The sequence below is a fragment of the Chondrus crispus genome, genomic scaffold (assembly GCF_000350225.1).
Source record: "Chondrus crispus Stackhouse genomic scaffold, scaffold_146, whole genome shotgun sequence".
NCBI classification, from domain to species: domain Eukaryota; phylum Rhodophyta; class Florideophyceae; order Gigartinales; family Gigartinaceae; genus Chondrus; species Chondrus crispus.
Genome location: NW_005179014.1, coordinates 95,010 through 166,050, shown reverse-complemented (window position 1 = coordinate 166,050; position 71,041 = coordinate 95,010). Strand labels below are relative to the sequence as shown.

General features: G+C 52.5%; 5 protein-coding genes; 2 read left to right on the top strand and 3 right to left on the bottom strand.

Moving 5' to 3' along the window:
- The first annotated feature begins 17,418 nt into the window (after positions 1–17,418).
- Positions 17,419–20,894, top strand: CHC_T00002625001 (hypothetical protein). Its single transcript, XM_005713714.1, has 3 exons — positions 17,419–17,486; positions 17,675–17,932; positions 20,867–20,894. Exons 1-3 carry the CDS (start codon positions 17,419–17,421, stop codon positions 20,892–20,894), a joined length of 354 nt encoding a protein of 117 aa, XP_005713771.1.
- A 14,207-nt stretch (positions 20,895–35,101) lies between these two features.
- CHC_T00002624001 (hypothetical protein) lies at positions 35,102–35,566 on the bottom strand. The gene has a single exon (XM_005713713.1). The coding sequence runs from the start codon at positions 35,564–35,566 to the stop codon at positions 35,102–35,104; it is 465 nt and encodes a 154-aa protein (XP_005713770.1).
- Positions 35,567–38,935: 3,369 nt separating this feature from the next.
- CHC_T00002623001 (hypothetical protein) lies at positions 38,936–39,079 on the bottom strand. Its single transcript, XM_005713712.1, has one exon. It carries the CDS (start codon positions 39,077–39,079, stop codon positions 38,936–38,938), a length of 144 nt encoding a protein of 47 aa, XP_005713769.1.
- Positions 39,080–43,203: 4,124 nt separating this feature from the next.
- CHC_T00002622001 (hypothetical protein) lies at positions 43,204–43,857 on the top strand. Its single transcript, XM_005713711.1, has one exon. It carries the CDS (start codon positions 43,204–43,206, stop codon positions 43,855–43,857), a length of 654 nt encoding a protein of 217 aa, XP_005713768.1.
- An 8,594-nt stretch (positions 43,858–52,451) lies between these two features.
- On the bottom strand, positions 52,452–54,708 carry CHC_T00002621001 (hypothetical protein). XM_005713710.1 is given in 3 exon segments: positions 52,452–53,763; positions 53,764–53,950; positions 54,104–54,708. The coding sequence occupies 2 exon segments, from the start codon at positions 54,706–54,708 to the stop codon at positions 53,764–53,766; spliced, it is 792 nt and encodes a 263-aa protein (XP_005713767.1). The 3' UTR covers positions 52,452–53,763.
- Positions 54,709–71,041: the final 16,333 nt, after the last annotated feature.

Genomic DNA, 71,041 nt, shown 5'->3' with positions numbered 1-71,041 from the left:
ATAGATTAGTAATTGTATATTAAAACACAGGGAGCCGACGGTGGAGGGGACGGGCAAGCACGGGCCTGGCCAGTGTGGTATTATCGCAGTGACGATTATTAATTTGCGGGGACGACAACTGTACACCCAAGTGGCCTTACAGCGTGCCCGCGCCCGCCGGTAAGTATGCACTCGTGGACAATTGTGCCCGTGTTCAGATGGTCAATGTAGAGCGAGGCGCACGGGTTTACGATGTAAGCCATAATGTAGGGCACTGTAATATAGTATGATAGATTAGTAACTGTATATTAAATCACAGGGAGCCGACGGCGGAATAGACGGGTAAGCACGGGCCTGACCAATTTATTATAATCGCAGTGAAGATAGTTTATTTGCGGGGACTGTCGGGAGACGGACGGAGGGGGGCGGTCCGAAGGGGAATTTGAGCGTGTGGGAAGAAGTAACAATTAGTGTTCCCGCAGGAAAAGCGAAGTAGCAGGGCATTGCCTCGGAATTGTTAGTGAGCACGGGTTTGGGACAGAGTTGTCGTTGGAGATTGTGATTCAGGTGCTCAATGTGCTGAGGTCGAAGACGAGTAGCCTCTTCGACCTGCTTTTATAGTCCTAGTGACTCTACATAAAAGGTTGCTCACAACCAAAAACCGGGCGTTGCGCCTCCATGCAATGTTTCTACATGGTTATAACCGTGAAAGACAGAATTGTAGGTCGGACATCTTTAAGGGATTCTATCGTTGATAGCTAAATGTAGCCTACATATTGCAACCTGAATTGATATTGATAGATGTAAAATATTACGGGGTTCAGTAGTCGTCCCCGCAATTAAGTATTCGTCGCTGTACTTATAGCCACCCGCGTGCACGTGCGTGCACGCAGGTGGCTATAAGTATACGCTCGTGGACAGCTGTGCACGTGAACAGCTGGACAATGTGGAGCGAGGCGCACGGGCTTACGATGTAAGCCATAATGTAGGGCACTGTAATATAGTATGATAGATTTGCTACTGTATGTTGAATCATAGGGAGCCCACGGCGGAGGGGATGGGCAACCATGGCCTGGCCAGTGCAGTATTATCGCAGTGATGATTATTTATTTGCGGGGACGACTACAGTATCCCTCAGTGGCCTTTCAACGTGCACCCTAAGTATGTGCTCGTGTACATCTGTGTACGTGTATAGCTGGACAATGCGGAGCGAGGCGCACGTGCTTACAATGTAAGCCATAATGTGGGGCACTGTAATATAGCAGGATAGATTTGCTACTGTATGTTAAATCACAGGGAGCCCACAGCGGAGGGGATGGGCAAGCACGGCCTGGCCAGTGTAATATAATCGCAGGGAAGATTAGTCAGTTGTTAGAGACGACTACTATACCCCGCCAACAGGCTTACAGCGTGCACGCCCTCCCCCGTGAGCATGCGCCTGGTGCCAGCTGCGCACGCGTCCAGCCGGACACCGTGGGACGATGCATACGGGCTTGCGATGTATGCGAAAATGCAGGGTACAGTAATATAGTATGATAGACTAGTAATTGTTTGTTAAATTACAAGGCGCCGACAGAGGGCATGGGCAAGCATGGGCTTGGCCAAAAACTCACCCCCAGATACCCGAAACTTATTCTCAAGGCGAACGCTTTACGCGAGCGCGCCTATGTACGAACAACGCGGGTGGCGGACGCGGCCCTACGCTAGAGAGCTTGGCACCGCCTCCACCCGCCAGCACTAGAGCGTCACCTACTGCAGCCCCAGGGCGTCGAGAGCGTCGATCCGCTGTAATGCGTACAGATATCGCGGCCATTCTCCCTTCTCTACCACGCTACCAACACCACGCGCTCGTTCGTTGGTTGCTGCGTTTTTGCCCGTTTTCGGAGCTATATCAAAACCCCCGCCAACATGGGGATTAATCTACAAGCAGGAGCTGTTTCCGGTCTTGGAACAGAAAACTCCTACACGCCGTGCTCCTCATCTTTGGATTGCAAGTCCACTTTACCACTGCGCCACTTTGCTTCTGATCCAGGTTCTTAGGCCGTCTGTACATCCCGCCGAAGTATAGGACTGATGCGTGACGTAGTGGAGATCATATCATGTAGAGAATGGATCATGCTTTTTGTCTCCCTGAAAATAGACTTGCTGGACGGGAGCAAATCAGCAAAAACATTCGTCCTGATCGCATTCAATGAGGTCCGTATCCCTGACCTGCTTCATATCCGCCATTGAACCGTCGATTACTGCGTCTATTCGAAACGGAAGATGTCCGTCATAATTGATGGAATTGTTGATGCCTCCCTCCTCCCCTTGAAGTACCGTGAATTGAATGTAGGAATGACCAACCACAAGCTACATCATAGAAATGAATAGAAGCGGTACGCATCTCAGCCAAGGCGGACATACTAGGGGACTGGCTTCCATTCTTTGTAGATATCCAGTACCCACCCCGAACACGCCCCCCTCTTCACTAAATTGACGGAGTACTTGGAAATGGACGATTGGACGGCTCGTGACGTACCAGACGTGCACACGTGCACGGAAAAGGTCGCCGGAATAAGAGACTGCTACAAAGTAGGCACCTCTTTTCCCACACTTCCAGACACTACTACGAACAGTTTCAGACATTCAGAGATTGGATCCGGAGATACTGTATTGTAGGGGGCAGCAGCCGTCTAATTACGACTGGTATCGGTCTTGGTTTCCCGGAATCGTACTTACAACTCTTGTCACGTGATGGCGAACGAAATGCCAATCTTGACAACGAGATCCCAACATAGATGGACACCATTCGGCGTTCTGGTGGCTCTCCATATCGCCATCTCATCCTCCAACGGAGTGCTCGTGATATCTCCACCAGGACTTACAAGTATTGACGAACAACCTGTCCGAAAAGAAAGGTCCACGCACAAGTCCGGTTTCAAAGCCCTCACACTCAATTGGATCCCCCCCGGAGAGCGAAGTGCCTAAGCTGATCAGTTTAAGTTGAAACACTTGGAAATCACTCTTGTTCCGGCGTTAGTTGGACAAGTAAGTTGCCAAATGATATGGTAGCGCTATTTTCTCCCTCGGGCTGGCTTATGTTGGCTCAGCTTCTCCCCCGGGGCGCTGAAGTTCATCGTTGGATTTTGTAGTATAAGATAAGAATCCTTTGTGACTTCGTTGCCCCACCAAGAGTAATTGAGTTATGTCGAACAACGTTGTGGAAAGCGTCCTTCGGCCGCTTCTCACCCCGACTTATCACTATTGCTGTGGTATCCCAGCCAAGATTTGCAATTTGTACAGTACCCGACGCCGCGGGTTCATTACAGGCGCACGCCTACACGTGTGCCTGACAGACGGAAGAACTACACGTCGGCATTACAGGCCGACGACGTACTGTATACATTACAGCCCAGAGGTTGTATATGACAAGTTACAGTAGTAATGGCATAATACGGTGCACTGCATAGTAGAGTACAGTAGTACACGAGAATGGAAAATGTCTAAGACCCCGCAACTTCGCTCATTTAAGCGACGGCGCCTGGCAATGACAGTAAACAGTCAAGGATCTTTTGGGAACGGATTTCCTTCGTAGGTGCGACACAGCGGATCAAGACAAGCCTCTCACTTAGGCGATGTCGTCGGCATCTGTCTTGAGACATTACCCTGGCTTCAATTGCCTTTAACTTTACCTTCTCCTTTCCTCCGTGGTTGCAACTACGCAGGCTAAGACTAGCCTCTAGCCTAGGCGTATTACTGTCGCACGACGTATTTCTCTCTTCTTATAATGTGACGATTGTCACGTCGCTGGCTACGACAAGCCTCTAGCCTTTGCAGCATTACTGACATTTGTTCCTCTCGTTCCGTCCAGGAGTTCCCGCTACTCGGCGCTCTGCCCGTTTCGTACACTAGTCTCTAGTCTCGGGTTTCCCCTTATAGTGTGATCGTACACAACCCCTTCCAGTGCTGGTCTCATCCCGGGTTCGCACCTTGACCAGTACGCCGTGCTTTTACAGTCGGCCGACGTACTTCCCCTTTGCTCTACCAACGTCCCGATCTACTGCGGGACACCCCTCATTGGTCATCACCTCTTCCTCCAGCAAGTTCATAGCTGGCGTCCGCCACTATACTATAATTGCAGAAACTATTAATAATTCCACAGTTCAGAGAAACTACAAATTAGAAGAATGACTGGGAAATAGTGACTTGCGACATTCAGGGCCAGTCCTAACAGTTGCTTTTCTTTTGTTTTTGGTTTCCATCAACAACTTGCGGATACGCTATTGGTCTGATCGTTTCAATAACTTAATCCCACGCTACAACAAATGCTACACAGAACCACTGTAATGCTTGGTAATGCTGCCAACTAGTCAAAATGCATTGTCTAAATGAAATACCAATCCACATCCATTCCATCCACACAGAATTCCCATTCCATGGACTCGTTGCGGTGTAGTGGAAGTTGCAGCATACTGGAAGCGTGGAAATGAAATGTAATTGTAAGCACCTGCAAATCAAAAAATGGATCTCAGCAAATTTGACAACAGACACTGTACCTTCCCCGCCATTATCTTGTATATGCTACGAGTCCCCCTCCCTGTTCAGAGGAACCCACACAAGCCAAGCGCCATGACCAGCTCGAGAAATTCTGCTAACCGCTCCCCGTTTGCACTACGGCGATCTCCACGACATTTCCCTCGAGCACCGCGTGCACCACACTGAGTTGCAGAACAGATTGCTTGCAACACTGCACGTGGGCTCGATTCAAGTTCGCACAGGAACATGATGAATCATCTTCCGTACCCCCTCCAAACAACCCAGGAGCAAGCTCCATTTTTGATTCTCCTTCTGCTCCATCCCCCTTTCGGTCCCCTTGTCGCTCATCCCCAACGCCAGCCAGAGATCCAAATCGTTCCCCGAGCTTCAAAGCCAATGAGACTGCATTTTATCGCCAGAATCAACGTATAAGCTCGTCGTAAGCCGCCCCTCATTTCCTCCAAGTCCCAACATTGCAATGAGTGCGCCGGGAGATATTAATTCCCGCAATTCTCGCATCCTTGATCCATACTCCGAGGGAAGGAGTAGACCTGCTCCAAAAACAACCGAAGTGAAGGACCAACGCCTCATGTTCTCATACTTAAAATCGTTAAAGAAAGAGCATAAAAAAATAGCAAGACAATGGAACAAAAAGGCATACGGAAAACTCCACGAGATCATGCTGAGAAACCACCGATATGTGGTTTTCCGTCACACCAAAGGGATTTCGTTTCGCAAAACAATATCTTCCAATCCTTTTTGCCCATCTTTCGATGAATTTATGAAAAAAGTGGATAACCCCCTCGTTTCAAACCGTGCGCGTGTTTACTCTGCTCCTACATATGCGGAGGTCGCTAATGTGTTGCATGCTGTTGGAGATCCTAGGGAAGGCGATACGGCTGAAGCAGGACCTAGTTCGGTAGCGAGTGACCCAGCTTTTACCCTCTCCAAATTTTCTCAGCTTATCGCAATGCTGCGCCATATCGAGCATTGTCGCAGAGCTATCAATTTGTTACAGCAGGAATTGACAAGGGCTGAAATAGACTCAAGGAGATCAAGGGAAAGTTTTTGGTTATCAATAGCTGATCGATTTAATGACTCTTCGAAGCAAGTTGAGTACTCCTTTGATGGATGAGTCCAGGATGCCGACCCAAGTCTTCCTCCCCTTTGTGTCGGAGAAGAACCTGTCCGTAAGGACCAGTATACGCGGACACGCACCGGGTTCACTGTTTATAAGGATAGATTGGAGCGTTCTGGACAAATTAATCCAGAAAACTTCCGAAACTTCTTGCCAACACTGGACAATGTACGACACGGCCTTAGTGCTTTGGTAAAACGGATGCTTGTACTTTTTAAAGTTTCTGGGCTTGGAACACCAAATTGCGACGATGAGTTCGTCAGGAATACACCGCGGGTTGTGGTGGACGGTAGATTTGATGAGGGGGTACCTGGTTTGAACATGCCGGTTGATAATGATGGGGCCAGGCCGGACGAGTTGGGGTTTACCACGGGGCGGCGCCGAAAAAGCTCAAAAGTGGCAACAATGAAAATGATGCAAGAAACTTGAACACAGAGGTGACAAGCGTGATCAGAAAGTCTGTTTCACGCGAAGAGGTGATCAGTCGGCATTAGAATTCCGTCTACAAAAAGAGCGTAGTTTCGCGGGAAGTGCAATGGTCCAAGGACGAGCAAGATCTTGTAAACGTGCCTCAGTCCTCGTTTTTGAGACTGAGCGCTGCTAAATCCAGAAATGCACCAACGGAATACATCGAATTACTTCAGAGGCACTACAACGAATCTCTGAAAGCATTTGTGCGTGTCAACGATCGATACGAGAAATGTGTGGAACGAAAAGTCAACGACGATCAGGAACCTGGGTAATAAGCAAGTGTGTAGTTATTTATGATGGTGCCGAGGTTTGCTCTCCTCCACAACCCGTGAGTGAAGGATAGGAAGCTCAAAACCGCAGCTTTTAATTGCTATAGTGCATGCGGGACGGCGGCTGCTTAAAGATTTAACAAATATATCCACCGCATTGCTTACGAAAGACGGCGGAATAGCGCACTCCGCTTCAACACCAGGCCCCTAATAGCACGCTAGCCGCGTCATTCGGTTGCTGGCATGCATGTAACAAGCGCCCGCTACGCCCAATAAACTACTGCAACGGCGCATACACAACTTCCAGGTTGTAGCTGCTCTGCGACAAGGCGGTGACATGTGCGACCAGAGCTTCAAACGAATCCAGATATGTTGATCCGCGCTCTGAGGCCCAAGCATACGTCCTGTAACCCTTATGACCGGAAGCAGACGGCGAGCCAGAACGGTGTGGCAGAAGTGAGAGCCCGCTTGCCGCGACGACGCAGGATCGGTCGTCTTCCAGGTCCTCAGCATCAATCACCGTCAACAGTAGCACCCCCATGACGCTTGAACGCTGACAACCACAAGCTTCGAAAGTTCAGACGCTGTTTACCTGACAGGTGACCATCCGTACGTACAACGCCATGGCTCTCATCTTCTGTAGGACTGTATGGAAATTGATCGCGATGAGGATAAACAAGACCAAAGACAGCGTCAAAGAACTGCTGGACTGTTTTTGAATGCTTAGGAGAGAAAAAGTTGCCTGCAAACTGTGGTCGCGTTCATGACCCGAGGGGATTTCCATGTCAGACTTCTTTTTTTCTGATCTGGCGTTGTCCTGCATCCTCAAAAGACCTTTTTCTAACTAGCGACATACCCTGGACCAGCGAGCCATTCACTTTAGAATTCTCTTTACCGTCAACCTTAACAGAGTGAAGCGGAAGTATATCCCAGTTATCGAACTGACAAAGTGGAATACTTGTTTCAGATAGCATGGGAACATCGTCCCATGCACAACGCTGCGCTCTTTCTCTTTCTCAGACAAGACGCAATCGATAGTCTTCCGTCAGATTATGTGATAGGCAAAGTCCTAATGCATTCTCCACACTGCGGAATAATGGAGAGATTTCAAGAATACGGGCATTGTACATGTAAAATGTATTAGGGCTAGGTACGCTCCGAGTCCGAGAATAGAAAATTTGTTCAATTTCTTTCAAAGCACGTATACACAGCAGCATGCCGCAACGGTTAAACTCAGTAGTCCCGGTGTTCATGCACTCTTCCAATCCCGGATGTGGTAGTATCTCGGCCTTGTTGCTGAGAGGGAATATATTTGAAATTGTCTCCTCTGTCGCTTTTGCCGCAAGCTTCCAAGCCAGCCGTTTTCTAGTTGGCGCCATCTGTCCAGCGTAGTCACGGCACATATCCTGTGGTATACAGCATGCCTCCTCATTAAATGACCAGTTACAACTCCAGTAGTCCGTTCGTCGCTGCTTGAAGCGCCTTCCATCTGAATCCAACATAACACAACGCTCTTTGTCGGAGACACCTGTCCATTGCACAGTTTATTGTGATATATTTGAGGATAGATAGGTTTCATAAGAACCCCCAAGCACATAAAAACGTGTTCTGTTCATAGCTCTGATTAGGTGTACACCCTTCAACGCCAGAACAGGACGTAATATGTTCTCGAGAGTAGGAGAATCAATGTTGGAAATTGAAACGTAGCCACGCACTAAATCATTACGACCGGAAACAATATCGTTGAGGGGCTGGACAGGGCAGCTCTCTCGACATATTTTAACTCTTGCTCGGAGACGTGTAGCTGTGTCTGGCACATAGCTTAACTGCTCACTTTCGACTGGCAGGACCAACTGCATCTGCATACTCGTATCCATTGCATGGAAAGCACATCGCGCAAGCTACCTGTCAACAACATATGCTAATCGAGAGACATCAGCAGTGGAAGCCTTGAAGGCGGAAGAATTTGTCACGATGGGTGTCAAGGGGAAGTTCCCCTTGACACCCATCGTGACAAATTACAAACATTGAGAGCAGGCGTACATTTCTTGTATAAGATCTCCGCAGAGATTGTTATCTGAAAGATGGGCCACCAACTATTAAACTGCAACAGCTGATCAACGTCATCCAAGCAGACGCTGTCGACCAAAAATGTAGGCAATGGACGCAATCTCGACCCAGACCTGCCGCGACCAAAGTCTATAAATACCACCGATCTAAAAGACCAATATCCATTCCCCGCATGAGCAAAGGCTGCTTTCTGGGCATACGTGCTGTGCTTCAGATGAGTTGGACATAAGAAGAACTCACTAGGATTACATATAAGCATATTAGAGACATCCATCGGCGCCATGGACAGACGAAAAACTCTCTCCGAAATGCTTCTCGCATGTATTTCGTGCACACCGAAAGATTGAAATGAGTCCAGTCACATGTGGGTGCCTTAGAGCGCCTAAATTAGATGTCATTAGAAACAGGAGTCTGTTTTTGCGATGAACAAACTATGCAGCACCGCGGGCCGGAATGCCGTCTCGAATCTCGTAGCCTGGATTTCCACACACGCAAGTACTTGACGATATTGTGTTTTTCTGTTCGTTTGGAATTACAGATAGCTTCCCATCTAGTTCCTTGCAACGACATGATGTGCAAAGTAAAACGGAAGTTTCTAAGCTGGGATCTAGATTACCAAAGGGGTTTGTACAGTTCCCGGTGTCCACATTCGCGCGTGCACGTATTTGGCTGGGTGCCAAAAGGAAAATGAGGGAAGGTTTGCACGGATCGGAGGTCTTGCAAGCAAAGCATCCTGGCATTACCCATCCGAGATCTGGAACGACATCGCGACACACCTTGACTCCTCTGGTCCCCGCACTTGCCATTATTGAGATCGGAGCGCTGGAACTCAGTACACTTACTCTTGGATGCAAGAGGCATTGAATGGATGCTGTGCTGGGTCTGCCGCGAAGAGGAACGGAGAGCAACAAAGGAAGTAATGAAGACGGAATTATGGTGGAGATGAAAATGGGTGTACGAGGTCCAGCCGTAGGTGGCTTCAAAATTTAGATTTTCCATCATAACGAACCATGTTGTGGAATACTACGCACGTTGTTATCGACTGTGGTGTGCTTCGGTACCACTCCCATGCCACCCCTTCTTTTGGTCGCGAGTTCAATTCTTCATGAATTCTAATATGTTAAACAATGTTGTAAATAATGTTTACATTCATGAATGCCAACTAGTATTTTTACATAATTTGTTGATTCGCGCAATTTTAATTTTTTGGCAGTATGGGGCGTATGATCAGTTACCCGCTGTATTATACCCGTGCTCATGGATCGTAGCTTCATAGGGGAAACTGTGCTTCCAACTAGATAGGGGACCACCCGTAGATAGGACATCGCCCTTAAGGCACCGATAGCTCACACGCAAATAAAGCCACCGGCGCTCCTACCACCTTCAGTGGTCGTAGGCATCCGTCAAATCTTGTCATCACAGGTTATGGGCACCAAAACACACCACTAACAATCGATGCGCGGCACACAGACAACTACTTTCAACTCCGATAAACGAGCACAACGACTAAACCTCCACGCCTCCACCATTCTGCCTTCACTACGAAATGACAGAACAGCAAGGATCACCTACGGAATAACTCCCTCGACTCGAGGGCAGCAACTTCACATACTGGTACGACGCTTTCGAGATCTACGCAAGGACGATCGACGCTAGCACCCACCTCACCACGCCGGACACCACCGATCCCGATCCAGACACAGATGCCACACACCAGCATAAAGCGGACAAACTCCGCAAAGCAATAATACAAAGCCTCACAACAGAAGTAGTTCGGATCCTTCCCCCGCACGTACTGAGGTACGATCTGCACACCATCTGTCCCATCATAAGCAGCGTAGTGGATAACTATACAACCAAGCACTACGAAATACTGGACGCCGAAGCCAGGGGAATCAAGTATGTCCAAGGCACACAGCTACAGGACTACGTGAAACAACACAGGGAAATGCGACACAAAATGCAGGTCGCAAATTACCCTAACATCAACGAAGAACGCACCACCGTTCGATACATGCCGCAAGGACTGAGTCATCAGCCTGAAATATGTACACTGGCCATGGTGATGGCGGAAACCCCCCGCTACTAGCGGTTAGTTAGTGGTTAGTAACCATCCAGGCCTTCACAAACCACATACAACAAGTGCAACTCAGGCAGGCCGACGCACCCAGATCGCAGCACAGAACTCCACATAGCAAAGCACCCCGCCGCACTACAACTCGAGCCCCACAGCAACGTTCTTCCACTGGCAGAACGAGCTACCGCAAACCAGCAGGCCACCAAGGGCAATGGTGCGAGATCCACGTCAGCGTAACTCACACAACTGAGAACTGTTACGCACGCAGATACAAAACGCGATCAACACACACACACGCGCGCACAGCCCACGCGGACCCCGACGGAGCAGAGGAACCAACCAGCCTCATGCACAAGTTGAAGGAGCGGCTGAAGGCACTCCAAAAATGCTGTATGACACCAGCGAGACCAGCGACAGTAAGCAACCTTTCATACTGGACTCCGGTGCAAACCCCACGCATACCACTACACCTCACGCGTCGATGCAAAAAAGTACCGGGACACAAACTACAACTGCAACTGGCCTTCGTGAACCAATAAAACACACTGAACATGTCACTATCGAACAGAGGAATAAGAACATCACGGTACCGGCCGTACACACACACGAAATCAAGGAGAACCTCCTTTCAGTGTACGCCCTCACTGCCCACGGCCAAGTGACCTTCTCAAGAACAAAGGCCACCCTTTACAAGCCTCGAACATTACCGCCAGCGATCCTGATTTCCATGTACAGTAAGGGACAATACCGAGTGGACCAACACGACACCGGCAAAGGAGCTCGAACATACACTCGTAAAACCCCGACCACGAAAACGAAGCGAACCAGACCCGTCCTAACACCGACTTAGAGCGCACCGCCCACGCGAAGCACCCAACCCCAACTCCTCCCCATATAACCGCCGCGAGACCAGCAGCAAACAACCACGCCCCGCACCGCCCCTGCATACCAGAAAACAAAACGCAAGGACACAACGGCACAACAACAAATGACATAGTGGCATCTAAAACTAAAGCACGCACACTCCAAAACCATAGCACTCATGTCCAGAAAACAGCTGCTCCCCAGAATGCCGACAGGGCCCAAGGAAGACAGCTCCACCATGACATGCACAGCCTGCATCAACGGCAAGACATCAACACGCCCGCAAAAGCGCACATCTCACGACACAGAGCGAGGCAACAGCCTCTCGTCCGATGTCTGCGGCCCCGCTAAGCCCACGTCAAACCACAATGCGAATTACGTCCTCACTGTCATTGAAACCCGCACAAGATACCTATGGGTACACAGTCTCAACAACAGGGCGGAAGTGCCACAAGCAGTCATAAAGGCAATAGACGATGTAGAAGCAGGAAACGGACACCAACCCCATCTATTAGTAACCAAAAATGCCAAGGAGTATCTTTCGAAACAAGTACAATCGCAACTCCAAAAGCGAGGCATCATGTACCACGCCAGCGCACCCTACACGCCGCCGAAAAACGCGGTAGCAGAACGCATAAACAGGACCCTATTGGACAAACTTCCGGCAACACTGTCCCACAGCCAACTTCACGACGTGCCCTGGCAAGATGTCCTCAATGACGCAGTGTTCAAGTACAATCATACGTACCATCACGGCATACAAGACACACCACACCGACAGTGGTACGGGGAAGCACCTCGTCTCAAAAACTTTTCACGGTCGAGCAACTTCGCTTCACGCCAATACTCAAACCGCACATGCCAAAGCTGCACGGCAAAGCAGCGCAACCGAGGTACATGTATGGAATTGATGAAACGCACATCTGCGTCCAAAACCTCCAAACCTGACGCTACAAGAAAATACGAGCCATTGATTTCCGACCCTATGAACGGCAGTACGACCAGTGCCACACCACAGGAACAGTTTACCACGCAGAAAGGAAGACACAGCGCAAGAAGCGAAGAAAGCATAGCATCAACAAAAACAACACCACCGCGACGGCCACCAAGAAGCAACGGAGGAAGAATCGTGCTGCAGTAGAATAAGGTGTTGCACAAGGGGGTGAAGTGAAAAGAAACTAAGTTGGAATGCAGATACTGTAGTCCGGCATTGTGGGACACACGTGTGAATATTTGCACAGTTTAATTGTAATTATTAATTTTATTTAGTTAATTAGTTACCATTAATTTAGCTGACAGTAGATTAGATCTAGGATTGAGGGCGGCGAGCTACCGTAGTGGCTCCGGCGGGGCGATATACACCCAAGCCCCTCGACCACCAAGTCAGAGAGGGAACCCGAGTTGCTGGAGTTGAATGTCGCCTTGGTTGAAGTCCGTCTCTGCCAAGACGCTCTCTGTTACCTAAGCCTACGGCATCCTTCGGCGCTCGGGGTCCCCTTCATTTTTCCTTTATTTCCCTATCCTTTTCCATTTCCCGATCTTAATTTCCCTTAATGTTGAGTTGGTCCCACCTTGTAGGATTGAGATCTGCAACGTGAGGTCATTTTGCCATCGGGCTTCTGTGTTGGTGCACCACGGTGCTTTTCTCAGAGTTGATTCCATCACAATCTGGTTGCGACCGACCCGGTGTCGGTACTTTGCAATCGGGCGCCCGATTACAATAACAATAGCAGCGCTATACCTTCGTACTGCGCAGTACGAAGGTATAGCGCTGCTACTGTTGTCCGTTCCGTCGGAGGCTGTTGCGACGACGTCTCCGACGCAGATCTCATCTCGTGTATAAGATAGCGTTGGTTCTATCAGAATCCAGTTGCGAACGATCCGGTGTCGGTACTTTGCCATCGGGCAGTACGAAGGTGTAGCGCTGCTACTTGTACTGCAATGTGCCTAGCAGGCCGCGACCACAGTCCGACGGACAAGCAAAAAGGACAAACAGAGCAACAGCAACAACCACTGCCGGCGGCACGCGCTACGAAGCGCTCGGGACTTCCTTTCCCCTTATGTGGGCTTGCAGCCCACGGTAGCTCGACTCCGACGGGGGGGCTTAGGGAAGATGCCCGGCCCGGGAGGATGAATGGTGGGATAGACTTGCGAAGACTTGAGTGCTCGACGAGTGCGGGTTGGGCGTTGTCTACTGAAAGGTAACGGCGGTTCGCTGGGTTGTAAGGCCAAAGCTCGTTGAGCGTCTTCAACACCTTAAGTATACTTCAAGGTCTTCGACGAGGGCTCGATTAGCACTACCCGACGGGAACGTAACTATGTAGCAACGTTACGACCAACGTGTCGCCTCATGGCAAAACACCGACACTAATGCGATCGCAATCGCATCTGATGGTACCAACACTGTCTTGTATGATAAGACCTTCGAAGGAGGCGTGGTTGCAACAGCCTTCCAACGGAACAGGACACTGTAGCAGCGCTACGATCAACGTGCAGCCCGATGACAATCACACCAACACCGGATCGGTCGCGACCGACTCCAATGGAACCAACAAAATTAAGGGAAAATAGATGTTGAGATAGAAAAGGATAGGAATTAGAGATAGAAAAGGTAAATGGATAAGAAAAGGGGACCCCCGAGTGCAATGGATAAAGTAATCTGTAGTAAAAGGGAATGTCTTGTAAAAGACAGACTCCAACCAAGGCGATATCTAACTCTGGCAACTCGGGCCTTTACTGACTTGGTGGTCAGAGGGCTAAGGTATATATCGCCCCACCAGAGCCACTACAGTAGCTTGCGGCGCTAGATCGTAGATCAGATCTAATGTCAGCAAGATTAATACTGACTAATTAACTACATAAAATTAATAATTAAAATGAAAACTGTGCAAATATTCACACGTGTGTCCCTCAATCCCGGACTACAGTATTCACATTCCAACTTAGTTTCTTTTCACTTCACCCCCCCGGTAAACCCCGCATATTGCACTACACTACTTTTTCTTCTTTCCCGACGGGCTACGTTGCGAGGTCCCCGTCGAAGACCTTATCAAGGGTATGAGGTATCAAGGCGCTCCACGAGCATTGGATTTACGACCCAGCGGATCAGGTCTACCTAGACACCCCTGCACTCGTCGAGAATTTGCCTTGTCAAGTCTTTACCACACCTATTCCCCGGCCGGGCTTTTCTTCCTTCGCCCCCCTTTAGGGATTCGAGCTACCGCAGGCCGCAAGCCGACATAAAGGGAAAGGGAGCTCCGAACGTTCCGTGGCATTGCGCTGCCGGCTGCTTTGGTTGTTCCGTTTGTTTGTTTGTGTTCGGGCCGTGTGGGTCGCCGACCTTGCCCACCGCCTTCCAGGCGCATTGCACCACACGTACGAGCAACATCCCCACCAAAATCACCACCACCACGGCAGCACCCAAGACACTGAAGCGGGGAAAAAATTCCCCTACGCCGCACACTGGCGCAAGGCCCATAATGATGAGCTAGACCAGCTTGACAGGATGAACACAATTGACTGGAACGACACAACCAGCCCGGCCAACCAAAAAACATCCTGCCGACCACGATGACGTACCGCTACAAGCATGGCAAGACCATCAAGGGCACAGAGCCCAAAGCAAGATGCTCAATTAGAGGGGACCTCACGAAGCCTACAGTATACTTCGACCCCTATAAAACCGCAACATACATGGCGGACCTGACCGCGATCCGATCCCTCTTCGTAATTGCCCCATCAATGGCCATGCACGTCGTGCACTTCGACATAGCGGGGGCATACCTCCATGAAAAATACCAGCACTCCAAGAAAGTGTTCGTATGGCAACCACCACGATTTCACAGAACATACAAACACAAGAGAAACCACCGGCAGCTGCAGGTAAATTTGTACAGCACAGCAGACGCATCAAACATTTACAGAACGGAGTTGCACACCTACCTAAAAACACGGGTACAAACAACTCCGCGCAGACATCTCCCTCTTCATGAAACGAGATCAACAGAATATCATACTCGTTCTGGTTCAGCATAGATGATTTTTTGCCCGTCGCCACGTCACGATGGATGATCGAAGACCTGTACAACGTACTGAACATAAAATACAAAGTCAACCGGTGAGGACGCCCTGACAAGTACCTCAACTGGTCTGTACAGTACAGCAAAAACGAAATCCACTCGTCCCAACCCACCAATGTCGACAGTGTAGCTACCATTCTTGCCCAAGCAGAAAGCAACCCGAAGACCACTCCTTACCTAGACGGAGTCAAAGGGGACCCACAAACGACCGAAGAGAGTGCAAGTGCAGACATCACGGAGATATACGGGAAGGCTGTCGGCGAAATCAAGTGCATCGCCGACACCACCCCGGCCGGACATCGCGTTCCCCGCCACGTCACTCGCACGAGCACTGAAGAAGCTGACCCAACGGTACTAAAAGATACTGCAGACAGTGGTACAATACCTCCACACGACGCGAACAGAAGGCATACTCATGCCCAGAGGCAACCGCAACAGCATCAGAATTAAAGCGTACTCAGACGCTGACTGCGCCAATGATGAGAAGCCCCGAAAGTCCATCACAAGTACCGTAATACTGCTCACTGACGCACCGGTGCAGTAGCTGGCACGACAACAACCCATCGTTGCCAAGAGCACCTGCGAGGCGGAATACATTGCCGCCGCCGAAACCACCACGCTCACCCCATGGCTGGCAAGCATGACGAGGGAAACCACCATTCCCACACACTAACCAACACTGCACATTGACAACACTGTGGCAGCGCAAATTTCGCAAAACAAAGGCGCCACAAGAAGGCGAAAATGTATCGACATTCGATACCACTTCTTGCACGAAACCGTCCAAACCGGCAAAATCAAGGTCCTTCGCATACCAACGACAGACCAAAAATCCGACATCTTTACGAACCCCCTAAAGACACACTGTATGCCAAACACAAATCCAGCATACAAATCCAAGCCCCCCCACACCAAAAAACACAAATAGGCAGCCTGCGAGTCCGGCGGAGTGTGGTTCCACTCAGAAAACCGCACGACTCGCGACCTGCATACAGTCACTAAAACAAGGTAATTCCACCCAGATAGGGCACCACCCACAGATAGGGCACCGCCTTTAAGGCACCGATAGCTCACACGCAATTGAAGCCGCCGGCGCTCCGACCACCTTCAGGGGTCGGAGGCATCGGTCTGATCTTGGCATCACAGAAACATCGGTGAAGGGGGCGGCTTTAATTCAGAGACGACGGCGAGATGGTTCGGCGGAGCTCAGCTACGTGTACGCCCTGTGACGTCATGCGAACGCGGGTAAGTACCCGCGTCTGGCGGGCGGCGGTTTGCGGGGCCTCGTAGACTCGGCGCGTAGTTCCATCCGCACTACGCCACTGCGCTTAACCGCCATCGCCCAGTAGCGGTTTGCGCACGCAACAAACATCAGATCGCTTCATGCTTGCTTCGGGGCGCGTTCGCCTCTATTTTGCGCCTGTGCACCGCCGCGCGCATATGTGCGTGTTACGGGCCGCTGTTGGCTTCCCTTTCCTCCTTCGGGGGGAGCGCAGGGCGTGCGGCGGCTTGCCCGGGGCAAGGTGGCGCAGTCAGTGCCGGAGTCCTCCGGTGCCGCCCCGTTGAAAGCTGTGCCAGCTGCAGCGTCCGTTAGCGGCCGAGCGCCCGCGGATCGCCTGCGCTCGCTCGCGTCGGTTGGCGAGTCGTACACAGCGCATAGGGGCACTACCAGTGCACGCCTGGAACCAACGTGTCGCACTCAGTGAAAACGCCGGGGGCTGGTTTCCCGCTGTCGGTGACTGTGCTTCGACGCTATCCGCGTTCCATCGGAGGCTAGCTGCAGGGACTCTGGGAAAGATTGCTACGGACAGGAGGATCCTCTGTCTTAAAAAGCGGTCTTTGGCTTGATGTGCCAAATGAGTTTCCGAAGATGGAGGGTGCCGTGACGCCGACAGGAGGATATAAGAGGCTGGGGCCATATTATAAACCCAGGGAGCAAACAGGGCCCCGCATATGCGAAAGAAGGGATCGGGACATGGGCGTAGGGACTCTGTTGACTTGTCGGATTTGATTGTAAGGGGGTAGGGGTTGATCGTCGCGCACGGCGGGGGGAGTGGATACGGTCAGACTTTGAGGGAGAGGTCTCCGGATATCAGGGCTCGAGGCGGGCGGGGATAGCGCAGTGGTTGGGATGAATGCCGAGCGGATGAAGACGGGGAGGAGAAGGAGGTAATAGACGGGGGCGTAGTGGTGGGGATTGACGGAACAGGGACGGAGATTGGGGCGGAACCTGGAAGGGTTGCGACGGCTGCGGCGAGAGCGGCTGTGGCAGCCGCTGTTACCGCAGACGGAGGCGAACGCGCGGGATCCGTGTTGACCATTGTGCGAGGTCTTGTGTGAGACGGAGTTCTTCGGGGGGGGGTCGTCCGTTAGGGACGCGAGGGGTTTCTGGAGGATTTCGATTGCTTTTGGACGCCCTTGGACTGGGGCCGCGTGCCAGGGAGGCAGAGTCGTTTGCGTACAGGGGGTCACGCAATAGTGCTACTTGGAATAGTGCCTCCCACGCATTAGGGCTATGCAAAACTCCATGGCACGGTTATCATAATTCCTACACATGTTCATACACGTATGGCTTCAGCAGTAGCAGAACTGCAGAGTCGAAGGTGCGACGGCGGAAAGCGGAGTGAGCAAACCTCATCGGTTTTCTCTATAAGCGAAACCCCATTGCATCGCTTGCTGAGAGACACATTGAAAGCAACTTTTCAACCGTCATGGGACCTCCCACTCAAGAACCACCCTCGCATCTCAATCCTTCTCCAACTTCTCGCACGCCGCTCACCCTTAATGAAATAATTGAGGTCGGTCGCCTACTCAAAATCGGATACTCCGCCAACCACATCATGAAGGAGTATTCGGTCTCGCGGCGAACAGCATCGAATATTGCTACCAATCTTGAATCACTTACGAAGAAAGCAGAAACCGCCAACATTTCCTTTACAACAAAGACAGTGAGGGAGGCCCCATTCCCTATACTGGAGTCCAGCATTATGTCCTTCATATCTCTTGCCCGTTCTGCCAAAATGTCCATCACACATAGTATCATTGCGGCAAAAGCAATATACTTGCGAGATAAATTATTACTGAAAGATCTAACTGAGTCGCAAGAATGTGCGCTTCGTCAGTTTCCGCTTCACGAGGATGGACAGACAAATTTGTCAAGAGACACGGATTGCGCTCTGTCGCCCTTCACGGCGAGGCTGGTAGTGTTGACGTTGCGGGCGTCGCAGCGGATGTAGACGCATTGAGAGCCAAACTTCGCGAATATGAACTGCAGAATATATAAAATGTGGACTAGCCTGGTTTATTTTTACACTTCTTCCCAGACGCACATACATTTGCACATATAAAAACAAGAGGTCTGTTCGTGGTACCAAGGCAATGAATGCGAAAGGCAGGATTACGGCGCTTGTTGGCACGAATGCGGATGGTACATGCAAGCTCCCGATGGTAATCATCGGCAAGGCCAAGAATCTCCGTTGGTTTCGGCTGGGTACTCCCCCTGTGCCCTACTTCAGTCACCGTAATGCATGCTCGGATTCTGTAACTTTCAAGAAATGGTTCTATAATTTATTTGTTCCTTTTATAAGGCAGAGAACATCTAGGCCTGTTATATTTCTTATGGACAACTGCGGTCCGCACGGTACTGACATAGTTAATCATACAGGGCAAATGGAAATTGTCACCCTTCCCCCAAATTATACTGCAGTTCACCAGCCGATGGATCTGGGCATTATTTCATCATGGAAAAGTAAGTGTAGGCACCACATGTTGAAAAATTGTGATTGACATTGAGCAGCGTGCGGAGAAGAGTGACACCAACAAAAAATTAGGCCAGGCACAAACGGCATTGGGAGGGATATGACCCTCATATGGTAGACGTTGCAGAGATGGTACTTGATACCTGGAAGGATACCACCCAGCAAACAATTGCACGTTGCTGGGTGAAATCCGACTCCGACGTTTTGCCATTAGAAATGCAGGCCACATTGACGGCGGAACATGGGAAGATGAGATCACGTCGTGTGTCAGTTGAGCAGAAAGTGCTCGATGACATCACATCAATGATGCAATGCCTCAGTGTGAATGTGTCCAACGATGATTGTTAAGCTATTTACTGCGACTCATATTTAACAAGGGATTCTATAGAGGGATGGATCGATGTCGAAGAGCTTGGCGCAGTTCGAGAGGGAATTGTAAACGACGCTATGGATGACTTACTACAGGATAGTTTCGAGCCTTGGAATGCCTCCACATTCTCTAGCGATGACGAAGATAATGACACAAATAAGGGAAAAGTCGTACAAGCGGTTCCCAGTTCTTTGCAAATCGCAGAGATGTTTAGTACTGTGGAGGTTTTAGCTTATAATTGTAATGTGATGGAGGCTTCTATGTATCACCGTAAGGCGAAGAAGGATTCCATTGCCGCAAGGGAGACATCCAAAAATGCAGCTTCTAAGCAGGCTGTTATTAACGACTTCTTTCCCAATAAATGAGCTCTGCGTTGTTCCCTATACACACGACTCACATTACAGACCTTCAACGATGTTTTGGAGTGCCTCCACGGTGCACACCGCGGAGGCACACCCGCCATCACTGTCGAAATCGAAATGGCGATGAAAGACTTGGACTACACTTTTGTACCTGATACGCATCGAATTTTTGAAGATTTGAGCAGTACGATGGCTGAAAAACGCAGGAAGCCACTCGATATTCGATATTTCATCCCTTTTAAAGAGACCGTGAGAATACGAGCTGAAGGCAGCTACACTGTGGTGATGGCGGGTGTGCACCTCGGGTACAGCTGGAGCATCATTGGCGACCGTCTCCTTTCGCGCGACGTAGCCACACGCCGCATTTGGGACACAAATCGCAGCACAGGCGATCGGCTGGTCGCCTGCTTGCGGCGCCGCGCCAGCGGCGGTATGCTCCCAGCTGCCCAAGCAGGCGCAGGCGCACGCCGTCGACGAATCGCCTCGCATCCATGAGGCCCTTGGCCAGCGCGGCGCGCGGGCCGGACGCTATGAGGCGCAGGCCGGACCCGCTGCACATGTTGCACAGCACGTAGCGTCGCATCACGCACAGCGGACACGTGATCTGCTGCTTGACTTTGGCTGAGAACATCTGGGCGGGGCGTCGCGGGGGGGGAGGGTAGAGCGGGTGCAAGGGAGGAGAGAGCGGACAGTGGTGAAGGCAGGGACGTCCGCAGCTGTCGCCTGTAGAGAAGTACAGTAGAATTCTCCCTCAAAGCCTTGACTCTCTGTTCGCTCGCTTCAAGCAGAACATAACTGTATGTAAATGATTGTGTTTTGGAGCTTTCAGTATAGTGCCATTCACGCAATAGTGCCATATGTCGAAGTCTGTTCCGGTATAGCAGTATTGCGTGGGACCCCCTGTATTTGAGTGCGTTTGCGCGCTTAGCTGAGTGGTAGTTTGCGACGTGGAAGGTGAGGGAAGACTTCCACATGAGAGCGCCTGTATGATAGATCCACACCGGCGGTAACAAGCGCAGAGCTGGGACCGAGCCTTGATATGAATTACGGGTCCCCACTTGGAAACCACGCTGTGCTTGGCCAAGATGGCAACTAACAAAATACAGGCTTACTACTTCCGTCTACGTTTTCTGATGCACTCTGCAACTAAGACCGATGGCCTCGGTAGGCCCTTTCCTTCGATTATGTCAACCATACTCCTCCTTTTCCTAGACGGCTCACGACGCGATTCCATGGTACTCTCTGCTATCTCAGCGGCATCATCCTTCATCCTCCCATACCAACCTCGCTCATCGCCCTCCAATTTGGTCAATTCTTCCCGAGTAAATCTTCTTGTAGTCTTGGCATCTGCACGGTCTAGCATAAAATTATGCAACTTCACAGAAAGAACTATTAAACGCGCGTTAGTTTGTAGCGAAAAATTGAGTTCCCGCAAGATTCTCCACTTACAAACCAGCATCCCAAAAGCTTGCTCCACATGCATTCGGAGGGAGGAATGATAAATGTAAAATGCGTCCTCCGCATCTGTGTCATTGGCTGCAGGAAAGGGTGTTATCAGAAACTCCGTACACACATATGCCTCATCCCCCGCTATCGAACACTCGAAATGTATCTTTCCTGATTCCAAATAATGCCCAAGTTCCGATACGGTGTGGGTTATAGATTCATGAGCTGAACCTACGCAACGCGCCGAACAGCATAAAATTCGAGAGTCAGAGTCAACGACCGCCTGCACAGGCAAAGCATATGAAAGCTTTCTACAAAAGAAATTGCTCGGTGCGTGGCACCACGCGAGTTTCTTGGTTTTGACAGCTATGACGTTCAAAGCTCCAACACAACCACAGAGTGTAGACAGAAGATTACGGGACAACTTGATTTTTTTGCTGAGTGACGTAATCCAGATACAGTAAACCAACCAGCTGTAGTTTTGTGGACAGTATTGTACACGTAGAATGAAACATGTCGTAAACAGATGTCTTAGACATCTGATAAGTATCCATTACATCTAGGTCAACTCGCCCCGGCCATCATTCAGAGCGTTACGGCAAGTCGGATATCGGATGGATTGGTCAGCCTTTTGCCCGTCGTTCCATTTCTACATTATTTTGCAGAGGCAGGCGAATGCTACTCAGAAATTCATGAAATGCCTCGTGATGCACTGTAAAAGCCCTACAGAATAAAGAACCATCATAAACTTGAGTCAACGTTTCGAACGTCAAGTGTTCCCGCAAACACAATGACAGGCGTAGTCCTCGCGTTCTCTTGCCATTTTTGGCTTTGAGAAAAATCTCCTACTGCTGCGATAAAGTACAAAAACATCCTTCTGCGGCGCATTCGCATCAGGACAAGCGCGATTTGACTGTGGATGTCAGGTTTTGACTTCATTCGAATAGAAGACGTCTTAATAGTTTGATGAAAGAGAGCGAATATTTGGGAGGATTGCTATAGGTGCAGGTGGTTGCCATTCTCTCATGACCGTTTTGGTCATGCATATTGAGGAGCCTCATTACAGCGAAACGTGATGCAGCTTGCCATTGTCCGGCTGCAGGCTGCAGGAAGCCTGACTTGGCCATGTGCAAGACCTACGACGCGTGGCTGCATCTTCGATGCTGCCTGGTTCTCCATTTTTCTGTTTGATCTCAAGCAGCTGGTAAGATCCAATTAACGGAGTGGTGGAATTTCATTGCAATTTGCACATTCCACAGCAGACTGTCCAGGCTCTGTTCCGTTTTTGAGGAGTGGAATTATACGATGGCATTACAGAAAAAGCTACGGCCAAGTGCTTCCGATTTTAGTGAAGAACTCAACGAAAAGGGGGCGAGGCTCGCCCCCTTTTCGTTGAGTTCTTACTTTTCTCTCGTTTTCCCTCTCCCTGAGGGAGGGGGAAAACGAGAGAAAATTCCTTTGTTAGGACTGGCTGTCACTTGACATGGTCCCGTTTGTAGCACTGCTCACTTGGTTCGAGCTGCTCCCTTAGAGCACCCCTATTTGTGCTGTGTAGATGTTATTTTCTTGCATATCCAGACACATGTAGCTTCTTTCATCCCTATCGGACCGTATATCTTCAAAAATGTGGCCTTTTTGTCTATATCTATCTCTATATTGGGAGTCGGATGGCGACAAATTTACTCATTTGACAATATAGAGACGCGAATTACATGGCGCCACTTGGCTAAAGACCATAGGACAGTGTCAATACAGTACCTGTCGTACTCGATGCCCGGCACCCCTCGTACATAATGCCCTGTCAGGGCACTTCAATTTCAAATTTACTTCTAAACGGATGGTGTTGTGTGTGAACAGGAGACCGATGACTCCTCGTTTACTCGTCTTCGCTCGTTGGTTAAGTCTGTTCCCTGAGGGACAGACTGTCCTGTGCGGTCTGAAACTACAAAATGACTATTGGCGAATGTGATTGTGCTGTCTGACAGTCCCCGGGTTCGCCAATAGGGGTTTTGGGTCCACGAAGCTGAGTTTGTTGAGGAGGTTTTGTGTGCGTTGGGGTCCGAGGGGGTTTGCGAAGTAGTCGGCTACGTTTTCCTCGGATGGTACATGTTGAATCTTGACCGTTCTTCTTCGTATGTGGTTCTGTATGAGGTGGTGTTTGATGTCAATGAATTTTCGGCGTTTGGTTGGAGCTGAGTTTTGGGCGACGAGGATTGCGGCTTTGTTGTCTACGATCAGGGGAGTCGGTTGGGATTCCGGCGTGTGTGCATCGACGAGGAGGCGGCGAAGCCAAAGTGCTTGTTGTGTTGCCGCCGTGGCTGCCAAGTATTCGGCTTCACACGTGGAGTCGGCGACAACGGATTGCCTTTCCGAGGTCCAGCTTATGGGGGCGTCGTGGAACATATGTACGACTCCTGTCCTGGAGCGGCGTGCGTGGTCACTGGCGAAATCTGAGTCGCTGTATGTGCGGACGAGCGGTTGGTGTGCTTGCCTTGAACAGGATGCCGTGGTGTTCTGTACCGCTTAGGTAACGCAGGAGCCAGTGGAGGTGGGTTTTGAGCGTGCGCGCCGGTTTGTGCATGACGGAGGCGAGCATGCTGACCGCGGGGTGTATAACGGGTGTGGTGCTGTCCGCTAAGTAGCGGAGATCGCCAATTGTCTGTCTGAAGAGGAATGATTGCTGTTGGTCCAGGAGTGGATCCTCTTGTGTGTATGTGAATGCCGCTTTGGTTGGTAGCGGTGTGCGCTTTGCGTTGGAAGAGAGCATGGCCGTTTTGGTGAGTATGTTTCGGGCAACGGTGGGTTAGGATATGGGTATGGCACCGTTGTCGAGGCGTTGTACGTGCCATTTGAGGTACTTTGCGGGAAATCCAAGCCGTTTGACTTTATATTTGGCTGTTAGGACGGCGTGGATCTCGTCTTGCAGCGTTTGGGAGGATGCCGCTGAATGGAAGTGATCCATGTTAATGGCCACGAGGATGAGACCTTGTTCGGATTTTTTTGTAGAGGGGGCAGGGGTCTGCCTGAGTGGGTTTGTATCCGTGTGAGGTCAGGTGCTTGTACAGGCCGTTGTGATAACTGCATGCTGCCTGAGGTGTGCCATATATATTGCGCATGAGGAGTCCTGCTTTGCATGGATGTTTGAGAGTCCGGTCAAAGCGGGGGGGTTGTTTGAGATACACTGGTTTTGTCTGGGGAATATGTCGTGGAGGTATGCTGAGCTGATGTCCATGTGCTCGAGGGACCAGTTGTGTGATGCGGCGATGGCGAGCAGTAGGCGTACTGTGGTCTTGTCCGCCATATAGGTCTTTAGTTGCTCTGGATCGTAGTGCGTTCCTGGGGTCTTGCGGTCGCTTCTGGCTGTGCATCGCGCTTTGCGTTCGGTGACTGTGCCGGTGTGGTCTCGAATGTATCGGAACGTTATTGTGAGGGGTATCAACTTTGTATGCGTGGGGAGCTCTGTGTCTGCCAGCCATCGGATAGTTTCAGTTTTGTCTAATTTATCCAGTTCTGCGTCTTGTGGCTGTGCCCATTGGGCTGCGTCTGGGTAAGTTCTGGCTTCATGTCTGGTGCGGTGGTCGGGTGTGGTGAGTGGGATTGGTGCAGCTGATGAGGTGCGGAGGACCGCTGTAGTGCTGACGGCAGGGTGCTGTGCTTTTGTGTAAGGATGGAAGTCCTGCGTGCGAGTGATTTCGTAGTTTTGAGTGTGCGTGTCTTGCACTGTGATCGATTGGGGGCTGTTGGAGTACATATATCGTACTGTACGGCTGCGTGTGTCAAGTTTCTTTTTGGTGCCGTAGATGGGGATCGTGCCGAGTTGTCCGAAGATTAAAAGTTGTTGGGGTTGCGCTTGTCGTGTGTGACACAGGGTGTGGGGAGCCTGGCCGGTTGCGCGGTCGGCGATCGCCCAGAGTACAAATATAACATCATCGATGATGTTATATTTGTACTCTGCGTCACGTACCGAGTCTTCCCAGTACGCTCCACTTGATGCCTAAAGAGGCGTACGTCTGCAATGCGTGGTTGGACTTGCATTCGCGTGCGTTGTCGGTGCGGTAGATAAGCGGGAGAGGATTGCGTTGTTTCATTCGGACAAAACATTTTGGTATGATGGTGCTGACTTCGCTTCTCGTTTTGAGAAAATAAAGCATGACGTACCGGGATGCCGCGTCAATGTACGTGAGGAAGTGGTGATTGCCATGGTTGGATCGAGGGTGGATGGGGCCGCATGTATCGGAGCTTAGGTATTCACCTGTACTGTAGTGATGCTGAGTGGGAGTATGGCGTGCCGGTCGCTGCTTCGCGTGCGCGCATGCAGAGCATGACAGTTGGCTGCTGGTTGAGGCGAGGGATGCTGGAAGGCCGTGTATCGTTCGCGATTTGGCGATAGTTTGGATTGTACGTAGGGGGCGTGGTTGAGTCGCAGGTGCCGGTGGTGTAAGATTCGGTCAGTGGCCTTACCGGGGATCGGTAGGATGTGTGGTGCTAGCGTTGAGCGTATGGGTAAAGGTGTATTTGATATCCGTTGTGTGGTGATGGGGGGTAGTGCTCGATTTGTGATGAGGGGTGGGTTGTTTGGGGTTGGTAGGCGAGGGGTTGGCTGTGGCATGAGGGGTTTCTGTCGTGCACTGCGGCCTCGTGTGGCGGGCCGTAGGCCGAGCGACGCGCGTTCGGACGCGTAAAGGGATAACGGGAAACCACCCGGTGGATGACCGGAACCGAGATCCGGGCGCGGCTTGCGCGGTAGACAACTAGAACTATAGTCAGCAATAAAGGGGTAGAATTAAGGGAAAACAGAGCTAATGGAGCGGACAGCACCGTAGTTAGCGTAGGTCTCGCGCCGGTGGATTGGCGCACGCGGGGAAGGCAGTTGGGATTCTAGGGGTGTAGATGGCTCGGTCGGTATGGGCGAGCGAGTACCGAGTCGAGGCTACAACCTAGAATCCAGAAACCAAGGTAAGAGACCCGAAGCTTCGTGCCTCTTTACATTGATGATCGGATTAACTATATCGTCCCCGTCGCCGTAATGGCGAAGCTACATTATACTGTAAATTAGAATAACTAGAATATAACGGGTGGAGCCCCGAGGGGACCAAGTAGAGCCCCTATAGGCCAGTTTTGTTGCGGGCGGATTACCGGTGTCCACCGGGGGGGGGGCTGGCAGAGAAAAAGGGGAGACCACGTGTACCTGTGGTACACGTAGTGTCCGTGCGCGCGATTTCGGTGGGATGGGGACAGCTGTCCCTCAGTCGAGTACAGTGCACTACAGTTTCGGATTGCGTCGCGGTGCGGGGATCGTGCGAGCTCCTCTCGCTTGGAGGTGCGGGGTTGTCGTCTATGCATACGCCCTGATTGCGGGGTTCCATGGGGCTATGCCGATGATTTTGCCTCGGGAGTGTTTTTCGAAGAGGTACGCGGCATTCGACGTGAAGAGGATGTTGCCGTGGGTTTGCGCTATGGATCGGAGAGATAGGAGGTTGCTTGTGATGTCAGGGGAAACGACGGTTGAAACCTTGAGCGTGCGTCCCTTATTCGTCTTGATCGTCGTCTGCCCGGCGTGAGTGCATTGCACGATCTGGTTGGTGGCTGTTTTTGTTATGTGGCGGATCGGCCTTAGTTGGTGTATGGTAGAGAGGTCTGTGATATGAGAGGGGTGTGCGCCCGAATTGAGGATGTACGTACACTTGTCTTCGAGGGGGGCTTGGCTTGTCGTGTCGTCCATGGCCGTTCCGGTGTTGCTGGTGTAGTCAGAGTGACCGTGAGCGGCACGTGCGGTGTGGTATGGCTTTCATGGTGACGACTGGCGTGTACGGTGACGGGGGTGTGCGGCGTGGTTGCATTCGATGTCCTTGTGTCTGGGGCGGGAGATGCCGAGGGACATGTGGAAGCGGCATGGATTTTTTGGGACGGGGAGGTGCCGGCGTGGGGTGCGGTAGTGCCACTGCGGGGCCGGTGCTGAATTTATGATTGAATTTGGGCCTCCTGCGTCGCCGTGCATGTGATACGGTCGAATTTGCGTCGGTTGCATGTACATGGTCATACGGTTGAACCTGTGTACGAAGTCTCTTGTGTCCTTAGGATCTAGAGCTATGAGATGGCTGCCTATAGTGGCGGTGGAAGGGTTGAATCACAGCCCGTCGATGAGGAGTTCGACTGTAGTTTTGGGGTCTGAGATCTCTGGGTACTGTGCTGCGACTATTCTCGTCCGTATTTATTCGTGGGCAGAGATGTACTGCTCCAGGGTCATATCAGGGAGGTAATGTGCTTGTTAAGCGAGCTGCTTCATATATTTATGGTCTGAGGCCTTCGTCGTGTCCAGGTGGGGCATGACAGCCTGGATTAAAGTAGGGAGTTGGATAGGTGGTGGGGTGGTAATTAGGTTGGCTATCTGGGGGGCGATTGATGTGATTAACTTGCCGAGTAGGTAGTTTTTTTTCTTTGGAATGTGGCCAGATCGGTGTCGTCTTGTGGGGGGTTGGGGTTGCTTGTTATGTGTTCGATGGCTTTAATAGTGTGTGCTGCCCCTAGTGTGGCGACGATCCACGGTCCATAGCTCGTGGGGTCTAGGCGTGGAATGTCAGGTCGTTTGTCCATGTTGAATATGTCGTGATTTGTCTTGATGTGTTGTCTTTTTGTTGTTGTGTTTGTCGTGTAGTGTGTTGTGTGATGTGTTGTGTCGTTTGTCTTGTGATTTGCCGTGATGTTTGTCGTACTGGTTGGCGGTGCTGGATGAGATTGTGGGAGTATGTATGTAAGAGGGGGAGGGGGGTTTAGCCTGGGGCTCCTCTGCGGTGGGAGGGATCGGTTTGTTCTTGTCGTTGTGGGTCGTGTTGCTAATTTCAGATGAGGGGAAGGTGGAGTTGTGCACGGTAGCGGAAGGTGCCCATAACCTGTCTGAACAGGAGACCGATGACTCCTCGTTTACTCATCGTCGCTTGTTGGTTAAGTCTGTTCCCTGAGGGACAGACTGTCCTGTGCGGTCTGACATGTTGCGCACAGAAATGCTATTGCTACAGTGACAGGTGACGGGTCTAAAAACGTTTATGGTTCTCTTCATTCCTTCTTCCATGGAATCCTTTGGTTTATATCCAAAGTCTTTCTTGGCTTTCTCTCAAGATATCTTTCCGTGTGATATGAGTAAAGAAACTCGCTGACTTGAAAACGTCGGTGGTTTCTGGGGCTTGTAAATTGGAGAGAGAAGGAATAGTATGACTTCAAGCAAGACCGTAAGGAAGAAACATACCGCAAATGGAAGCTTTGTTGCAGGAAGTGGATAGCCTAGCTCACCCAGGATGACTCCGCATTGTTACCAGAACAGCGTCGTTTCATTGTTCGTAATGAAGTATGCCTGCCCTGCAACGGGGCTGCGCATAGAGAGATGTTCCGCAGCTTTCATGCATGCGTCAGCTACGTTGCCGACATACGTGAACTCCCACACTGTCTTTCCATTCCCGATGATGTATTTGGTCTTCCCTACTCGCCCTGCTTCGATGAGACTTGGAAATAAAGCGGGATCACGTTCTACAAAGAGTGCAATGGCTCTATAAGCACAAGTTCTTAGAGATTCGCGAATAGCAGCTGAAACAAGCTGCTCGGCGTCTACTTCTGTCTTAGAGTAAAATCCATAAACTTGCTCAGGTATGGCTTTGTTTCATCAACATCAACCATATGACTGCCATCGGAGACAACGCTTGCTGACGATACACACACCGATCGCTAGACACCAGACTGTTTGCAAGCTTCCATGACATTATTGGTACTGTACCCTCCACATTGACGACCAACATCAATGCCTCGTTTTGATTCTCTAGCGGGTCTGCAGATACGCAGTGGTAAACGACATCGACATCACGACAAGCCCTTTACCTCGCCTCGGCGACTTCTGCGGAAGCCTCTTTCTTGTGCCTGACAGTGAGAGCATCGCAGGTCTTCAAGACAGGTCGGATATTGCATGCCGATTCAGGTTTCAGGGGAGCCGCATTTGCGTCTCGCATGAGCGGTATGTAGTCTTCGAGCAGGCGCTCTCTCTTTATTCTAAATCCCTGGCAGCCTACGTTAGTGCGAACAATGCTTTACTCCTAATTGCGAATTCCCACGAAGTCTATGCCGTGCTCCCCCTGTACGATGCTGCGGTGACTGCCGCCCACTTGACAGGTACAAGAAACGAAGAAGTCTTGCTTTTCGCGGCAGCCGCAGATGGAAAGATGGCTGTGGCTAGTATACGTAAAAACCATGTGGTAGACGTCACAAAGTGGGTGGCACATGAGGGGCAGCCTTGCCCTGCAATCCACACTTGCGATGTCGACGGCATGGCCGTCATCACAGCAAGAATGGACAGTGAGTTGCGTTTATGGCGCCAAGGTACGGATTTCGGGTTATGGAAGCTAGTCGCGCAGGCAGACGTGGCGCAACTAGCGGCTGTGCTCTTGGAGTGTGTGGCTTTGCAGCACATTGCAGGGAAAACAGCCCTAGTGGCGGTAGGAGGGACGAATCGACGCGTTGGGCATTTTCCGCCTTGCTAGGAGAAGATCCTTGTCTACTGAAGGCTGCAGTACGCTGTGGGCATCGTGCGTGGATCAGGGGACTTGCATTCTCTGCAACTACTGAAGAGGAGGCTTTCCGACTTGCGAGCGCGTCGAAGAACGGCACTGCCCGCATTTTCCAAGTGCAGGGAATTGGTGAAAAAACTTGAGACTTTTGACGTACATGCAGCGAGGGTTGAGGCGCTGCTCTCTGACGACAAAGAGTCGTTTACTGCGGAGGCCCTCCTGGACGGGCACACCGCTGCAGTTCATTCTGTGGGCTTTAGGGGACCGTCGAACACTTCAAGGTTGCTCACTTCTTCTATGGATTGCAGAATAGCGCTTCGGAGCTTAGAAGGCGGGCGTTGGGAATGGGTAGCACGTTTTGGACGTCTAGGTGGAAGCTCTGCTCATGCTTTAGGATTCTTCGGAGCGTCCTTTGTCAATGCGAAGTGCGATAAGTTCCTTGGACATAATTTTGCTTGTGCTTGCACTGCTGCCCGGCAAAGTCACTTAAGGCTACTATCGTCGAGTTCCTTGCAAAGTCAGCACTCGGTGGGCACTTTGGTATGGTTACGGATCTAGCTTGGGAACCACAATGAAGGTATCTCCTCACCTGGAGCGAAGATAAGACGCCACGGATTTTCGCAGATGTGGAAGAGGACGGATGCCATCGTTTCGTTGAATGGGCGAGACCGCAAGTTCATGAACATGCCTTGTTTGCCGTGCAATGCTGCGATGAGGAGGGTAGAAAATACGTGTCGGTGCCGAAGAACGCATGTTGAGATATTTAAAGCCCCAAGTGGCTTCCGCCTACCGGGAGGAACTGATGTCAATGTATATGGTCGGAGGGGGCTACACCAGCTGTAGTAGCGGGGCTAGGCTTGTCGAACAAAGCCATTTACGAGGCTGAAAAAGAGGACTCAGCGAAAGAAGGAGATGATGAGAGGAGTAAATCGACAAAATGCAGACGGTGGGGACCTGCTTGTCACTTCGTTTGGAGCGACGCGGGCAAAATCAATCGTGCTTGTACAAGAAGACTTCAAGCAGAAGGGTGCGATCTGTGCAAGGAGGTCAGGCTTGGGGAATGTAAATGCGGCACGCTTATTAGTGGAATTGCTGCGGCAAGGCGAGAATAAGGGAGTTTATAGAATTAGGGAATGTTCCAATGCCAATAACTGTAAAGCTCTTAGGTTCAGGGGGAAGAAAAGTATGTCTAACAGCCTGAGCGGTGCCTGAGTCCCGCCGGCGGAGTATGAATGACGAAAAGGGTCAATTCAGCATCACAATCTGACATATGTGCAAGCTCTAGGTAACGCTTTAGAGTGAGACTGACCAGGTCGGAGGGTATTCGAAGATACAGTAACCCACCATCTAACCTTTACATTGCTTACCGTTACACAACATTCTTAACTTAATCTTCACAACTTTTCAAAAAATTGACTTGTGATCTGCCTGCGTAAACTGACTGCGAGAACTGAGGGCCATTCCATTCATCGTGATTGGAAATCACGCAATCACGCAATCACGTCAATAAATGGAGCCTGCTCCCTTGTGGTTGGTTGTTTATATTACGTTTCCTAAAAAATGGTCATGCTCATTAAAGAAATAAACAATCGACTTAAAATTAATCTTGTGCTCCAACTTCCTGTAATGCACCTTGCAATTCTAAAAGATTTAAACCCCATTCAAATGCCAAACGTGAAATGGAATGAAGCAAGAGGTGCGTTAATGGTGTTAACGCACTTCTTGCTTCATTGGGCGACTCCGAAAAACATAAAAAGACATTTTGTGTATGCGCAAATCCGCCGATTTTGATTGAGTCGGAGGTGTTTATGCATACACAAACCGCCGATTTGCTCTTCGTTCCCGTCCCGATGTAATTGTTTGTGCACAGACACAAACGCACATCCGCACCCACCTATACCACCCTATATCATACCATGTGCTCAAATATTTCTCTGCGATCTGTCCGATCAACCCATCCCACCCCTCGGCAACCGCATTCCTATTTCGATCTGGCCTCCCTCCACACATTCCCTCCGTCGTATCAGCCGCTGTCCAACCCCGCAGCCCAACGTCTACATGGCTCATGTTGCCGACTCCGACGAGGAGCCGGCACCCGATATTTGTCCCCAAGCCGGCGGCTCCTTCGTCCCAGCAACAACCCCTCCTACCGTGCGCCGAGGCCGTAATGTTTACGGCTACGGCCATGCATCTCCGTCAACACGTGAGACAGACGATGAAATTATCCAGCCGGTCTCTCTACCCGCGCGCAGTCCACCGTTTTCTTCTTGTCAAGATCCCCCCTTCACCCGCTTGCTACTCGCTGGAGGCTTCTCGGCGCCGTTTGAGCGTTCTTCGAGGTGTTCAGAAACGTACTCATGCCGCAAGAAAAAGGGGATCAAATGGTGCTGGGCGTGGGGCTTCATTCACAGAACAAGAACTGGAAAGCTTTTTAAACATTCTAGAGGAACACTTGCCAGTGCGAGGGGATGAGTGGGATGCAGTCAGCCGCATTCACAAGAGACGATACCCAGACAAGAATCGGACTACGGACTCGCTGCGCCGCAAGTTTGCGATTCTTTACAGGAAAAAAGCCCCAACAGGAGACCCGAGAATCCCTGCTTCAGTACTGCGGGGAAAGAAGCTGAGGCAAGATATGACGTCAAGGGTAGATTTAGGAGATGGAGACTGCAGTGATTTGGATGGAAATGGATCTGCGGAAGATATGAGGTTAGAAGAAAATAACCAACCAAACAGTCCAAGAGATGCTGACGAAGGTGATGATGCTGAAGGCGGTATTTCTGTAAGGTCTTCGTCACCATCTACAATATCAGCTGCCTTTCCAATTGGGCATGAACGATCACGCCACGGTAGTCACACCCAAGATGACGATTTGGTGGCAATTATGCAAGCTTCCCTTATAGAGGAACGCGAATTTCGGATTACTGAGCGGGAAAGGGCAGAACGGGAGCGGCAGGAGGCTCGAGAGAGGCGGGACGAAGAAGCAAGAAGTAGAGCCTATGAACGGGAGAAGGAACGAAAAAGGAGACTAGACGAACGAGATGAAGCTGAAAAACAGAGGGAGGAGTCCAGAAAAAATCGCGATGCGATTATGCAAGCCTCTATGATGTACCTGGCAAAATCGCAACCATCAGGAGACCCGTAAGATATCCACCTTGCTGAGTCGGCACATTGTAATGTGGCTGACGACCACCTCTTGCGACATCCATTCCAGCTCCTTGATCATCGTACGCACCATTTGCACCACTTGCTCATCCCTCGCCCCATTACCCACCTTCGCCCCCACTTCGCGGCAACCTCCTCTCAAAACCCATGCTGTGACCACATCAAGCAGCATCTCCCCCATTCCAAGTCATGTGGCAAGTATTGCTTCATCTGTAATGCTTGCCACTTGACAAAATCGCAGCAACCAGGAGACCCGTAAAATATCCGCCTTGCTGAATGAATACAGTGTCACGTGGCTAAGAGCCACCTCGTGGGACGATCGCTCCAGCACCTCGGTCATGGCACGCAACTTTTGCGCAACTTGCTCATCCCCCGCCCCATTGCCCACCTTCGCCCCCACTTCCCCGCAACCTCCCCCCAAAACCCATACTGTGACCACATCAAGCAACATCACCCCCCCTCCAGGTCATGTGGCAAGCATTGCTCCATTTGCAATGCTTGCCACATGAATTGGGAGCCCTCTACATGTGGACGGCCGAGCGCCGCCTCCAAACCTCCTTTGCCAACAACATTCTCGCTGCTAACATGCCGCTAACATGTCCCAACTTACAAGCAACTCTCCGCCCCTTCCCACGCAACCGAAACATCGCGGAGAGTCCTCGAACACGCACCACCGTCCTCCATCTCAGCCCGCGGCGCCCATCTTGCGCTCGCCCCTTGTCGACCTCTGTCCAACCTCCCCAGCACCGCACGTTTCAATCCGTTCTCCGCTCGCAACATGTCAGTAGCGGACGCGGCGAGCGTCCGAACAGTCGCCGTGCAGCTGCGCTCGCTGTCCGCCGACACGGACAACCAGCCGATCATCGCGCGCGAGGAGGGCTGCATGCGCGCCCTGGCGGGCTTCGTCGCGGGCAACGACGTAGAGGTCGCGGCGATAGCCGTCGCCACCCTGAAGAACCTCGCGTCGCACGTGGACAACTTCGACGTGCTCCGCTCGGAGGACGCCCTCGTCGACGCGCTCAGGGACCTGCTCGTGGCGGAGGAGGCCGCTGGCGACCTGCGCCAGGACATTTTTGACATCCTTGAGGAGCTCACGGATGAGAATGACGATGATGAGATGGATGAGCTCGATGAGCTCGAGAAGGCCGCTGGTTTGAAAGAGAAGGACCCCGCTTTTGAGGATGAGCCCGGCTTGTTGAAGGAGCTGCTTACGGCGAGGCTCCATGTGCCGGGCACTTCCGATGACGTTACTTGTATGCGCGTTGAAAAATTGATCATTCGGAAACGCGGCGTTATTTTGGTGGCTTTTGAAATCGGCGCGGAGGTCGCCGTTGTGTACACTAGGAACCCGCCAGAGGAACTGGCGTCCTTTATCGGGACTATGACCGGGACCGCGGTCGATCTCTTGCCAGAGCTCCAGTCAGACGACGAGGAGGACGAGTCGGAAGCGAAGTCGGATAAGGATACCGATATCGACAACGCGGAAAAGGAAAATGGCGGCGGACAACCAGAGTATCTCGACAAGAGTGGACAGACCTTCCGCGCCGTGGCAAAGAATAATGCCAAAAAGAAAAACACCATCTCGCAGGGAGCCAGCTCGCTTACTGAGAGACTTCGTGCCCAGAGGGAAGAAGAGTCGCGGAAGAAGGCTAGAGGTAATAGACTTATGGGCAGCATTGGTCGTGGCATCAATTCCGGATGGGGATTTTGGTGATTCAGCTTCCGCGATCATCACAATCATTGAGTTTACCAGGGCAGTAATCAAATAACTTAATCAGGAAGCAGAAGCTGTCGCCATAAGGTTGACAGGAAGTTAATCTTGTCGCCACGGAAATCATCCGCGGAAAGGCGAAACACATAACTTTACATGGACGTACACCTATCCAGCGGACAACACTCGCTTTGAGCGAAGAGTGGCTCGCAGCACCTATAATCAAGTCGAAGTACAAACTAGATACGCCCTCAGAGCATACCAAGATAATGCCATCAGGATCCCTCACTTTCGTCCATTTCTACGTCCGGATTTTCCTCATCGACACCGTTATCGTGAGTCGTCCATTGTTTAAGGGCTGCGTCCAGTGCTGCAAGCACCAAATCACACTTGCCGGTAAGTACAGACAGTGCTTCTGTGACAAGAGTAGGTGCAGGCATGGCCCCAGTGCTTTCCACAGAAAAGATAAAAAGGTCACGCTTTCGTGTGAGTTCAACTCTTTCCTCCCATTCGGGTTCTCTAATGCACTCGCGGCAGACAGTACAATCCCGTGGTCGTGCCACAACCGCAACGTCGTCTTCAATATCAAACACCTTCGCCGGACATAGGTTCACAAGTCTTTTCGCAGTTGCACCAACAACGCGAGTTTTCAAATTCACTTCCGGAAGCATCCTGTAACCAGCTGTCGCAACAGGGGACCACTTCGCGTGTTCCGTGCCGATGTTTTTCGTGGCATCCATTTCAACATGGATTTCCTGTCCAGGCCGTAATTTACATAGCAGAATATCCTCGTGAACAGGCCTTGGTACTTCATTGCCGATGAACTTACTTTGTTCATGACCTCCGAACGGGACATGTTCAATTGAACCGCTTAACACGCTGGAATTTTTGTACAAGACGCTAGGGGGGGCCTCACCATCTCTCGGCGCAGACGGGTTAAACTCACACTTTGTCCGCAAGCTTAACTTCACAGTATTCGCCACTGTCACCGGTAGACCCTTTTCCCAATACCCAAAAGGCTGCGGGTCGATCTTCAGCGGCACGAGTCCAAGGCGATGCGCCAATTGTTCGTCGTTTTCTTAAACGCTTGATAGAGTTTGGTCTGTCTTCCTGTTTTTACTGTGTATATATATTCACATCACACAGCGACTTGCCTTTAACAGGCAGGTGAGAAGGTGAGATACCTGGAGATGCTCAGAACACAATGAGAATGCAAAAAGAAACCTGGAAATTAAAATGGAAGCACCGGTTGCTATCAACATCCCAAGGTTTGGCATTATCCTTTGCTGCAAAAATCGAGTGGTGTCGCGGGGGATGGCCCTGACATGTCCATTTCTCTGCTCTCGCTCAAACCCTTCACGCGGCGACCTCCCTTTCCACCCCTCTGACCGAGAGCAATATCGGCGCCACCCTCTTCGTCCTCGTCACGCTCACGCTGTCGATCCCGACCGCTACCCTCCCAGCTTTGTCCCCCGCCCTTGCCCACGTCTTCGTCATATACGGCCCCACGCGCCCCGCCGCGAGCTTCCGCCCGCTCCCGATGCTGGGCGAGCCGTCCTGACAGCTCACCTCTCCCCGCACACACCGCCCCGCGCACGTCACCCCGCCCCTGTACAAGGGCCTGTGGGTCCTTGTGCGCACGCCCCCGCATACTTCCCACATCAAACCCCCGCTCCCTGTCTCTGGCCCGCTGCATGTCTACCGCCAAGTGACCACCGCTACCGCGCTCACTTGGCCCGTCACTCCCCCGTGCAGGCCACCATCAAACGCGCCGCCACCTCTCTGCCAAGCCAGTCGCGCTGCTCGCGTGCCACTCAGTGCTCGCGAAATGTGTAGAGGCGAGTGATGGCCTCTCATACGTTTCGAAACAGCAAATGGTTCACATCGACGCCCAGATATGGCATGTAGGTATTGAGTATCTGATTGATGCCAACCAACCGGGTTCTCAAATTGAAGAGCAGCAAAATGGCGAGATGGAGTATGATCTTCCCCTCGCCTCGCTCCTCATAGCAAAACGATCTTTCAATCTCGGAAAAGAGCCTTGAAAGGCTCTCATTCTCCACTCCGATGCTTGCCTGACGGATGTCGCTTGCTGCGCCTTCTGATGAACATTTCGGTCACTGCTCATTGGCATATCTTGCGCAGATTTGATAAGAAAAGGGTAGTCTCCCTTACTAAACGCAGAATCTACAACGCACGTCGCACCATGATTTTCAAATATTTTCTCAAGTTTCCGATATACATTGCCCCATTCGGCAATTACCGAGTCATGGAGACACCCAGGAGCATTGTACGCTGCCGCGATCACTACGCCGGTGTAGTGCAATACCCGTCTCGGGTAGGGGGATGAAAGGAAGTGAAAAAGGAAAAAAAATTGGATACTGTAGTCCGGGTTTGGGGGACACTCGTGTGCGGCGGAGCGCACGATTATTTTAATTATTATTTAATTTATCTACTAATTAGATCTAGAATCTAGAGCCGGGAGCCACTGTACTCGCCCCGGCGGGGCTCTATATAACTTAGCCCTTTGACCGAACAAGTCAATAAACCAACCCGAGTTGCCGGAGTTGAATGTCGCCTTGGTCGAAGTCCGTCTCTACCAAGACGCTCCCTTTTACCTAAGCCTACGGCATACTCTATCGCTCGGGGGTCCCATTCCCTTTTCCTTTATTTTCCTATCATTTTCTACTTCTACCTCTATTTTTCCCTTAATTGTGTTGGTTCCACTGGAGTTGGTTGCGACCGATCCGGTGTAGGTGTTTTTAGCCATCGGGCAACACGTTGGTAGTAGCGCTGCTACTGTTTCAAGTTTCGTCGGAAGGCTGTTGCAACGACGCCTCCGTCGAAGGTCTTACTGTATAAGACAGAGTTGGTACCGCCTACCGCGATTGCGATCGCGCTGGTGAGGGTGTTTTTAGTCATCGGGCAACACGTCGGTAGTAGCGTTGCTACACGGTTACGATCCCGTCGGGTAGTGCTGAAAAAGCCCCCGTCGAAGACCTTGGATTATACTCGAGGTGCTGAAGACGCTCGTCGAGCATTGGCCTTACAACCCAGCGAACCGCGGTCTTACTCTCGTAGACAAGCCCAACCCGCACTCACCGAGCGCTCAAGTCTTCACAAGTCTCTACCACCATTTTCCTCCCGGGCCGGGCATCTTTTCTTACCCCCCCGTCGGAGTTGAGCTACCGTGGGCCGCAAGCCCACACAAGGGGAAAGGGAGTCTCGAACGCTCCGTAGCGCGTGCCATCGGCAGTGGTTGTTGCTGTTGTTGTTTTTCTTCTTTTTGTTTGACCGTCGGACTGTGTTCCCGGCCTGCCAGGAACATTGCACGACAGCCGGAAGGCACAAAAACAAGTACGTTTCCGACGTAGTGATCATGTTGCCACCCATTGTAAAACATGTTCTGAATTACACCGTTCCCGCTCTCCTGTAGATAAAGCTTCAGTCCATCCGCCATGGCATACACATCTTGAAGAAGAGAGTACTTTGCGGAAATGGCTTATTTGTAATGCCTAATCTCTTGCGCTGTGGGCATTTTAATGCGAGCTTTATGATCAGAGTTGAGGACGCGCCTCAACAAGCGGCGACCGAATCGTAAAAATATGGAGCAAACAGAAGCAGTTATGCCTAATAGCATTGACAAGACCATACTAGAACCCCTTGTCCTGTACCAGCAAAGTGTCAGAGCTAAGCAGTGGACAGCCGATAGCGACCGAGGTCTTCCCCTTCGCGTGCGCCGTCGCGGGATGACGCGAATAAATCCGTCAGAGCTGTACGGTGTGAAGCGGAGATAAAGGGGTTCAAACAGGGGGAGGAGGTAGCCAAAAGAAGCGTGATCGAACCCGCAAAATGTGATAAGGGATTGGTCACATTCTGAACCGAACAAAACGGCAAAATGGAGATGTAGAGGGGTGTTGCAATGCACTCCTTGTTATCCGCCTTTCTCGTCGTCTTCGCCCTTCCGTGTTGAGGCGGTGACGAAAAGTGATGGTGCGTTGCCTTTTTGCGCGTTGCAACAGCAAAACAAGGAGGAGATTTCTCATTTGGGTATCATAGGATAGGGCGTGAAGGGGGTACCGCAATCCGTCCGCCGGCGTGCTGACACCTCACTGAGGGTGAATTGGCATTAAATGTGTCTTACACAAATTTTTGTTCACATGCATTTCCGTGCCAAGGCACAAAATACGACACACATACACAAGGAAATTTGTGTGTACACAATTTATGTTTTTCGGAGTCGCCCATTCCATGGCTTTGCATGTGCATGTGTTAACTTAACACATGCACATGCAAAGCCGTGGAAATGTGCTTACAGATACAAGTAGGACATGTTGGAGAAAGGAACGATGCAGAACGACTTTAAATTAATGTCGTGATCGCGTGATTGCGTGATTGCATGAGTGCCAATCACGATGAATGGAATGGCCCTGAGACGGTGAGAACTGTGTCAGATCGCACAAACCCTGACACTACTCGTCGTCAAGTCAGATCGCACATTACAGATGACATTACAGTGCCGAACAACATATACTGTACAGTATATAGACGTAGATACGACGACGAGGGAATAAACGGACTCATGGGTTTCACGTCCTAACAAACTGATTGTGTGAACTGAGTGGCAACAACTGACTGCGGCAACCGACTGCTGTGGCTGGGCCAGCACGTGTGTGGGGCGTGCTCCCTGTAAAGGTCTGGACAGTCCGTAAAGGGCGGTACGGTCTGAAAAAGGGCGTTGCGGACTGTAAAGGGGCGGGTGTGCAAAGGGATGAGTGGTTGGCGCTACTGAAAGCACAGGGCGTTCCCTTACTGGATGAGAAGGCGGATCGGAAAGGCGGATCGGAAAGGCGGTTCGGAAAGGGCGTGCGCGTCAATACGATTTGTACTGTTACTGTAGTACAGGATGGTTGTCATTGAGGATAAAGGCGCCTTGTCGCGACATGCTGGCGCATTGTGCAAAAAGTTGCCGTGGACAGGGACGGGCACGGGGGGCTCTCTCGCGACGCCATGACATACCCTACCCTAGAGGGTACAATTGTACTGGTTAGGCCAGCTGAACCGATTTTAGTGCCTCTGCCAGATGCACCCGCGTGCTCTTTCATCACTTTTGCTCCGTCTCAGCGCTTGGCCCTACTCTGTCTTCTTCCATGCGCCCTGCCCTGCCCTGCTACTGGGAGCAGCGGAAAACGCGGTTCAAAAGCAGACTTTTTAATAATGCGCGAAAACAGGTTCACCGTTTTCAATAGAAAGTTGCACTATGTCGGCTATTGAAAAAAGCATTGCGCGTGAAGTTGAAGCGAGTGGCGGAAACAACCCCCTAGAATCTTGAACTGTTTCAAACGCTTATTAGTAGACTCATTACGAGCGCGGATGTAGGTAAACGAGAGGGAACCTTCATAAAACATATGACGACTACAACGCTCATCGGGATATCCCTGGCCTGCAATAACTTTTCTCATTCCCTTGCAACAAATTCTTCAGACAAAGGCGAAAAATTCTCAGATCGCTAAAACTTCCGCACGGGAACGGACCATGTGCCCATACAATATTTCCACCGGCGACACTAACGCGACCTCATAGCGAACCCCGGCGCCCCTGAACTTGTGCGAGTACCACTTGGGGCTGAAGAGGCTTGGTTCGTTGATCATGCAGTCCATACCACATTCATTTTATAGACGCAATTCTCTCTCCCAGATAGACGATCCACAAAGTTCAACTAAGCCAAAGTCAGTATCTCATCTGTTAATAAAAGACATGCTGGGCAAAAGGCTTACCATATTCATTTGTGAAAGAAGCTCCACAAACTGCCAACACCATAGACGAAAGGGTTTTTCGTCCACACCAGCAACTGCGGCGTTCATGTGCTCATGACTATAATTCTTAAAAAACATGAGAGCCCACAACATGGGCTTCGGATTTGCACCAGCAACAACCTTCACACGAATAAAACTCCATGCTTGCGATACAACGTTGGGACTAGCACCAAGAAAACTGCGAAATCGGCGATGTACCATCTGCGTCGATACATCCGAAAGAGGAAGGTTCATTTCGCTGGCAAAGCTGAAAATTGCAAGAGGAGAGTAGTTTGGAAATAACATTATGCTTGCGCGGAAGGATGAAAGGCAAGCGATGTGTTAGGGATCATCAAATTTGGCAAAAGCACCGTATGTAAAAAAATAGCAATGCCCCAAATAATTACAAATAATCGCAAACATTCGCATTTGTACTATCGAACACGTACTGAAATGTTAATAACTACTCATTGCGTCATCACTTAGCCTTACAGTGCATGACGAATTATGTATGTCAGTGATGTGGTGACTATGAAAATATGACGTTTGTGTATGACTTGTCATATTTAAATTGATTGTTCGGCCGGCGAACGTACCGTGCTTTCACCAATTTTGCGAATATTAGCAATGTTCAAGCGGCAATTTTTACGTGGCCGCTGCTTGTTTCTCCTCCACTGTACTCTAGTTTAAAGTTACTATCCACATGGCTGCGAACTTTGCTTCCACGTTCTGTAATACTTGTGGTCATACGAAGTAGAAACAATGTTCGTCTCGAAAACACTGCGCCAAAAGTCATGGCCAAATTTTATCAAATATTCGCGAACAAATAAAACGTTGTATGCTTTAAGAAATGTGAGATCCCACTCCCCACTCCCGCATCATTTGTGTTCTCTTCTATTTCGCTGCCAACTCACAATGGATGAGAAAAAACTAACAAAGACCTCAGAGGCTGTACGACATTTGCGCAGCCTCCTGGAGTCCAAAAAAGTACGTGGAGAGAGGATCCCAAGGCCATGTATGGGATATCGAGTTTATTTCAGAAGCACAAATTGAGCAATTTTCGTACTTGCTATAACCGTTTGAGAAAGGAATTTGCATGTTCGAGCTCTCCTGGTACGTTATCATAATTGCGGTTTTACACCGCCCTCGCCTTTTTCTAACGAAAATGTGCTACAGTTGGTACTGTTGTCGACGATGAGGGCCTAGATAGGTGTTGTTCGGCCAATAGCGCAGAGTTTAACAGCCGTAAAAGGGCATTTAGTGCCGTTGATTTAGATTCAGAAGAAGACTCTTCAGAGAGTGTGGCATCTTCATTTTATTCGGAACCGAAAGTTTTGAAGCCGGAATATTCGCTTGCGTCATGAATAGAATCGAAACGTCTACAGAAACGTCTCACATTGGCCATTGTTGTGCCTACTGGCACAGAAGCTGGGATGTTTAGTTGTCGGGTTGATCCGAGCAACCGGAAAGTGTTCGAAATGTCAGTGATTTGGCCCCAGCCACTTGTGAACGTTGAACTAATGCATCGGAAATGGCTCATGTCTACAGGCCCTGACCGTATTCAGGCCTATCACCCCAAGATTTTAGCATTCCAAGCGGCCTTGAAAGAGTTAAGGCGGAAATGCGGGGATGACGTCGTATCCACTGCTAAGATAAGATAAGTCTTCCGTTTCCCGTTGAGACGCATGTTTACGAAAAGTTTAATTTGGCCTGGAGGGATAATTCTACAAAGTTGGTTTAGGTGGAATTGAAGGCTGCGATGGACTCATATGGTCATCTTAATGACCAACAGGACTTCAAAGTTGTTTGAGTACTCTTTCTGGTAAATTCGGGGTTTCCCGCTGCTCCCTGTACACGTCTCTGTGCATTCCCCTCTGTATTCCCCTCTGTATTCAGTGAATACTATTCACGCCTGCTCTGTCCTCTTACAGTATATGCGCCCTGCCCTGCCATGCTACACGTCTTTACGCATTCCCCACTGTATTCCGCTCTATACACCTCAATACAAATTGCATCAAACCTCAACTGCCACCGACATCGATTTATTGTAAACAGTAGTGTGCGGTACATAGTGGGCGACTCCGAAAAACATAAAAACACATTTTGTGTATGCGCAAATCCGCCGATTTTGATTGAGTCGGAGGTGTTTGTGCATACACAAACCGCCGATTTGCTCTTCGTTCCCCTCCCGATGTAATTGTTTGTGCACAGACACAAACGCACATCCGCACCCACCTATACCACCCTATATCATACCATGTGCTCAAATATTTCTCTGCGATCTGTCCGATCAACCCATCCCATCCCTCGGCAACCGCATTCCTATTTCGATCTGGCCTCCCTCCACACTTTCCCTCCGTCGTATCAGCCGCTGTCCAACCCCGCAGCCCAACGTCTATATGGCTCATGTTGCCGACTCCGACGAGGAGCCGGCACCCGATATTTGTCCCCAAGCCGGCGGCTCCTTCGTCAGTATCAGAGGATAGGGCGTGAAGGGGGTACCGCAATCCGTCCGCCGGCGTGCTGACACCTCACTGAGGGTGAATTGGCATTAAATGTGTCTTACACAAATTTTTGTTCACATGCATTTCCGAGCCAAGGCACAAAATACGACACACATACACAAGGAAATTTGTGTGTACACAATTTATGTTTTTCGGAGTCGCCCAGTATCTACCGCATACTATGTATGTACTACATACTACCCTTGGTATATACTGTACTGTACAGCATTGCTCAGCACTCCGTCAATCACGGATCACTCATTTCCCCACCCCCCATCACCTCCTTGCCACCCGTTCTACTGTTCTACAACTTCTCCCACACTCCCCACCTTCCACAACGCCACCTGTATGATGTATCCACATCCGCCTCCATCCCTTTTCACTCACTCTCCTTTTCCCCACCGCTGCCCTTCTGTCCCCCACTGCCCTTCTTTCCACTACCGCCCGGAAAGTCCCCACCGCCCTCACCCGCCTTTTCCGCCTCGGCCTCTGCACCGTCCCCGCCCCGCCTCGCATACTCCGCCCATGACCCGACCGCATACCCCAGTCTCCCGAGCGCGAACCGCACCGTGCCCAACACCTCCTCCACGTCCACCGTCACCCCGACGCTCTTCACCGTCGTGCACGGATCCAGCAACTGCCCGGTCTTCTTCCCGCACTCCTTGTCGTAGTATTCCTCGCTCTTGTCTGCCTCGTCGTCACGCCCGCATGTCAACAACAACAACCCGTTAGACACTCATATCGCTGGCTCTAAAAATTCACTGCTCCAAATTATAAAGCAACTCCACTTACTCGCGTGCATCAGGCTCTGCACCTCGTAGTACCAGATCTTGCACGAGTCCGCCAGCAGGCTGAACGCGTAGTCCGTGTATCCCACCGGCATGATCTCGATCAACGCGCTGCGCACAAAATCAAACAATCAAACGGAAACAAAACAAAACAAAACAAAACAAAACAAAGCAACAAACTCGTCAGTCACTCTGCCTGCACTTGCCGCACCCATCACCACCACCGCCGCAACCCACTTTCCGCAACCCCAACGCCTTACCTATGTCTGGGCATCCATATCTGCCCCATGCTCTGGCTCCCATGCGGCGTTATAAGCACCCCGGCCCTTGCGAAAACCCTCACAAACTCCTCGGCTGTCCTCAACTTGTCCGTCCCCACCACCTCCACCTCCACCCCGTCCGGCTCATACCTCTCCCTGAGCGCGCTCTCCAGCTCCCCAATGTTCTCGATCGGTCTCGTCACGTGCCTCTGCAGCAGCACAATCCGCTTGGGCGGCTGCGGGAACCGCATCTGCCCGACCCGCACCACAACGGGCTCCTTCACCCCGTACAGCGCGTACGCCTCCTGCCGCAGGTGCCGGCACACCCGCTCGTGCCCCCCGTTCCCGATCTTCGCCCCGGCCGTGAACCGCCGCGTGCACACCAGGTCCGTCGCCTCGTCCTCGCGCATCTCCTTGTGGAACACCAGCCGCTCCTCCTCGCGCAGCTCCGGGAACGCCTCCAGCAGCGGCGCCGCCGCCCGCGCCTCCGTCGACCCCGCGTGCAGCTCCGCCTGCGTCAGGTTCGGGTACAGACGCCCCACGTCCAGCTGCAGGATCAGCGCGTACGTCAGCCGATTCACGTCGCGTGACGTCTGCGTCACAAAGTCCGCCTCGCCCTGCGGCAGGTACACGTGCCGCGCCCCCTCGGAGAAGAGGTGTGCCGGCCCGCGCAACTCTTCGCCGCGCCCCTCGCCCGCTGGCTCGTCCGGCCGCGGCCGCACGTCCACGCTCTGCTGCCACAGCGCCACGTCCAGCAGCCACAGGATGTCCTTGACGAGGTGGTTGTTGTGGTTGTTGTTCACGTAGTCCAGGTCGACCAACCAGAGCGAGTCGAACCACTTGATGCGCGCGCGGCCCACGTCGGCCGCGCCACCGCCGCCGCGCCGGCGCAGGAGGCCGTCCAGCGTGCGAAACTCCGCGCTTAGGCAGCTGCGCTGCGGCGCGAACGTGTCCTGCATGATGGGCCAGTGGCGCGACGAGAAGTAGCGCGGGTCGGCCGACTGGGCGCGGAGGCCGCACCAGTTGTCCGTGCGCACGGGCTCGCCGTCCGGGCGCGAGTCGTCAACAAAGTAGATGGTCGGGCGGCCGAACTCCTTCTCCGTGGTGGCGTTGACGCACACCAGGCCTTCGTACACGCAGCTCTGCGCGCCGGCGTCGTACTCGCGGCAGCCGACGCGCGTGGTGGAGACGTTGCCCGAGGGCGAGTGCGAACGGAGGTGGGCGATCCACGTGGAGGCGGACTTGGCCGCCTCGGCGCGCGCGAGCGACCAGGACACAGTGGTGGTGGTGGCGTTGGACGGCGGGGTGACGGGCGCGAACTGCAGAAGCGAGCGCGGCAGCGTTACCACGGTGGCGGAGAGATGGGCACCGATGGCGGCGACGATGACGATCGCCAGCCATGCTCGCCGCGAGGTGGTGAAGAAGGGCGAGGACGCCTTCTTGGCGTCCGGGCTGGAGGAGGTGGGGAGGACGGGGCGCGACATGATCTAAGGGTGTGAATATGGGCAAGGGGACGGCGGGCGGAGGTGATACGACGGCGAAAGGGAAAGGCAGGGAGACCTCGGCATGTCGTGCGACGTGTTAAAGCACTGGCCTTGTATAATGTGGTTTAGGCTGTCTCGATGCGAGGGTGTCGATGAGGTATTGAGAGTGATGAAGGGGGGGGGTTACGTGTGTGTGCCGTAGTGGATGGCGGATGCCGCATTGAGGCATGTCTCGTTGGATGACGGGTGTTTTAGTGTTGTTTTTGTGTCGCCTTTGAGGATCGTACACCTCAGGCGATAAGGCACTCATTGGCGAGTCGGATATGGAGAGGGACAAACATGTGCAGTTTGAAGGTAATGTATTGCTTACAACAAGACGTACAAGGGTAGTACGCGTACAACAAATATTCATGTACTGTATTGCTCATCGAAAAGAGCGCCCACTCCACTCGCCTCAGAACAACTGCACTTGGAGGCACAAGCAATGTGCACGCCACATTTTCAGAACCCGTCTCGGCATACAGTACACTCCTTGGAAAAGATAGGCCAACCGTGTATCTTCACGGCTATGAAAACGACCAGATCCTCAGATCCTGAATACTGCTGTAGAACCCCTCGAGTCTGGTTCGACTGCACCGGTATAGAAGCGTTGCTTGCCCAACAACCCTACCACAATAAAGAATAAAAAACTCTTCTCAGATGGCCCCATACAGTGCTGCTTGAAAAATATGAAACAATGACTTTGATTATTTTCATTATTGCACCATCAGCTCCCCCTCTATTTCTAACCAAAATCTACATTTAATTGAAAGAAGTAGTTCCAGTGCTCCAAATGAGCTCAAACTTTGACAGAGGGTTGAACCCCGCTGGAGGAGACACATGCCTAAGATTCGGATACTGTGTCAATGGTGGGTAACAAGTTGTTACTAACAACAGAGCTAAGACCCTACCCACCATGGGTCTTAGCTCTGTTGTAAATAAAGATAATACGTATGATAAAAAACTTTTCTTACAACCAGGGAGAACTCGTCAATGATGAACGCCCTCATTCATCACGGCACAAGCCACGTCATGGAGCCACAGTACTGTATCCTATCCCGAATTTCCAACCACGGCGCATCAAAATATCGTATTTGTTTTTGTTTTTTCATGGTTACCCGGAATGCACGCTGTCGCGCAAAAGACCTCTTTCGCGCTGGGTTTCGCGCTCGGGATATCTGCTGTTGCATCTCACGCCCCACCCCTCCCGGGCTGTGAAAATACTGAGGAAAATACTAAGAAATTAAGAGAAAAAAAAGCACCGACGGACGGTACCCTTCGAAGGGTACCTCCTTTATCACCCTTGTCTTCAGTTTTAGCAGAACTATTCCCAAAGCACTAAACTGAGGCAAGCACACTCGAATTTTCTTTCTGGTTTCGTGCTCCTGGGAGCAGCTGTTGCGCCATGCCTGGCCCGAGCGGCGCAACCTATGTGGGGGCCGTGGTGCAGCTGGTCCCAGCTGCACCACGGCCAACGCTGTAGTTAGTACCAAGAGAGCCGCTGGCAGCTCTCTTGGTACTAACTACACCGTACGAACGATGCCGAGGCACCATGCGCACCATCAAGGGTACAGTACTTCACTGTACACGACCATGGTCCCGTGGTGTACAGTAGCGTGCATGGTGCCCCGAAGTCGTCGTGACTGGTGTATTCCGTCCGTCCCTCGGGCATACAGTACAAGTAATGTCGTTGTGCGATGCCGCGATTTCATTAAATCATGTTTTTGCGCGCAATTGCGCGCAAAAACTGCCAGATAATGCTGCAAAATGAAAAAATCACCACTTCGGCCTTCTTCAGGCGACCCACCGATAATCGCGATCAACCATCCAAATCGAGATCCCCCATGCCTTCCTAGGGTCCCTGTAGCCCATCTCCATCATGGAGATGTAACGTGTAAGCCGTGGCTACCATTGTCCAAAGTCGTTTCTCCATGAAGAATCATGAAGTTTCTCAGTTTCTGCATGAATAAACAAGCAAAAAGCAAAAATGAAAAAACAACCCGAAATCGCGGGTGCGATGGCGACATACAGCTGTGCACGAGAAATGCTAGAAACGTGACACTGCGGACATCCGGAAGGCGTGTTCCCGTACGTGGTGCTACTACAGTAGCACCTAGTAGGCCTGGGCCTACACATGAAGAATGTCATGACAAGTGACATGACGTGCGTTTGACGGCTGGCGGGGGCTTTTACTCGGCGGCCTGTGAGGGCTTGGGGAGAATAGTGCAGCAGCGGGCTGCAGTGTTTAGTTTTTTATCTTTTTTCAAGCAGTATGGGGCGATCCCGGATGAGTTTTTATTTTTTATTTCTTGTTGTGGTAGAGTTGTTGGGCGGGCAACGCTTCTCTTTGTTCTATGCCGATGCAGTCGCCCCAGACTCAGGATCTCGTCGTTTCCATGGCCGTGAAGATGCGGTTGGCCCAACTTTTCCAGTAGTGTATCTCGAGACGCGTTCTGAAAATGTGGCGTGCACATTGCTTGTGCCTTCCAAGCGGAGTTGTTTTGAGATCTTTTCGACGGAGCGCGGCCAAAAGGCAAGGGCCAAGGGGGGACCAGTCGTAGGGCTTGCCTTCCAAGTGCAGTTGTTATGAGGCGTGCGGGATGGGCGCGTACTACGTGTTGTTGCACGCAATACAATGTATTGCGTACAACAACACGTAGTACGTAATGTCGCAATGTCATTACATTCACACTGCACGGTGTTTTTTCGTCTCCGTACAAGTACGGTACCCGACGCCCCAATGGGTGCCTTATCTCCTGAGGTGTACAGTACGATCTTCAAAGGCGACACAAAGACACCCGTCATCCAAGGCGCCATCTCCCCCCCCCCCCTTCATCGCTTGACCGCCTTCGACACTACCGCTGTAATGTACAGGGGGGGGACGGGCAATAGTGCCGCTTTCATTATTGCCACCCTCGAATTAGTGCCGCCAAAACCGGCAGACACAGGTTCTGCCACGTGTCATGCACGACGTCGTCATCGGCCACTCCTCATGCGCCTCAGCTCATCTCAATTGGTGACGTGATGGCACCTCACTCAAAGACCCTAACATGACTCCTGAAAAGATCGCCAAAGCGAAGCGTACGCGCCTTACCATTGCACAGAAAATACGGGTAGTGATTCTGCTTTCTGATAGTGCCGCTCCGAATTAGTGCCGTATTTCCTGAATGCACCCAATATTGCAACTTGCAATATTATTGCCGACGGACAGTTGTTTTTGCAACGCCCTGCATGAGATCAAATGTGACCGCATACAGTGTGAGGCATTGTCACGTACAGTACTGTACCGTCCATTGCGCCAATCGCTATCCGCGCCCGCCCTGCACGCACCTATTGTACCCCCCCCCCCCGCTGCCTCTCTCCCATCTATCTACAATACATGTATCTCTGCTGACGAAATGCGAACGGAGGCCTCCGCACTCCCCTCTGCCCGCCCGCCCGTCCTGCCGCCATGGTGCCGCTCGCCAAGCCCTACTCCCGGCCATTGTTGTCGCGCTCAGCCTCCGCGCCGGTGGGCGTGTTGTCGTCGCTCGTGGCCGTCATCGCCTTTGTCTGCGGCGCGCTGCTCACCACGGTGCTGCACCCTGCCCTTGCGCCGGCGTCCCCCCTCCTCTGCGCGAACGGCCCCGACGCCCCGCCACGCGCCCCGCAACCGCCGCCCGCGCTGCGCTGGTACACGGCCGCGTACGAGAACCCGTGGCGGTTCTCCGTCTCGCGCACGGGGATGGACGAGCTGCAGGCGGCGCACCGGCGCGTGCTCGCGCGCGACGGGCGCATGCCGCGCGTCGTCGTCAGCTTCACGTCGCTGCCGGGGCGGTTTGCAAAGTATGCGCGCCCCATGGTGGAGCTGCTCAAGCAGCAGACGTACGTGCCGGACCGCATCTACGTGGCGATCCCGCGCGTGGCGCGGCGGTCCAACGCGACGTTCCGCGTGCCGAGCTGGCTCGCGCGCGACCCGCTCGTGACGGTGCTGCGGCCGCGCGTGGACTACGGGCCGGCGACAAAGCTGATCCCCGCGCTGATGGAGGAGAAGCGGCTGGGGAATGAGGCGGCGCGCATCGTGACGGTCGACGACGACAACGAGGGCGCGTGGACCGCGCGGTCGCTGCTGGACTTTGTGGCGTACTCGCTGGCGTACGAGGACGCGGCGATCGGGCAGACGGGGTGGAACGCGACGTGCATGGTGGCGGAGGCGCGGTGCGGGCCGGAGGACTCCGGTGTACCTTTGCGGCAGCATCGCGGGCGTTGGTACAACTTCATCAAGCAGTCGGACGACTACGCGTGCCACTCGCTGGTGGACTGGAAGGAGGACTACTTTGCAAACTGCCTGGGGGCCGTGCGCAAGAACTACATCGCGTACGCGGACGTGCTGGAGGGGTACCGCGGGGCGCTGTACCAGCCGCGGTTCTTCGACGTGGACAAGGTGCGCGCGCTGGTGGACGAGAAGAAGACGCCGGGGCTTTTCATGCTGTGCGACGACGTGTGGTTCTCCGGGTGGCTGAGCGTGGGCGGGGTGAAGCGGATCGTGATCAACTCGGCGATCGACGAGGACTCGGAGTTCGCCGCGGAGCTGGCGGGGGCGCGCAGGGAGCGCGGGGTGCCGGACAGCCTCGAGCTGCTGCCGGAGAGCAAGGCGGATCGCGAGATGGCGGAGAGGGCCGAGAAAGGCGGGGGCGAGGTGGAGCAGGGGCTGCACTCAATGGGACTCGATTTTGTGTCGGCGAATCATGAGGGCGTCAAGTGGTTTGCGGAGAGGGGCGGGTGGGTGCAGGGGATGTGGGACAGACCGGCGGGGTTTGTGTACCCTTCGGAGCGGGAAGAGGGGAAGCGGTAGGAGAGATGGGGCTGGGGATGTAGGCCCGGATGTAGGTACCCTTCCCTGGGAGGGTAATTTGGAGTGCGAGGGTGATTTGGAGTATTGATTTACGCTAAAAAAAAGCGGGAGACATTGGGCGCCTCCGGAAATTATTTTTTGTGTCAGAGTCATATTTTTCTTTTTTGTGAACAAAAAATGAGTTTTACCACGGAAATGCTTGCGCACATAATGTGCGTCCCCCTACTGTACGCATGCTTTGAACTCGTTCCTAACGACGAGCACGGTGTGTCAGGGTCGCTCCTAACGACGAGCACGGCACCGGACGCCGGCGATGACGCCGTCGGAGCTCTATCTACAGTGTGTGCTGTGAGCTAAGCTCAATCATGATGGTGTTTTCACCGAGCAGCCACCGTCAGAACCATGAATGACCAAATGGCTATTCTATTGCTACTTCTCATTCAGAGCCATGCTCGGTAGATGTAGATGTCGAGTCTCGTCGGTCGGGCGGCGGCCGACGCTTTCTCCTGTACAGTAAATTTGGATTGTACGCGCGCACATTTTGACATTTGTGCGATACACATTTAACCTAGCATGGGGTCGCCCGTCCGAGAAAACGGCGCGTTGTGTGTGCACAACGCGCCGTTTGCGTGTCACAAAATCCCGATTTGGTCAACACAATTTGCGATTTTAGAATTTCAGGAGTCGCCCATTCTTATAACTGTACTCGCAACCATGTCCAATTTCCAATTCAGTGTCCAAAAATTGGCTGAGCAGTGGCGAAAACCGTACTCCAAATTACCCCGCATCGTAGAAAATCGGACCGGCTGAGAGTGGAGCGGAATCTTCGAGCTAAATTCTTTTCCGTTGTTTTCAGCCACGTTTTGGTGCATGGACGTGCTTTCCGACACCATCAGGCAGCGATTGGTTACTCATAATCGCGTGAGGTCCATGTGAAGCACTTTTTTCATTTATATTGTTTGAAATTCACTCCAAACTACCCTCGCGGGGCCTCGCGGGGAAGGGTATCTAGTAGGAGGTGGGCGGCGGGCGGCGGGCGGCGGGCGACGGGCGACGGGCGTGTGTCGTGGGAGCAAGGAGGTGATGGTGCATTTCGACGCGTTGCCTTGTCGATCGTGCGATCCGGGCGGGATAGACGCGATGGATGGATGGATGCGCGCATATTTAGCAGGTTACAGGAGCATTGCAGAACTGACTGTGGTGGTGTGGACTTTGTGGCGCGTGCCCGCGCACCATTAGCGCAGGCCCCTTCTAGAGGTAATGGTTGTACACTATTAAATGTGTGCGCAACTCAAATGGTGGATGCCTTCCGCCAGGGGCCGGAATAGAGGTGTGACGCGCAAAATTATTGTGCACTAATGAAAAGATGGATTTGAATAATCCATCTTTTCAGACGACGCGATGCAGTGCAACAAGCATCTGTCCGTCTTTTGATCGCGAGGAAGTGCGTGACATACTGTATGACAATCTGTACTGTACTGTTGTGATACGTGTAAAGAGTACACGTACGAAAGGGCACAGATACTAAAGCACAAACTGAGTGCAGACGAAGCCATGATTACAGGAGTATAGAACGGCTAGCCTCAAAAAGCTCTCGTCTGACACAATCGTATTCGCAGCCCACACGCGCCCGCACAACCTCAACGCTTCGCCGCACGCTGTGTTATCTAGAGATGCATACTTCACATGCACCAAGTGCGCCTCGTACATCCGCCGGTGCATGTGCGCCATCGCCGCCGCCTTCATCCACTACATAGATTCGATGTTTACACGGCTCGGCGGGTGTGAGGGGATGTTGACGGGGACCTACCAATTCGTAGACGGGTTGTACAGTGCCAAGGGTACGGTATGTTTAGAACTCTATTGTACAAATTCACTGATTCCTTTTATGGCCAGGTTGAGACCGGAGATGACGTTGAGCAAGAGATCAAATGGCTGACTTTACATAAAGAAGCTTCGGAAGCCTCGAAAGTATGTGTCGTATTGCAATTGTGTTGCGGTAAGCGGAACAAGATGGAAGCTACACTTGAAGGTGCGGTAGAAGAATAGAAGATGTGTTGTGGAACGTGAAAAAGGTCCCGGAAGGGACCACAAAAAATCTCTGTAATGTGGTGACGACACAGCCGCACTTTGATTGGCTGTACTGCCCGCCCAACATGCAATGATTGACCACAATTCCCCTAGCCGCCCCCCCCTCCAATCGCGCATCACAGTTGCCATTGTTCAATGGCCACGACAAGCCACCCCCCAACCGTCAACCGCGCACTCCCTCGGACCATCCCCCTTCCCCGCTGGCAATCGTCTCCGTTACAACGTTCCCATCTCACATCACTCCGCCCTGCACCCTCCGCCCACATCCTCTGCTCCGCAATACGCTCATACGCTTGACCGTGAAGGCCTGCGGGAGAGTTTTTCTTTAGAAAGGGGCCTTCTCTGGTGTGACGATGCCCGACATTTCATCGAACGTCTTGCGCACCGCGCGCTTCGCGAGTGGTGTGTTTGAATTCTCAGAGAGAGCTGCGTCGCACTCCATTGCTACTTGCCTCTTTGTTCTGTATACGCTAGAAGGCATGCTCGACACTGATTGTCGTCAATCGCATGTATGTAGACTAAAGAGGGAAGCAAGCTTGCTATTGATTCGCGTCAATCGTTTGCCATGTATGTGCATTCGAGGCTTCTGTTCGAAATAGTGCGTGCCTCATTGCGTTTCTTTGCTCTCTAATCCCGATGAACGAAGGCCTGGCATATTGATACTTCTCCTGCACCTTCACCTTTCTGTGCCCGGGCAGGAGCAAACACACTTACAGTATTTATCCTTGTGTGCACGTGCAAGGACATTCTTGGATCCTCACTAATACTCTGATCAATCAAAGTGGGCCTTGTCCAGTTGTACAGCAGCTGCACTCGCGGCTACGAGATGCGGGTTGCGGTTGTAAGTGGCGGGAGACGTGGGGGGAAGTGCTGCGGTGCACACTTCTGTCAGTCATGAACGGGAGAGGTCCCCGGGTGCGGGTTGCTGTTTGGTGGGAGACGGAAGGAGACGTCCCTTCTTACGCGCCAAGCAACATCGCATGGACGTCAGTGACAGCGACGACGCGGTTTGCACCCCTTGGCGCCGCCGTACTCCGGCAATGGCTCCCAATCGAAGCATGCTCGGCTGCATACAGCTCAAGCGCCGCCTCCTCCAATGCGCTCACCCGTCTTCCTCGGCACGGCAAACCCTTGCCCCGGCATCAGCGCAGCCCCCAAATATATTTCGGAACTCCTTCCAGACGAGGTGAGCATACCATCACATCTGAAAGTGGTTGCACAATGAAATTTTTAGGCTGGAGCCATTCGCTTGTTTTACCCTGATGGCGAAGGACATTTTGTGATGGTATAGTTTTCTTTATTGTGGTTTTGATGTATTGTATGATGCACCTGACGAACGTCAGAGGCGTAAAACCCAAAACAGAAACTAGTTTTACAGTATTACTCTGTGAGACAACATATCGTCTGCATGCATGTCGACGCCGGGCAAACGACGGTAGATGGGAGCTGCTCGTACTGTTGTCTCAGAGAGATATTTTACGCCTCTGACGTTCGGGCGAAGCTGTAGAAGATCCACTGCTACCGGAAGAGTCATCAGTGCTGCGCTCGAGCTCTGCCGGAACCTCTATTCCTCTTTTCTTCATCAAGGCAATAAGTTGCATATTCTTGTTCTTTACCTCTTTCTCTTCATTCCTGGCATCATCCCTTTCGCGCTTTGAATCTCTCTCTTCATTCCCGGCATTATCCCTCTCGAGCTGGAATTTGCGCACAGCTGATAAAATTATCTCGGTTGGAGTGTGCTTCGGCTTTAACAAGTTTTCCGCAGTGAGGGCGAGCTCCTCTAACACATTAGCGCGAACAACTGTAGCACCATAAAACTTTTGAGTTTCGGAGTACTGGGGATAGTCCGACGGCGGAAGGGATTTGGAAAGGCGTGCAGATCTTCGCCTGGAAGAGCCAGCAGAATCGCTCCCTGGACAATCGAGCGAGTGAACAGTGACGCAGCGATTTTTGCGATCCACAATGACGCACTGCGGTACTTTCATCTTGGCATACTCAACTGCTTTTGAGCAGATATCGTTGAGCGGGTTCGATGGACTCGTAACTTCTATTATAAGATGTGGTATCTTACCCGGCGGAAAGCGCATTTTGCGGGAACGTGGTGAGAGGTTCCCGCGATCCGTTGCGGACTGATACGGTCCAATGGCGATATCAGCGATGACGTCCGAGTGTTTCTCAGCCGGGCTGTCATCGATATCAAGAAGGCCCTTCGGGACAACTCTGGCGACATCAGCGTTGAAGTAGGCCGACTGCCATTTGTGCTTGGGTAGATTCAGGTTACCTGCTTCGACGCTGGTTGTGATGAAGGCCCGAATGTCATCACGTTCTGGGTCGGGTATGCGTGGTTGGTGGTACAAGACGCCGTCAATGAGATGGTAGCGATCCTGAGGCGTATTAGGGAGCTCCAAAAATCGTCGAGGGTGCTTGGGCAGAGATGAAGACTGCCGGGTCCGGAATGCGGCGTTGCGGTTGGCAAAGCGGATGGCAAAGATGGCGGTGATGCCAGCGACGATAAAGAGAGGGAGGCCGGGGATGTGGGCAGCATTGCCAATGTCAGGTGAGCAAGGAGGTAAAACGACGAGAGCGAGTGAGAGGGCGATGGAGGGCACGAGCGGGAGATGGTGCATTGGTTGCATCTGGAGGCCAGTTCACTGTACCAAGGGTACCGGTACTGTAGGTCTGCCAAAGTGGGCAATCTGGACCAAATAGGGAGGGTGGCGCCTTGCTTCTGCTTTGGCAGTTCATTAGGTCTCCTAACCAAAGACCGCTTTTCTCCCCAAAGACAGAGCACCACCCAAAAGATCGATATTCTCCGTAAATCACTTGGCAAAAACATCGCCACCAAGTCATTCAGTGCGCATCGATAGACTTTGTAAACATCGTTGTGCACTGTAGTCAACCACACAACTGACAAATATTTACGAATTCACCTAACCACTACGTCATATACCATCAGGGTTGCGATCAGGAACGCCACAAGCCCTGAACTGAATATTCATGCGCCTTCTTCGCTTCTCGCGATATTTTTCTTGTACGAGTTTCCTCCTCCTTGCCTGGTTCTCAGCTAGCCTAAACCACCGCGTCCTTATTTGCGCATAAACCTGCCCATCCTCCTGCCGTAACGGATTCCACCTAATATGGAAATTGGTAAGCCCCAAGCACAATTTGAAAATTGGATCATACGATTTTTCGTTCCACTTCCACTTAGACCCCATCACATTCCAAATTCCACACAGCCTGCCAAAAAAATTTTCGACAATAATTCTGTCACTTGAAATAAGACGATTTTGCTTGACATCCGTAGGACGCATTACAGCATGCGGCGGCTTTTTAGTTGGATGAATTACACGGCAGAATTATAAAGCTCGTTGGTATCCCTTGTCACATAAGACAGCCCAGCTTTCCGGATATTTGCCCACATACGGCCCATCGTCATCCCACTCCTTCTCCTCCCCTTTCTTCTGCAGCTGCTTGTCGTCAAAATACTGCATCCTCTGAAAAAGAGTCAGATCGGAGACTGACCCGGGCTCATGCTCGCTACAGCCAATGGCCATTCCATTCGGAAGCACGGAGACTTCCATTTAATAGCCATATTGTTTATGCTTTCCACTATAGTACTTCTTGTCCTCCTGCATGCTACCACTTGGACGGTAGCTTGGCTGGAAAGTCACATCGGTAGCATACCGAGCCACAGGGAAATGCCTAAACAAACGCCCAACATCCGACACAGCCGTCATTGTCCACTTGGTCGCGTGATGCTCAACATATTGCTCGTAAACAGGTAGCCACAGCAGGTCTACGAATTTCATAATCAGTTTTTCAAAAGACGGACCCTTCAATCCGAACATTTTCGCAAGAAAATCCCACTGTCCTCCGTGTTTTACGACACAAAATGTCATAAAAAGTACGTCCTTGCCGCTTTGGATTGACTTCCTACCCCGTCCCGCGTTATAGCCCTGAGATATGACACCCTGAAATCCTGACCATATTCCCAAAAACTGTGTAGGGTCGAAGTTCGTCATCTCGAGTATAGCGGCAGAACCTCCCTGCTCGTAAAATCTATCGAAAATGGGCGCATCCGAGTCATCGTTTTCATCAGAGTCGAATGGATCGCTGTCATCATCGTACTGTCGAAGCTCGTTGCGTCGGTCCACGGCCGCATCTGCGAGCAATTGCAGTGCTGTAGCAGCTTGAGCTTGGCTGACATTTGTCATGGTTGGAACGAGAGGTGTGTCAGAGGGTGATGGAACGAAGGGTGTGAGGGGTTGAGAGAGGGAGCGAGAGTTCGGATCAAGGGGAAGGTCGAGGTTATCGTGAGATAAGAGGAAGTTGGATTAGGGGATTTGAGGGGAAGGACTGTCTGAGGACCTGGCCGCAGTCCCGATTTCAGTCTTATTCGCAATCATTGAGTGGTTTGGAAATAAGGCGGGCTTTTTTGTAATAGTTTACCCGCCTCGTTTCTGACTTGATCAGCACTGTACAGCCACGTATGTGGTCATGGTAGAATATTGTGACAAATTGTTGGCATTCTTGACTTTTACTGCTGTAATCTGCAATGAATTCGTTGTTTACAGAATCTGCGCTGTGTTCTGGCAATGTATTGGCTCTTTTAGCAGTACCCTTCTAACTGTGACAAAGGTCTATTGCATAGAGCCTGTTCACTGTGTCGAGGCTTCACTGTATCGAGCCTTTACTCTGGAAGTAAGAAATCCAATTGTGCCCGCCTTTTTGGATCGCATGGCTGGATCTTCGAGATCATCTTCCACGTCTTCTGTGGCGTCGTGAATGGCGACTGGCCTCTGTGGGCCTGATTCTGTCTGTACCCTTCGGTACAGTACCAAGGGTACTGTACGACTTGGTGTCCTGTACCCTTGAAGGGTACAGTACGACAATCTTCGTGTACGATAATCCTCGTGTACACCTGTATGACGAGTACAACGCCAAGCTCACAGAATAGCCCAAAAATCATTTAAACCTTTTTAATTAAGGAAAAATCGGGACTGTTCTGAAAATAATGCAGGATTTGGGAAAAAGGTTCTTTGATTAAGATGCTACCAAGGGTAAAGCTCCCTAGCTTGATATTTCCACTCCGGACTCTCAATTACACATGCTTTCCTTGAAATCGCTTTTCGGATTGTTGCCCTTTCTCGGCCTGGTAGGCGGTGGTACGCGTGTTACGATGAGATGGCACTTATCAAGCTCTTAGTTATCAGTTGTTTACTGCGTCCTTTCTAGATCTATTAACGTCATAAAGTTCATTGTAATCTTCACAATCAAACACGCGCGCAGCAGATGTGCATTGCAAAGCCTCATGTAGGCGACTCTAACGTCCATGTCACTGTCCGTTTCACAGACGAAAATTGCCTAGGTCCAAGTTTACTGTATTTGGCTTCTGCACGAAGAAAAGATACTTGAGATTGTAGTCCTCTGACTCTCTGTTTACTGAGTAGTGAGTCAACTTAAATGCTGGCACAACAGATCCTACAAAGCCTTGGCTAAACGCGAGACAGAGGCAAAGATGCTATCCTCTGCCCTGTTGGAGGTTAGTGGTCATATGTGACCACTAAAAAACATCGATTTTTAATCACTTTCAAGGAAAAGCCCCGTCCTGGTAAATGCTGAAGATTCAAATGCGAGTATTTCATTGTTCTGGCTGTATTTAAGTAACGAAATCAAGCTAGATGGATTCAGCACAGTCTAAATAGGATACAAGCGACTCGACCAATCATGACACAGATTTATGCCGGTGAGAGGGCCGTTCGAATATACTGTAAGCAGCCTGTGCACTTCTCTAGAACGTGTTCTTCTCTACATTGCGTTGTCATAATCTCCACAGTCCGAGCCATGAAGCAAGCTGCGACCATCTGACATTGTATGGAACTCGTAGAAGCAATTTGGCGTGGCGGCAATGCAAAGGAATGTTCGTTCTCCGCATCCAGTGTAGTATGTAAAGAATTTTTGCGATTGACCCCTAGAGCTACACATACCACAAGTGCATCGCTCTTTCGCACTTCCCACAGAGGCGGCGATATGTGGCACCGGATTGTCTAGCCTGGCGGTGCTCACTGTCAACTCTGAGCTTCTGCGACGCCGCTTCCTCGTTGTGGCTCGAGCAGAACCATTCACAATGGATTTTGAAGGGGTTGGAGGTTCTCCTGCGGACGGCATGGTGTTGCGTGTGTGGGACGGTCCACTGCTCATCAGAGAATGCCCAAGAGCAATGCGGAACTCCCGATGTCCCGATCGTTTTGATTGCCATTTACCCCGGTGCTTCGATGCCATTGCCCAGTAGGAATTCGACACTGATACATCGAGAATCCAGAATAGCACAGGCGGCCAGCTGCGTAGACCTTTGAGGTGCGTGCGATACGCGTTGTACAGTTGATCAGCTATGTCCACTGCGCCCATGTTCGTTTTGTAATCATTGATTCCAGTCGGAATAGGTATCCTCTTTGTCTTCCTGTTTCCAAATACTTCCCTCGACCTTGCTCCGGTGGTCGAAGTAATGCGCGGACCGCGTCTCAATTTCACAGTTCTATGTTCATCACCAACCTCGTGCGACGTGGTGAGCATGCGTACCGCTCTATTGTCAATCTACACCAAGCAAAGAACTTTTCTCACAACCACAGCGCCAATACTACCCCAATTCGCCCTTTTTCAGCAACGCCTCGGACCTTGATCTCTGCCGGAAAGCCCTTGGTACTGGCGCGCGTGGTACCACATGCACCAATGCTGCGCTCTCGGAGCATCTCGAATAAACCAACACTTGTGAAAAGGCTGTCCATGTAGATTTCGTAGCTAAGCAAGGACGGCCGAGCCGTGCCGGTGGCCCCCGTCTCCCTCGGCAGAGTGTCGACTAGCGCAGCAACGACTGCCGATTACAACATCAAAACTCCGCGGTACTTCTCCATGCCTTTCCAAGGGTGCGCATTTGAGTGTGGCAAGAAGTACAGAATATATCCACGATTGCAGATGGCCCAAAACTTGTATCTAGACTTGATGGGCTTGTTGCGCATCTCGACTGTCTCACCGCTGCGATTGAAACTCATGCACATCATCTCATCCACTGCCAGTTTTTGCCCTGGATTCCACCGTTTTCTGGCCGTTTTCCTCACGTGCGAAAAGAGTGGCTCGAGCTTATTGAAGAATAATTGTTTGCAATCATCTGACTCAAAGTCCGACACGTGGATGAATCTTTCGATCTGTTGAAAATGAACTAGAGATATCACGCTGGGCATCTCGTGCCGCGGTAAGCCAGCTTTGTCCTTCCAATAGTCAGCGATTGTGGCAGAGCGAAACACGCCCATTTAAATAACGATCCCAATCCATCTCCGTAATTCATCCGCCGTCAATGGCTCCCACGGACGTAATTTCTGCTTGTGAGCTGTCTCAGACGTATTTGTACGCTGCGCGTGCTCAGCATATTTATTCGTGTTCTTCGTTATTGTATTCAATATGTGGGTTGGAAAGTAGTGCTCAAATTCGGACAACGGTGTCGGTGACGATCCAACACGCCTCCGACTATCCAGCTCTGCCTTCCGAGCCACACCGGGATTTCGAAGCGGTTCAAAAGAGGGAAGGTCAGCAGGAAAGGTTGAAAGAGCATCCTCTGCACGCTGACTACCCTTGCCTCCTCTACCAAGGCCTTTCTCGTTCCCTGCTCTACTTACGCCACCCTGCCCGCGACCCCTTCCGCGCTCACGACCGCGTCTACCGCTCCCTCGAACACTTCGAAGTCCATTTCCCTCTTCAATACATTTTTGGTAAGTATCAGAAGAAGATTCGTCGTCCTCACGTGCGATGTAGTGGTAAACTGAAGCCAGATCCATGGTCCCCACTTGCAAATTACACTCATGCAGTTCCGCTACTGCCAGCTCTGGGTCAGAAAGCAGAGGCTCGCCCGCGGGAGTCTCGAAAGAATCGGGTGATGTATTTCCTCTTCCGTCTCCGATTCTACCCCCGCGCGCACCAACGCGTCCACCTCCTCGTCCACGGTCGTGCCGTCCCCCTCTCCCTACTCCCTTCCCTGACGAGAACCATTTGTTGCCAAACTCCGTGTCTTTGCGCCAGGAATCGTCACCTCCGAGCGAAGAGCTTGAGTCAGTGTATGCCGCAAACAAAGTATCCAAATCCTTCAATTCCGCACTCTCATTGCATTGCAATGGATTTTCAGAGCTTTCTCCATGGCCAGTCTCGCACTTGAGCAGCACAAGCTTCCACGGTGGGCTTCGTTCTACACCGCCAACAACACCGCCACCGCCGCTGCCGCTACGAGAGAGCATGCTGTATCCGAGGTCAATTTTTGATTAAAATGCGCATAATTTGGCCTAACGAAATCGGTACGACCAATACTGTTCTGGCCCGAACGGCGTCCGTTGGGAGCCAGACCTCATTGCAGCCTCTTTTTAAAATGTTTTGGGGCAATCTGTAGCCACAAATGAGTTCAGCTGACCATTTTCGGTCAACAACTGTATTTTCATACCTAAACCGAAAACTGGCTAAGATATGGTGAAAATGGGTATTTAGAGGTCATACGCGACCACTAAACAGGGCAGGGGATACGTGCTGCAACATTATCCGCGAATGTTGCCGCGTAGAGTTCCGCTGTACAACGTCGACAATCGGAGCAGATGGACAATTTTTTGAGCATTATGGCTCGCAAAAGTAATATGGAGATTGAGACCCCTGCGTCGAAAATATCTGCCCCATTTGCAACGGGTATGCATTTCTGTAGAGTGTATGATACAGTGTATGATAGAAGTTGCACTCGCCCGGACTGGCACGGACGGGGCGACCTGACATAAGCGCGGCCTATCATACAGGGCGCCAGGAGGCGAGTTACAAAGAGCGTTGCGGGCTAAGGTAGAGCTCGCGGAGAACGCTCGCAGTCGAAGGGCGAAGGTGCCCGGAGGATCCCAGTGGGGACGGTAGGTGGCCACGGGCAACTCCCACCAATATCTGGGGGGCTGCGCCTGGGCACCCCTCGGAGTTTTAATGATTATATTAGCATGTCAGTTAATCTCCGGGGCGACCCCTCTTAAGGGGCGCCCCGGGGCCTCTTAGTAAGTGGGGGGCACAGACTCCCAAGTAAAATTTGCCGTCAAGTGTTGCAGTGGTAGCATCGCAAATAGTCTCAAGACCCGTGCGTCGGTCACTTGTCACTTATCGATCGGTTTCTGATTACTTCTCAAGAATGGAACTGCCGGGGTCTGTTGCCCTCAAGCCCAGCAGGCCTGAGGTTTATGACGGCAGAAGGGATTTTCTTGTCGTAAACACTTGGCTCTATAAGGTGGAGCAGTATCTCGCCCTTGGTCAGCTCAGCAGTACAGTAGAACTTACTGATGCGAACCGCATTATGTATGCCTCTACTTTCTTGTCTGGGACTGCTGCGGTGTGGTGGTACAACTTCGTTCAGACCAACCAACTGCCTATTACCTGGATCACCTTCAAGCAAGCCATCGTGAAGGAATTTGTCCCGGACGACCACATCCGTCGTTCCAGGGACAAGCTAAGGAAGTTGCAACAGACGACTTCGGTGTCCAGGTTCCTCTCAGAGTTCCGCAATGTGGTTCTCACCATTCCCGATATGGGGGATGGAGAGAAGTGGGACAAGTTCTGTTCGGGATTGAAGTACGACGTCCGCATCGAGGTCATGAAGAGTTCGGTAACCACCTTCGAGGAAGCAGCTAAGATCGCCCTACGTGTCGACAGCGCTCTGTGGTCAACTGCGCCTGGACCCTCCCAGGCTGGGTCCTCAGCAACAGCAGCAGGCATGGGACAGACTGTCCCTATGGAGATTGGCAACCTGGAAAGGCGTGGGACTGGCCCAACAACCCTGAGCGTCAAGCTCTCCGTCGTGATAACAAGTGCTTTAAGTGTTACAAGGTTGGTTGTCGCCTGTGGAAGCATGCACAGAAGGATTTGCATGCCAACAACGTCGGATTGCAGATGGACGTTGAGGCCGAGGAGCACGCAAGTGACTCGGGAAACTAGACCGTTCTACTGAAATAAATAAACGCACTCCCGTAGAACGTCGTGAAGAAAGAGTGCATATGCCTGTCCCCTCTGTCGGGAACATAACCCTCACTGACGGAAATGTACCAGTGGAGCGGTTAATTGTGCTCGAAGGGCACCTGGAAGGAAAGCCAGTCTCCGGGCTTAAAGATGATGGTTGCAACACCGACCTCGTGTCGCGAGAGTTTGTCGAGCAGCCTTATAGTGCGCTAACTTGCGCAAGGTACATACCAATGTAACTCACTCCAAGCGCGGATCAACAGAGAATGCCACAGAACTTGTGGTGGACGCAGAGCTTACTATCTGGGATCAAAAATATCGCTCTAACTGGGTATTTGCTGATTGCAGGTACGACTTCATGCTGGGCATGCCCTGGCATCGTACAGTGCTACCTGTCGTAGACTACAGCAGCTCTTTGGTTGAGGTAGCAGGATGCAAGCTGCCTTTGCGCCTTGAAGATGACGGAACGGTTCGCGTTTCTAGCTTAGGTGTCAAGAAGTTCGGAAGCTTGTTGCGCAAGAGGCGAAACTGTGACGACTTGGAAGTATTTAGCCTCGTTGAGGCGTCTGCATTACAAATCAACAACACGAAAACGAATGATAAGACGGAGGACTCTGAGCTGGAGGCTATTCTCGGGAGTTACAAGGAGGTATTCAGGGAGGACTTGCCGGCCGGCTTGCCGCCACAGCGCGACGTCGACCACGCCATCAAAACTGATCCAGAGGCCAAGCCGCCACAGCTGGGCTTATACCAGCTCTCCGGCGGAGCTGATGGCTGTGAAGGACTATTTGGTGGATCTGTTGAAGAAAAAGAAGATGCGAAGAAGCAAATCCCGCTTTGGGGCCTCCCTGTTCTTTTTAAAGGACAAAGAAAAGCTTCGTGCTGTGGTTGACTGCAGAGCACTGAATCGTATGACGAAAAGAAATAACGCACCGCCGCCACGGCCTGACGAAATGTTTGACGGTTTGGGAGATGCCAGCTTTTTCTCAAAACTTGATCTGAAAACTGGATTTCATCAGATTCGCGTCAACCCTGACGACGTGGAGAAACCGCATTCAATACAAAATATGGACAGTTCGAATATCTTGTAATGCTCATGGGTCTCTGTAATGCACCTGCTACGTTTCAGACCTTGATGAACCGCATCTTTCGCGACTGCATTGATGTATTCATGGTGGTTTACATGGGCGACTTGTTAGTATTCAGTCAAACTCGCGAGACCCACCTTGAACACCTTCAGATTTTGCTTGAGAGTCTGCGCTCGGAACAGTTATATTTGTCGCCGCGAAAATGCTCGTTCACGCAGGAGGAGACCGCGTTCTTAGGTATGGTGGTGGGGCGGAAAGGCATCTGGATAAATCCCGACAAGGCTAAAGTTGTGCACACGTGGCCGAAGCCCTGGACAGTCCGTGAGCTTCGTAGCTTTATTGGACTACTCCAATTCTTTCGCCGTTTCATTATGGAGTTTTCAGGTATTGCTGCACCGCTCACCAACCTGACAAGGAAGGACAGCACTATACATGAATGGGATGCATCATGCCACGCGGCCTTTGCATCGCTGAAGTCAGCCATAACAAGCGCGCCGATCCTCGTGGCGCCGGATTGGACTAGGAAGTTCAGATGTCACGTGGATGCCTCCCAACTTGCAGTGGGTGGTACGTTAACCCAGCATTGTGCGGCTGGCGCCGAGCGCGTGGTCTCTTATTTCTCGAAGAAGCTTTCGGACACGGAGCAGGACTACACAGCGAACGAGCGGGAGCTCCTTGGCTTGGTTTATTTCCTGAAACGGTTCCGGTGCTATTTCGAAGGCTCTTCTTTCGAAGTTATTACCGATAACCAAGAACTTACCCATTTCTTCACTAAGCCACACATGAGCAGGAAAGAGGCCCGTTGGCTAGATTTATTATCTCAATTTGGTATCAAGGAAGTAACCCTCCTGTAGTATAACACCCCCCCAACGGAGAGGGGTGTATACTCTGCTCGACGTAGACCCGTACGAGGGGCGAGAAGACGGGGAGAACACACAGCTAACGAGACAGGGAAGCGGGCCCTGGTAGCGTGGTAGAGCGGGACGGTCGGGGACGAGCGTACGCGCGGGCCGATCTACGCCTCGACGCCCCGGAGCAGCGCTGGGTAACGTACCAGCGCTGACGGGCGGAGGCGGATCTAGGCTCGTTCGCGTACGCAGCTGTCCCCTACCCGCTTTGTCCCGGTTAACGCGCGCGAAGGCGGATCGCGCTCGTTAGTTAAGCTGGAAGACGGACCTAGGCGGTAGGTCGTGGACAAGTCCGTGCTTGTCCACCTACCCCGCCGCCGGTCGCGCTCGTATTTAATGTATACAATGCGTCTATCATAATACTACAGTACCGGTATGCTGTAGTAACTTACTGTAGCGCGGGTCGTCCCGCGCTGTAATGCTGTCAGCCGTCGGGGCTGACAGCACACGTGTGGGACGCGTACTGTGCGCGCGGTGGTACGCGCCTCCTACACGTGTACGCGTGTGGTCCCGCGTCCTCCGTACACGTGGGGGTACACGTGTGCGCGCGTGTGGTTCGTATTGATCTGATCTAAATCTAATCGCGAACCGCCGTTATGCCACACGGCCCCCTCCTCAAGAGTGAACGTCCGCGTTCACCCTTGAGGAGTGAGAGAACCATGTCCGACCCGGTCGCTTCCCGAGCCTTGGTCCTGTTCCCCCGCTATACGGCGTATTCCCCCGCGTTGATCCCCGATCGCCTCTCCCCTGTCTGCGTCTCGGTCCTCATCCGCGCACCCCTTTCCTTCGCCTACATCCGCTTCTTCCCGCACATCGGCGCGGACGTCGTTCACCTTCCTCGCCCGTACGCGGGCTTCCACGTGTTCCTCATGTCTCCTCCTCCCGCGGGTCATCCCGCTGTCGACTCCCCGCTGTCCCCTTCATGTGGGGGTTCCTCCGTGGCACCCCTCGCACTTCCGCCGCTCCCTGAGGCGTCCGGGCCCCCGTGTACAGTACCCGTCCCGGTCTCTACCGGGGTCTCTGTTACGCTTCCCCTTCGCGTAGAGGGGTTCTTTCCTTCCGCGGCGCCCGCGTTGCCGCCTTTCCAAAAGTCGCGCGGACCTTCCGAGTCCGCCTCATCGGTTGAATTCCGTCCGGCCTCTTCGATGGGCGCGGTACAGAAGGAAGGAGAAGACGCCCGAGCGGTCCCCGACGGGTCCGCTTCCGTGGGGTCACCCGATGCAGAGCGCGCTAACGCGGCTTACAAGCCGCGCAGTGGGTCTTATGGGGCGTGGGGGAGCTGCCGACAGCCCGGCGCCCTGCCCCAGAAGTGTCGGAGCATGCTCGACGCCAGCGCGGAGTTGGCCGACGACACCACGCAGTGGTTTGGTGCTCCTCTGGAGCGCTCGATGTCGTTACCGGTTGAGCGACTGCGGTTCCCGTGGCGTCGGCACGCCCGATCGGGGATCACGCTTGCCGAACTACTGTCCCGCGACTCCTTGCGTCCCGACCTCATGCGTGTCCGACGCATCTACGAGGCGGGTCGTGTGGACGAGGCCGGCCTCGTCCTCGAGAAGTTGACGAGTGAAGGCGGGGGAGTTCCGTATCAACTCCCCGACGCGATCCCCGGGGACAGGTCCTTCGCGTACAGCCTCGGTGAAGTTTCGTATGTAGACCGTATGGCTGAACACTTGTTCGGTCGTCTCCCTGACGGCCCGCGGCGTTTCGTGTTCTCGGAAGTGAAGGAGCTATTCGTTAGCCCTCGACCGTACGCGTATTCAAAGACCCGCGTGGCCTTGCAAAAGTCCGCTAGCTCACTTATGCGGCTCCACGCCATTGCGGTGTCGCCCCACGATTGGGCGACATACCGCCATCGCGAGGAAGAGGACGGTCGCGTTTTTAGATCGGCGTCCTTTGAGCACGGCATCACTGCAAGGGATTTCCCCGATCTGCCGGAGACGCTGCGGGGGTCCCTTCCATCCTTCGGGGTCCACCCGCACCTTCCCTATGCCTTAAAGCATTTCGGGTTTGCGTGCTCCGACCCACGGCACCCGGCCTACGCTGAATTAATGCACAACGTCGAGTGTGAGTGGGCATGGGCCCTAGGGAGCGCGTTTATGACCGAGGTCCATGTCAATCGTCGCGTGTTTGTCCAACCCATCGGGTTCCTCGCGTTTCTTGGGAGGGTCGCCGTCAACCTCCCCGACGTGCCCCTACATCCTTTAGAGACGCACTCCAAGCACGCGACGTGGAGCTTCGCGTCCGTACTTTCACTCATGCATCGCGCGTGCCAGGTGCCGGAGCGTACGCGGCGCCCGTGGACCGATTACACCACGGGCGAGCAAAGTTCCTTTCTACTGTACGACGCGCGGTCCGACTCCTTCGTAGCGAAGCCGGCCTCTCCCCAGTCCTCGCCGACCGTCGCGGGGAGAGTGGCCGGTGTGGGCTCCGCCCGTCGCGAGGCTCAGCGGAAGCGGTACCGAGAGGTGGACCCCGACACCTCGGCTTTCGTGCCGTCGCGCTTGATCCACTTACAGTCACCCAATACGTCCGGGGTATTTCGTCAATTCGCGTCGGAGGTTCCGCCCGTACCTCCTTTGAACTTGGCACGGCAAGGACCTTTGCCCTCTTCCGCGACGCCGCAGCTCATATTGTCGCCGGGGGATATCTCGGCGATTCCCGAATTGACTCGCGCCCTCGGTACAGCGTCCCATCGCGTTTGGAAGGTCGGTGGGCTGCTAAGCACCCTCGCGAGCTGGTACCTTACGCGCAGCGCCGAAGCGAATCGTATCGATGCAGAGCGTGAAGCCCATGCCGCGGACCTTCACCGCGTTCGGGAGGCCTTGGACGATTTCCGTAAATCGTCCCTTGGACAGTCCGAGGCCTTCGACCGGGCGACGGCGGATCGTGACCGATACCGCCGCGAGCGAGACGAACTCCGTGCCGCCGCACAGCGAGGAGTCGCGCTTGCCCGCCACTCTGGCGCGTCCGCGTCGCGTCCCATAATGCCGGACCCTTACGCCGGACAAGCATACAATTACGTTCACGCCGGGGAGGGTGGCCCTCATGGCGCGTCGGCCCGCGCTTGGCCACGGCACAGTGAGGTCACCATGCCCTCGTTGGAGGAGCTAAGGACAGAGGTGCCCCAGCACCCGAGCTACTGTCCTCAGCCCTCCCGCGTCTCCGATCCGGCGGGGGCGGCTGATGGCCCGAGCCAATAGGCGTGACGTCCCCGCACGTCCTGTAGACCTCGGAATTGACGATTCGATCCCCGCGTTCGCGTAAAATTAGTACACCCCCTTTCTTCGCACCTTTCGTGGACTCCTTCTCCGCGTTGACGTCGGCACGGGAGGCCCCGCGTCCTTCGAACCTTCCTATCTCGGCACGGCGAGACGCGGCGTTCTTGTGGCGGCCCGTCTCGCCCCACCCGCGCGGTGCCGTCTCTTCCTCGTGGCATGGCCGTCGGCCCTCCCTCGCGTGACGCAGAACCCGTGGTCGCGATCGGGGTTTGTCCCTTCCCCATCGGGAGGGACACGCGGAGCCTCGTATCCGCGTCGACCGCGGATATCGAGCTTCGAGGTTCCGTCCGCTTCGCGTTGGTCTTGATAGCGGCGGTTGATCGTCCCTCGAGGACATCTTACCTGTCCCCCTCTTTTTTCGCGGGTCTCGTACGACCTTGATACCCCCCGCGCGTGGGGGGATCGCGGTGGCCGGTGCGTGTTGCGAAGCCTTACCCCGTCGTCCAGCTCGTGTCGCTAGCGCGGCGACCCTTCCTTCCTCGTGTCGTGTCCTTTCGTACACCCCATCCGAGGGGGTGGTAAGGGGGGGTCGCATCGACGCCTGAGTTCTTCCTCTCGTACTGCGCTCTCCGCGGACACGACTGCGGGTCATCCCTTCCCCGTCGAGAGGGATTCGAGGAGCCTTCCCCTTATTTCGCCCCGTGTCGCGCGCTCGAGGGCACTAGCGTATCAGAGCGCGAAAAGGCCAGTGCCTCGGGTGGCTGGTCGCCGGCCACAGTAGTTTGCTTCGGCTCGCCTGACGTAGGACGAGCCGCGTGACTGTAGATGCGTGCGGCGGTGGTGCGGCGAGCCGTTGAATCTGCGTCGTAGCCCGCCCCGGGCGGCCCGAACGCGACCGCACCGGCATGTAGGCATGGGGGAAAGGTCGGGGACCCCGCCCCTATCCCTCCTCCGTGCGGTGTGGTTCTTACCCCACCGAAGGGCGGTGCGTTCCGCACGCTGATCTCCGCTGTGAAATTGCGTGTCGCCCCTGACGACACTTTTCCTGTCGGTCGTATGCGCACGTGCGCACGCGCGCACGTGCGCCTCACCCTACTGTACGCCCTCCCTTTTTTTGATTATTTCCGGAGGCGGCGGCGGCTTGGCATACAGTGTCATTCGGACCGCATTTTTCACCTATTTTTGCAAAAATAAACGGACCATGGTCCGTTCCCCAAATTATTTTGGGTACGTGGTAATGGGTGGACCTGGGGTTCGGGCGGCGCGCGCGGCTTTTTAGTTTTTTGGAGGCCCCCCCTTTTCCCATCGGTACCTCTTCGGTCGTGCGCGGTCGCGGGATCGTGAGTCTCCCTACGAGTGGAGCTCGTCGCCACCGTTCGCGTCATTTCTTGGCTAGGAGGGTTACGTCGCCCTCCTACTTCTCGTTGGCAACTACGCGACACGCTTCGTTACCAGCGGTTCGAGCCGCTTGGTATTTGTGTGTCGCGCAGTGAGCTTGGACTGTCCATACGTATTGGCGTCGCTCTTGTTTTCCGATTCGAGCACTCGATCGGCGAGTGTTATCGTGACGCTCTCGCGTATCTTGGGAGATCGTATGCTCCCCTCCTGTACTTGATGTTCCAGGGCTTGCCATTTTCGTTGTACAGTCCGTACTGTCTTCGCTTTTCGCGCTTTGTTGACGACGTCGGTCGTGTTCGATGAGCTTGACGGTCAATACGTTTTGGCTTCTCGCGCTTTCGTTGGCCGCCCCGGTTGGGTACGTTTGTCCGTTCGTACGCGTCATCTGTTCCTAACCGCGACGTGTTAATTACGCGGTGACGAAGCGGTTGGGGGCCCCCTCCTCAACAGTGAACGACCGCGTTCACTTCGGCGGTGAGTTCCCTGCCTGTACGCGTTCTCAGTCGTTTCGCGTATCGCGACACTAGCTCCTCGGGAACATGTGTTCGTGCAGTCCAAGTGGGCTCGTCGTAGTCAGCCCACTTGATGAGGAACTCCGTAGTTCCGTCCCCTAATACGCGATGCTTGAGCAGACGCTCGACCGCGTACTGCGTGCCCTCGGTGACCTTGTCGGCAAGGTCACCGGGGGTTGTTGCACTTGCTCGTGGCTCGTCCGTCGGAGGGGGCGCGTACACGCCGCGGTCCGCCGAGACGCGCTCCGTCACCCCATCACGGTCGATCGTGATGGTTCGTTTGTCGTTGGCCAGTACGCGGTATGGTCCAACGGCAGGTGACGCGAGCTTGTTCGACGTCTTCGCCCCATCGGTGGGGTTGAGGTACACGTAGTCCCCCGGCTTGAGTCGCGAGTTAATTCTTCGTACGCGTTTATCGAAGTCGCGTTTGTAGCGGGCTTGCGTACGATGCAAGCTTTCGTAAGCTTTTTGGATCGTCTCGTCCAAAGTCTTGAGAAACTCTGCGCGTTGAGTTCTCCTGTCCGGAGGGGGCGCGTCCTCGTCGGCTCTTCGAAGGGAGAACTCCGGCGGGGGTCTGCTGAGCACGAGCTCAAAGGGTGTCGTACGCGTGGTTCGGTGTACGTGGGAATTGTACGCGTACGTAAGCGGTCCCACGTACACGTCCCAATCATCCTGATGCTCGTTGACGTAGTTCCGAAGCATCGACGCAATAGTCCGGTTGTAACGTTCAACCTGTCCATTCGTCTGGGGATGATACGCAGACGTATATAAGTTAGTTATCCCCAGTACGCGACACACGCTGTGGAAGAACTTCGCGTTAAATTGAGGACCGTTGTCCGACAACAGCGAACGCGGAACGCCGTATTTGAAGACCCACGCGTCACAGAATGCTGTCGCGACAGTGTACGCGGTCACTGTTCGAAGCGAGACAACTTGTGTTAACTTAGTGAAACGGTCTGTGATAACTAGGAGGAAACGTTTCCCTGCCTTCGTCTTCGGGAGCGGACCCAAAATGTCGATCGCGAGGCTCTCGAGTGGCCGCTTGGCGGGGAACAACTTCAAACGGTTGAGGTGTTTCCGCAACTTGACCCGGTTCATCGCGCAAGTCGGACACCCTCGCACCGTGGCGGCGACATCTGCAGCGAGATGGGGCCAGTAGTACTCGCGTCGAAGGGCGAAGTACATACGATTCTGGCCCGGGTGTCCCGCGATGGCCGGGTTGTGGCACAGGCGGAGGAGCCTAGCGCGGAGCGTCCGAGGTACCACCACCTGGACGATATCA

Coding starts and splice junctions, on each gene's coding strand:
- CHC_T00002625001 (XM_005713714.1), top strand. CDS start 17,419: ATGCGAAAGAAGGGATCGGGACATGGGCGTAGGGACTCTGTTGACTTG. Junction 17,487..17,674: donor TCGGATTTGATTGTAAGGGG/GTAGGGGTTGAT, acceptor TTGACGGAACAG/GGACGGAGATTGGGGCGGAA. Junction 17,933..20,866: donor GAGTCGTTTGCGTACAGGGG/GTCACGCAATAG, acceptor CCTGTATTTGAG/TGCGTTTGCGCGCTTAGCTG.
- CHC_T00002624001 (XM_005713713.1), bottom strand. CDS start 35,566: ATGGATGCCACGAAAAACATCGGCACGGAACACGCGAAGTGGTCCCCT.
- CHC_T00002623001 (XM_005713712.1), bottom strand. CDS start 39,079: ATGGAATGGGCGACTCCGAAAAACATAAATTGTGTACACACAAATTTC.
- CHC_T00002622001 (XM_005713711.1), top strand. CDS start 43,204: ATGCATTTCCGAGCCAAGGCACAAAATACGACACACATACACAAGGAA.
- CHC_T00002621001 (XM_005713710.1), bottom strand. CDS start 54,708: ATGCGCTTTCCGCCGGGTAAGATACCACATCTTATAATAGAAGTTACG. Junction 53,951..54,103: donor GCTTCGCCCGAACGTCAGAG/GCGTAAAATATC, acceptor GACGTTCGTCAG/GTGCATCATACAATACATCA.